Raw genomic sequence first — 55,614 nt, forward strand, 5'->3', positions numbered from 1 at the left:
CCAAATTAGCCTAAAATACAGGAGCATTTTCTAATTATTTTGTGAATGAAACAGGGCGATGAGAGAGCAACGAGCGAGAAGGAGCACTGCCCAGCAGGGCTACCCTCCTGCACACCTTCCCACGCACCTGGTCAAGGGCTGAAGGCAACGGTCAGGTCTAGTGCAGGTTTCTGCGGGGGTCTCTCTGCTACAGAGACCAGGACTAGAAAACAGGTGAGATTAAAGCGTTCCCAGACTGGCGACTGGCAGGCACGGGCGTCCCAAAACCCCAGCACAGCGCTACTGGGCCACGGGCTGGGCGGGCGTGAGGCCAGAGGGAACACTGGCACGGGGGTTCATTTCGGCGTGCAGAAACGTGGTCCTGAATCACTAATACGTGATGCTAGGTGAGTGCACACACAGGGGAGGTGCGGGTACCTGTACATACGCGCGTGTGTGTGTGTGAACCTGGAGGGAGAATGCCTGGTGAAATGCACGCCACGGATGCGCATGCGCACGGTGGCTACCGTGCCTGTACTGAGTGGGGCCCACGCACGTGCAGGTGCACCCGCACACGGGGGCCCACGCGGAGCCACGCGCCCCGCTCGGCCCCGCCCCGCCCGCGTCCCCACCAGCCGCCGCCCGGCGTGGGGCAGGCCCGTGTCCCTTCAGGCCCGCCTCCGGCGCCTTACCACGTGCTGGGGGCGGGGCAGGGAGCGCCGCGCAGCCAATGGGGGACGCTTGAGGGGCGCGGCGCGGTCTCGTCCCCGTCGTGCGGCCGCTGGCGCCGTGCCGTGCCCCGTCCCGATCGGCGGGCGAGCGGCTGTCAGCGCCGCCGGGCGGTCAGGCTCGGCCCCTCGGTTCAAGTGGCGGGCGGGCACCGGGAGCGACGCGACGCGGCGCGGCGCGGCTGAGAGGGCCGGCGCTACCGTCGCCTCGTCTGCGCAAAATGCTGGGCGGCTCCGCGGCGGCGGGGATGCTGCCGCGGCGGCCGCCGCTTGCCGCCCGCTGAGCCTCTGCAAGAGGCGCGGCGGGGCCGCCGCCGGGAGGGGCGGCGGCAGGGCGGCAGCATGGCCCCCACCCTGCTCCAGAAGCTCTTCAACAAAAGGGGCGGCATCGCGGCGGCCCCCCATGGCCGGGCGCCGGGGGAGGGGCCCGCCTTCAGGTGAGCGGCGGGGGCAGGGCGGCTCCGGGCTCACCATAGCCGGCTCCACATGGGCCCCGGGGGCCGACCCTGCTGCGGGGGGGCGGCCAGGCAGCGGGGGAGGTGGCGGAGCGGCCAGCAGGGAGCGAGAACATCGCTGCCCGGGGCCGCGGCGCAGGTGTGCCGCAGCCCCCCTCGGGCTTCCCCCTCTGCGAAGTTTCCTCAGGGACCCGGAGGAGCGGCCGGCGGGGAGGGGGCGCCCCCGGCGGGGTGGGAGGGGGGGTGGGAGCGGCGGGAGGCACCGCCGCGTCGGGGTGGCTCCTCTGCCGCCTTTCCCCGGCGTTGGCTCTCTCAGCCATTTTCTAGCCGAGTTGGAAGCGGCGCGCTCGGGAGCCGCGGGGCGCTCGCCGCCCGGCCCCGCGGCAGCGCCGGCGAGAGGCGCCAGGCCTTCTCTTTCCCTGCGTTCGTGGTGGCTGCTCTGGTAACTCGTGCCCGGGTCTCTCAGCGCAGGGAGATCGACAAAGGGCTTAGCTGTTGTGACCTAAATACACGTGCGGAGTCTGGTGACCCGCTGGGCTTTGGGCACCTTTCCCCGCGCTCTCGCCGGTGGCAGTGAGGATCTGTAACGGAGCGACTTGGTAGCTGTTGCTACTTCAGGGCTCGGATATGTAATCTTTACATAATATTGAATTACTGCTGTTTCCTAAATCCTCGGGGACAGCGTTTTGCTCAGGCTGGTTTGGAGCTTTGTTACTTTCGGCATCTGTTCTGCTTACAAGACCAAACCAGCCCTGGTGAGCATCACACGCGTGCCCGGTAAGCTCTGTGCCTTGAGTTGGCTACCCCTGCCATCAGATAGCATGCGGGCTTGAGTTGGAACCTGGGCTCTCTCTGCTGAAACTGAGAAGCCTGCTAAAAGAGAGGGGTGAAAAATACCTTGATCTGCTAAGTGCCAGGAACAGAAAGATGAAAGATTGCAATCGTGGAGCCTGTGGATGGTCAGTGTGGGCCATGGCTCATCATGCGGCCAAAGTGTCAAGGCTGCGGTGAAAAGTGGAGCAACACCAAGATGGCATTAGGATTATCTGGGTTATAAGGCGGTTCTTTTGAAACTGGTAGGTCACAGTACTGATGCTGCATTTGAATTGCAGAACAGGGCTTGTGAATTTTGGGAGGCTGTAGAATCTCTATGCTCGGTTTGCTAGTTCAGGTAGCACTTAGTTAAATCATAAGGTGAATATCTCCTTTAAATGTGAAAAAAACATATTTGCTTTCTTTCAAATTAAAGTGAGTGACAGTTTTCACCTAACTAGTAAGTCATTGTTTTGCCTTGTACCTAAAGTCTTACCAAGTAAGAGTACTTGTATCGGAAACCATTGATGTTAGTTTTAGGTTTAAGGTAATTTGATTCATTGAGGATCTCTGTGAAGGCAGATTCCTTGCACTGTGTGTGTGCACCCCTCCCATTAAAATTGGTAAGATTCCTCCATCTGGGGCATTTTGTGGGGTTAGGGTTTGTATTTATTCTTCCTATTCCTCAGGTAAGAGATTATACTCTCAGTTTTTGGTTCAAATAGCATTTAAATGATGTGACACCTCAAACAAAAGCTGCTGTCATTAAAATACTATCGTAGTTATTCATCACTCACTCTATCCCATGTTTAGCCCTATTCCCTTGCTATCTAGTTAGATTTTGGCAAATTTAAGCTTAATACAGTTACTTGAAGTATTTTGCATGTTCAGTGGGTTGGGTATTTTCCCTGTTAATATTGCATTAGTATGTATGCCTTATGAGTTCTAAACATGCTGCAGTGCTTTTTCTTTCTTCTAGTGATCTGCTGATGCCCTGCAGGAGCATATTTGCTGGATCTTAGAAGCTCTACTACAATGTTTTTAATAGACCTTCTGTTGAACAGATATGGTTGGACCTAAGTAAACGGAGAAGACTTAGTAGGTAGCTTCTCCATTAAGGGTATGCTGCTGGCTGCTGTTCAGGCAAAGTAGCAGGCTTGCCATCAGAACAGAAAATGATCCTCTATTTTCAAGGGTTTCAGTTAGTTTTATTCCCTCTTCATGTCTTGGTTAGTGAGGTCCCCTCACACTCAGTATGTCATGCTGTGTAGAGCTCTTTTAATCAGTCCTGCAAGGCCAGTAACTATCTGTGTCCTTGGAGTTTGAATTGTTATGAAAGCCTTGAAAGCCCAAGTGTACGTCTGCACGCTGACCTTACCTAGAACAATAGCAGAAACAACAAAAAATCTCTTTAATAGGTAATACCTCCTGAAATTAAGTTGATTTGACAACCTTTTTCAAGTATGCTATTAGGAAGCTTCACGTTTTCCAGTCTTCCCAGAACACCAGAAGAAGCTCTACTGCAGAGGGCCATCAGCCAGACTTGAGGTTTGCTTCTAACAGGTACTCTGTGGGATTGTTCTGTTGTCCCCTCTCCTTTAACAGGACCTGAATTTTAACCGAGTGCCAGCACTGCTTCCTCTTGTTGGCTCTGAAGAAAACAGCAAGCTACATGGTCCATCCCGCTTACCGGTTTGAGCTGGCACAGCCTCACAGAGACATGGTGCCTGTAGCTGAATGTGGAGCCACAGGAAATGGTTTCTTGGGTATATGAGCATTAACATCTTAATTTGGATCAGGAGTGCTCTTTTAAAGAAAACCTCTCAATTGTCTCCACTTGGGCTCACATAGCCAAGTGGCTTTGGTGCATAAATTGGATTCCTGTTGGAATGAATGAAATGAGAGTGCTCCAACCACTAATGGGCGTTCAGTCTCTGGGACCAGGCTACAGCTGGTCAAAAGTAAAAAAAAAAAACCCAGAGCACACAGAGTGTGGGTGTCAGGGCCTTAGCACCAGTTAATTCACCTGGTGGATCTGGGCCTGTTGGGCTGCACTGTGTGTTCATGTAACACAAACCTTACTTGCTGGGTGAGAAGAAAGTAAACATGAGGTGAAGATGTTAATATAGAGCTATTAGGATAAGTAGGGCTTTCTACTGGCCTGCTTCTCACTTAAAAGTAATGGAAGTATGACGTGGTAGAAGGGTAATAGAATTGTAGAATATCTTAATTGTTAGGTTTTTTGAAAGAGAAATTATAAACCAGTGGAGGAACAGATGGATATTAGTGGCATTATGTTGTGCTTGTTCTAGGGAATTTGTACACCGACTTTTTTGCATCCCTAAATTAAGAATATCTAAGTGTGTTTATGCATGTATGTCTATGATGCATACATAAGAATGTAAGTGTACATACACACACGTACATCTCAACAGATGCATTTGAGTGACTCTAGTTCAGTATTATTTTTTTAACCTTTAATGCTCTGAGGAAATCCTAATTACTTTGTGTGTGAGAAGTGTGTATTTGTGTGGCTAAATTCCCCTAATATTTCATATTTCCTTATCAAATGTTACTTCCTTTACAGGAGTGATTTAGAGCAGTTTGTGCAGGTTCTTTGAGTGCTACCAGGGTCATGTGCTCAGCAGAAACAAAGCATCCTACACCACATGAATTTTAAATCTTGGGGATTAAGTAGAGTGTTTTATAAGGACGTGGTATCTCAAGAATAGAATGTCTCAAGTGCTAAGCATATATTTGAGTAGGGTATTGGGGGATGGCTGTAAGGAAATGGATATGGGTTGCAGATACTGCAATTGTATTTAATTTATAGCGGTTGTGTTTACCTGATTCTAGAATGAGATTTCACATCTGTACTTTTCTGTACTTTTCAACATGAAAGACTGAAGTTATCTTTAAATGGAGGGCTAAGGTTTCACACTAATTTCAGTCTTTGATAGTTTGGGACTTTTTAGTGATGTACCTCTATCCAGGGATGTAAGAAGAAAAAGAAATGCCTTGGAGTTTTTGGAAGACTCCGCTTTCACTGCTGAACATGTAATTTCTGCAGCCTCTGAAATGTCTTTTGATATTGGTATGCTTAGTGAAAGAATGTTGTAAAATAGGGAATAATTTCATTTTATGTGGATTCTATAAAAAAAAAAGCAACCAAGAGGTGGTGTTATTTCAGCTGTGTCTGAAACTTGCAAATGGGCTGTTTCTTCAGCTTTAAGTATCAGCTGCTCCTTCTGGTGTCTATAATGGAGCGGATGTCATGTTGTAACTGCAGGATATCTATCTGGTAACAGTTTGTTAGCTTTGGTATATGAGATCATTTGTTTGGCAGCTGATACTAGTAATTCCTTTGGTCATAGCACTGAAACGCTTGGTGAGATCCTACTTGCTAAGCATTATTTCACACCATTTATTACCAGCCTCGCAGTGTTCCACCTTCTGAAAAAGGAAAGAAAGCCTCAGTGAGCTTTGAGTCTGCTTGCATGTCAGTTTGTTTTATCGTTGTTAAAATGAAACACTCCTCACTAAATTCTTGTAGCCTGATTGGGTTTCTCTCAAGCTTCTTGCAGCTTCATAGACATCCATGCAGGAAAAACGCCACTGAGACCCATGTACATCTTTCACACATGGAAATATCATTAAACATCTGGCTGTAAAACCCTTCAAAAAGCATTTGGAAGAAAGTTACTATTTTACATCTGTTGTGAGGGCAATGCAGGCCAGGGCCAGCTCTGAGCACAGCAGTAGGGGAGGTTAAACACCAAGTCTAAGGCACATACCTCTTCCCTGGGAGCTGCAGGTGATCCTTAAGGTGCAGTACTATACCTCTGCTTTGGCATTAGCCTTCCCTCAGTAAAGAGAGCTAAAGAGTAAGTGCTGCAAAAAGAGATTTATTATGGCCTAGTTTAAGAAAACAGCTTAAAGAGAGGAAATGATTGAAAGTATGGCCTGCTGACATGGAAACCACACTTCCAGCTGGTGGCTATTTTGAAAGAAGACAAATAAACCCTCCAAGTCCTCCAGCATTTGTGCTTGGCAGGAACCAAGGCAGTTCTCCTTATTCTCCTTCTTGAGTTGTTCAGTTTCCCCCTACACACTTCTGTCAGTGAACAACATCTTGCTTTTCCCTATCTGTGCTCTAAGACTAACTCATTTTCTCCTAAAGTTGCAAGAAGACACCCCTTTCTTACTCTTTTGGGTTTTTTGGTGTTATTTTTTTTTTACCACAAGTGCCTAAAAAGTGGTAATGCATAAGAATGGATGTACCTTGGTTATTTAAGCCCATTAAAAGATGCATCCTTGTTTGACTGGTCAAATTAGTTTTGCCAGTGGGTTACCTTATTTCTGATTTACAAGTAACTTACCCATGTGGCATAACCAGCTAGTAGTGTATGTCATATGTACCTTACCAGACTCTTAAATTGATGTGCAGTTACATACTTAAGTGCTTGATTTCTTATTTTTAGGGTACTTCTGCTGTTTACATGTCCTAGACTGTAGGTGAGTACCCTGCCATGTACTGTGCTCAGTAGAAAATGGGTTGAGGAATAGTAGTGACAGGAAGCCTCGGAGCCACCTACCCTTTCGGTAGCACAACTTAAAGCAGAATACACTCCTATCTCAAGCAATGATACTAGGGCTGTAGGAGCATGCTTGGCTGTTGATGTAAATGCATTGATGTGAGTGAGAAAGCAGAGCTGCTTGGGGCTGAAAAATGTTGGCATTGATTAATAAAAGCTAAATTAGTAGAGAAACTTTTTAAAAGCTGATGCATAGCTGGCTTCATGTAGGCTTATGTAAACTCTGTAACTTTTCATACATAAACTTAGTTGAAGTAGCAGAGTAGCTTTATTAAAACTTGAGTGGAAAGGAAGATGGAGATCTGACAAAAATGTTGTAATCATGTAGTTATGTCACCTTGCTTAGACATTGTGGGATGTAGGTGTTCCAGTGCACGGTGCTGGCCTTCAGCTGTAGCTTTGGTTTGAATGGTGAGTAGCAGCAGACTGAACACCCAAAGAGAATAGATATGACAGAATAGCTGTGGTCAGAGGGGCCAGAAAAATGATGTATTGTTTTCATTGGTTTCTGAAGAAAAGGCTCAGTTTTGGGGCCACGAGTTTTGTTTTCTATTTGTCAACAGTTGTTTCTACCAAGTAAACCCTTAAGAGCACAGTGTCATCTTACATGGCACTTAAACCAAGGGCTGTAAGAATGTTAGGCTATCCTAATTATCAGTATCTGCACTGTGAGGGTTTCTGTGGGCACACTTCGTTAGGCAAAAGATGAGGAATGCAGTTCTGTAGGATGATGGTGAACAGGCTTGCTAGAGAGAGTGAGGAAAAAGAGGACTTTGAATTGGGTGGTACACATCTGAGGACAGTAAATGTGTCTGTCTGCATCTTCGCATGCACTTCCTGTGATAGTGTCAGGTTACTACTGGTTTGACTTACTCATGGTTGTTCACCTTTGCCTGTTGTGACTCATATCCTCTGTGTGCTCTGCTTCCACTTCTTAATCTTCAGGCTCAGATTCTTCTCAGTTCTACTTTCTCATTACCTGAATGATGCTTGCTGCCTTTCTCACCTCACCCATTGCCCTGTTTGTTGCTCAAATGCCATAGCAGTGCTGCATTTTTAGGTACAAGATTGAGGTCACAAGAGAAGCTCCTGTGCCAACTGCAAGGCAAAGCTTCCCTTTGAGGCACTGAGAGGACTAGCTTAGTAATAGTGCCTGTGCCTTCCCCGCTACAATTAGGCCAAGTGCAGGTGCTTGCTTTCACATGACCAACAGCCAAAATAACTACTTTGTCACTCAGTCAGCGAGCTTCCTGGATGTTGGTGAGGTTCTTAGAATTGTACTGATAAATGGCCACGAGGGCTTTACATCACACTTGCTGCTGTTATAACTGACTCATGACTTTCCTTCCATAGACTGTGCTGAAGTGAAACTTGAGATATATGTGATGTAATTACTGAATCAGTATGGATGGAGCTTACTCTGCAGCATGTTCTCACCTCAATACAGTGCACTTCAACTGTTTTCCTCCAAGGTGCTCAGGGAGTTACAGCTGTGCTAATGAAATCAGCTGTATTAAGTAAAGAATCTGACAATATTTTTTACTTTTCTATTAGAGGTGCTAACTGTCTGCATTTGATATTGGCACTTTAAAATTAGGAATCTGAACACTTTAGTACTTTATAGTTTGTAATGAAGTCAGGAAGCTTCTTACAATGATTACTCTTAGTAATGACAATAAAAGATTACTTTTGTGAGAAGACAGTGGTTTGAATGAACTTCTGGATTTCTATGCAGGGTCTTTGCACTGAATTCTGAATCTGGTTTTGACCTGACATCCGATATTGCTCAATTTTGTGGGGCCAGTTATGTGAATGCATGGCTTCAGGGGTACAGAAAAACTGATTATTAGATGATGATTTTGAAGGAAACCCTAGAGAGAATGAGCTACTAACTCTTGAATACGTAGTTGGGAGCAGGTCAAATGTTTGTGCCCGTCTTCTGTTTTTCTGTATGGGCACAAGAGCTTGTGCAACTACTGCTGATCAGTTGAGTGCTCGTATCTGTCATCTTTCCTTGCCTATCCTCTTACATTCCCACAAAATAGCCTTCTAAAATCTTCACATCTCACACTCTGCTTTCTAAATTGCACTTTAAAATGGGCTTTGCTTTTTAAGACAAATCCTGCTTGTTTAACAGGACTGAGTTAAAGAAGCTTGGTAGAGACCTGTTAAGCTGCCAGAAAGAAAGGTTGGTGACCTCCAGTGCAGGCTCAAGGTAGAACTGAGTTAGATGCAGAAACCGCTTTGCCCAGCTGTACAGCAGTGGGTTTAGTCAGTGTGTGTGAAGGCTCTGGTCTTGGCAAACAGCTGCAGTGTACAAGATGCTATTGCATTCTCCAGTGATGAAATTGATTACTTGCTGGAGTGTTAGAGAGTGGTGGAGCCTTCCTTGGTCATGCCTGTGTAAAGGTCAGTGATATAATCACCTCCTGCAGGAGGTGTCAGGCAGAAATGGTTATGGAGGTCTCATATGCTCTAGTCCTCAGCTGTGTTGAGAAGGCTGGAATAAAGAACTTGGAATTAGTAACTACTTCAGTTCACTTGGCAGACAGCAGTAGTGCCATGCATCTGAGCTTTTACTTCATCTTGGCTTTTAGCCTGGAAGAAGGTTGCTCTCACATGGTAGCCAGTTGAAATAGCTTTAGGAGTGCCAGCCTCTGCCTTACCCTTACAAGAGTTTCTAAATCACAAAGTTAAAGAGTAGGAAACATTAGCCCTCTCTGGTTATAAAGAAATTTATGACATCTGGCTGACGATACACGGCATGCTTACTAAATGCTACAACCATATCACGTATAATTCCAAGTTCTAGTGTGGGTGAGTAGTACCTGATGACTTCAGTATTTGGAAGACTCCAGGGTACGAGTCAGTCATCTGCTCTGGATTAGAGTACAGTTTAGTTCAGACACAATTCAGGTGCTGAACTTAAAATCAGAAGTTACTGTGTGCAGTCTTACAGACAGGAATATGTTTGGGAATGTTTTTGAATGGGATCATGAAAATAATGCATATTTGAAAATTAGCTAGTTTTCTGCTATGTTTTATGGTGGCACTTGGTAACTGTAAAATGTCTATTTTACAGTTAACTGGATAGACATTTTACAGGTAACTGTAAAATGTCTATCCAGCCTATCCAGCTGGACTGGATAATGTGTCCAGGGGTAAGTACACAATGGGCAGGAAAATGAGAAGAGAACACTGTATTTTGTAGTGGACATAGGGGTTTTTTTTAAACAATTGGTTAACTCAGTGAACCTGTGTGTACACTGATACTACATCTGCCTGGTATTTTTAAGCAAAAAACCACCTGGGTAGAATGTCAAAGATGACTTGCACCTCTGGATTCAACTTTGTTTACCACTTAAAGAAATAATTGCATTAAAATGTGGTATTGGCATGTGAACTAGAAATGTGATTGAAATGACGGCTTTTCATTTGCATTACTGAAGCACTAGAAGTATAGACCTCATTAGAGTTGTGTCCATGGGCCCTGTTTTGACTGGAAAAGAAAGCTGAGTTTTGTTTTTTAATGAAGTTCTCCTGAATCTGTAATTATTAAGAAGGTTCCTAGTGAGTCTGCTCTGGTAGACTTTATCTTGGGAGAAAGTCAGGTCCATTACACAGTGCTTTTCTGGAGAACACTGAGGAACTTGACCAATTCTTACTTTCTCGTGAGTAAAAAAGGTTTCAAATATCTCTAAATAGGTAATTGCTACATAAAGTCACTGACTGAAATTTTAGTTTCTGTCCCTGAAGCTTCAATGTTGAAGCATTTTCCTATTTCATGACAAGGTAGCAAATGGCTCTTCTGTGTTCTTTTTATTTTTTTGTCCAGCTATTTCATGACTGAGAGACTGCTGCTTGGCAGCCAAATCTTAACATGTTGCCAGGTGTGGTCAATTGTAACTGTGTGTGAACCTGGCTGTACAAACTTTTAAGTCTGATATAGTACCAATATTTTTGAGAAAATGTTTAGAATCCAATAGGAGTAGTTAGAGCAGTTGGTCAGCCTGAAGGAGGAGGCTTGTTTCATAACTTAATGACTATTTATACATGCAAAGTCCTATGCAATTGGTGGTAAACAGAACGTAACTCTTGCATAGTGTCTTGCCACAAAGTCAGGTTTACCTGTGCCAGTCAGCTCCAGCACTGTGGTTTGTGTGGTTAGTTTGTGCGTCGTCTTTTTTATTGAGAAGGTTTTTATGGTATGAGTGGTTTAATCACCTTGATCATCTGCATGGGGTCCTAAGATGTTGCTCCTCCTTCTCCTGAAACTTGAAAATAAATGTGTGGAAGCCTTCAGGATTCAGTGCTAGCTAGAAAGCTACCTCCCACACTGCCTACAAGAGAGGGTTAAGGAAAATGTTTTGGGTAGAATAGACAAATTATCATAACAACAACAAGAGGAGCAAAACATATTTTTGGCTATAACTAGTGAAAAATGCCGGAGCTGACGTTATATCCGTCCATGTTATCACTTCATTCAATCTAAGTCAGGATTTCCTGGCATTCATCTAGACAGAGGCAATGGACTTTGTTCATGCTATAGCAACTTTTGGGTGATCAAGCATGTCTTCTTCTGTATGTGTTCTTTCCAATATCCTTGCCAGTTGGATAAATCAGTAAATTTTCAACATAATTACTTTTTCTTCATTCCCTTCCTGACTATTGCAGACTAACTTCTCAGTACAATCTCTATTTTAAGACAATTGAAGGCTCACCAGTATTATGTTAGCTGATCAGAAAACCTGGGCTGCTTTAGCTCTCAGCACTGCTAGAGAGCTACATCTAATATATTTGATTTCATATGTTATGAGTTTGGTAGAATGCACCTAGGACCCAGGTTAACTTTTAACATTCCTTTTAGTGAAACTACTGCTGAATGTGCACTTTTGAGTTAGCTGAACCTGATCCCTTCTGAGACAATTTTCCTGTCGAAGAAGAATATGGGGTCCCTGCATAGTGCTTGCCTCTAGCCCCATTGGGGTGCATTCTCTTGTGTGGTGTTCAGAGTGTGTTCAGAGCAAGGATGAGGAGGGGGTTTACAGTGTTTTCCACACCACTGGAGAGAGTACCCTAAACTTATTTGCCTGTAAGGTTTGAGAGAGAATGCCACCTGCTTTCAAGTTGGCAAAGCTGCCTTGTGAATGTGCTCTTTTCATAGCAGAAAAAATTTATAAGTAAATTGTTTCTGTTAATATGCAGGTGGATTTAGTTATTTTGAGTGAGGGTGTTGTGTGTTTTAGAAAAAAGAGTATTTTTCAGCTAACTAGAAGAAAATCAGCAGAGAGGTATGTTGAACATCAGACATTGTTGTTCATATCTCTGTATCAGTTGGCATTAATATGTATTTACTTGTGTCAAATAATAGTGTTTCTTAGTCATGGTTTTTATTTTCATATTCTAAAACTACTCCTTTGAACTGAGGCCTGAAAGCTGCATACAGACTTTTTCTTAATAAAAAAACTAATAAATAGTAGAGCTTTACTGAAGTGGGAGAAGGAAATGGAAAGAACAGGCAACCAAACCCATGCCTTGGGATACCTCCCCGCAGGTGTGGTGGTGATGTCTATTCTGGCCTCTCCTCATTTATGAGGAGATATTAAGGTCTGAGATCTGTCAGTCCTTTCACACAGTGTTGAAATGCAACAAGAGCTGGTATAGTGTTATAAATACCAGATTCTGCCTTGCATTATTGCTCAAAATCCTCCTTCAGCTGTGCAATGTGTAGTTCTTCCTTCTGTTGGGGAGAAGGTGGGGGAAGGCAGAGGCTGGTAGGATAAGAGATTTCTATTCATCTCATTTTCTGGCAGAGGCAGTTCCCAGACGTGCCTTGGCAGTGTCTGTATTTAGTAGCTGTGTTCCTGGACGCTGGCCCAGTCACATGGCGCCGCTGGAACAAGTGACATGGGAGTGATGCATTAGCTGAGACCCGGCGCTGCGTGCAGGAGGAGGTGGGGTGGCCCAGCCGGCCTGCGCCCCAGCGCTCAGCAGAGAACGCTGGACCGAGCACCGCTTGCTCCCAGCTGGCTGCTGCTGTTTGGCTCAACACTTTGGCTCCAGTGAAACCTGAGATTGGTTACTGGAGGTGCCTTTAAAAACATAAACGGGAAGAAAAAAAAAACAACCCTACCAACCAAAACCCAACAAAACCACAAAACCAAACCCTGAAGAGTGTTAAATTAAGAAGTAAACTTTCAGTTCTTTGAAAGGATAAAGATTATTAATAGAAACAAGTTCTGCAAAACGCTTGATGGGAGAGGGAAAGCTGGTTAAGACGAAGCAAGGGTTTTCTACTGAGAAAAGGACTAGGGAATGGATCTGGTGTACTAGCCTTATTGCATGCTTCGCTTTGTTTGAAGTCTTAGTTTAACAAAAATAAACACACTTTAAATGGCAAAAATAAACACACTTTAAGTGGTAAAATGCAGTTAAATGCAGCTTTTTGTGCAATTGCAAGTCTTGAACTCTTCTCTTTGCTAATGAGGAATTCCACTTCTGGGGCTAGCAGTCAAGAGCACTGTCTGTATGTGTATATGGTCCTATTTCTGTACTGTATATATGGTCCTACTTCAAACACATTGTTCTTGTTAGGAGTTTTTTGCTTGGTGTTAGGGTTTGGTATAGATTTTTTTTATGTTATTACTGAGACATGGTATGAAACCTAGCTCCCAAACCTGTGATTTGTAGATAAGTGAGCGAACAGTGAATCCAAGTTTTCAAAAGTTGGCCAAGTTGTGAAACACAGTTTTAGTAGGCTGTTTTTGAAGCTTGTGGATGGCTGCTGTGCGTGATTATAGTGACTTTAACTTGTGTGTGTGGTTTTCGTGGTCATTTTTTGTGTGTATGTGTAATGGAATTGCTTTCTAGCAACAAAGATGATAAAAAATGCTTGCAACCTTGCAAAAATCCAGTAAATTCTCCTTCTCCAGGAGGGGAATCTGTGGAATTCTGTCTTTTCAGTGAACAAATATATCCAATGTGGCTTTGCTTTTCATATAGTAATCATACAGAATTGATGTCTTTTAAAAAAACCACCTTTTTGTACAGTGTTCTGATATAAAGAACTTTTTGTTTTCCACCAGAACTCTTTCTACAGGAAAATCTAAAGTGAGAGAGAAGTGCTGCAAATAACATGTTCCTTCACTTGTTGCATGACTAATCTGCAATGTATCCTGCCTAACTTGTGTGAAACTAGTAGCTATGTATCATGCTTGAACAAGGTGGTTCATCTGAGGTTAATAGTGCTTTACCATATTAGGACTGCTTTAAATCATCCTGTAAAAAGAATGTGGTGTGGCATCAGCACAACTCTTCCATATCCAAGGTTTTAAAAAAGAGGAGTAGTGCAAGGTACTTCAAATTAGGAGGAAGGAGGGGAACCTAGATGATCTTCTACATAAGCTGCTCAACACACTAAGAGAGGGAAATTAAGCACTCCAAAATAGATCTGCTTCACCTTTCAATGTGTTTTGGCACTCATTCACAATGTCTGAGTTGTAGGGTTCTTTTGTGTATCAGTTTTGCTAAGTGTGTATCTTGCAAAAAACCCAAATGTTCACTGGAACAGCAGGTATAATTCAAACTTTCTGGTTTTCTATGCTTGTTCACCCTGCTTCGGAAAGCTGTTTGGAAAGTAAAACCTTATGGGGGGGGGCCTCTGCAAATATTCGATTAGGTTTGAAAATGGTGATAAAGTTTAGTGGACAGCTGTAACTTATACAGAAAAATATTCTTTAATTTGATAACTTGATCATATATATATATTTCCTCTTTCCCCCACTCCAGATTTTTCTTGCTAAACTATTACCTTGAGTTGAAATAATTTAGGCAATTGTCTGGCAGTGGAGATGAAGGACAGGAAATGACCTACAAACAGAGCAGGTGACATGCTGTCACATAGCCTAGAAAAAGAGTGATTAAACTCTGCTTCCCAGAGGATTGTATCTGGAGAGCAGGGCACTTTCTTCCATTTTCTGTATTGTGTTCTCCATGGATTCAGGGTGTTTTCCATGTGTGGGTTGGCATTTTTGTTGTTGTTGTTGTTCAGAAACTTTCCTGTGGATTTTCAGTGGTAATTCCCCAGGTATTTTGGGATTTATAGTATTCTACAGATGACCTCATCTGTAGATGAGGTGGCATTGTGAAGCATGTCTGTTTAGTGAGCTTGGATGCGTTCCTACTTCTAGCCCCTGACGTGAATCAGTACTGTGGTCATTTAACTGTATGTTTCCCAATTTTGTTTTGATTTTTGTTTGGGAAAAGAGAGGACAGAAGTGAAGTTTATCAATTGCTGGTTTCAGCCTAAGTGTAGGAACCTGGCCATCAGTTGCTTGTTTAATTCGCACTTCAAAGGTGATTAGGAGCATCGGGAACCCTGATGTTTAAAGTAGTCCTCCGTGGGGTGAGGGCTGGGAGTCAATTTGAATAGCTTGAGAACAGGCCAAAGCTTTTTTACTTGTTTCTCACACTTGAGAGGATCTAGTATTTGTCACTGCTCTGGGAGCTGAAACTGAGCTTTGTTTTACTGCTGCTTCTGCAACTGAGCAAGTTGTTCAGTCTAACCTTACTCTGCTTTTCTGCTTGACTTTTATCCAGTGTTTAGAGGTTGGGGTTTACTGAGATGGTGAAATACTTTCAAGAAAGGTGATGTGCTGTTTATTTAGCAGGTGGCACGTAGCGCTAGATCTTGAAATCTTCCTGTGGTTTCCAGCTCAACTGCTGTATTTCTGGGCGACCATAAGCAAAGTTATTTTCCCTTTTAAATCTGGAAAGGAAATGGCACTGTGGCTGTCATATTCTAAAATGTCTAAAATCTTACCGATGGGAGGAGCCATTTACAGGAATTATGGATAACTTTTAAATCAGGGATGGGGGAAGAAGACTTTATTCTGCAGTGGAATTACCTGGGCCTGAACAAAACATCAGGTTCCTTCGTTCTGTTTAAAAGCTTAAAATTTCTTGTTTGGCAGTATTTTGTAACTTTTTTTTTAATCAGTCCTGCTATTAAACTGTTTTGGTAGACACTTGGCTATAAATTCTCATCAACCGATTTGAGGGTTTTCTGATGGTCGTTTTCTACTCACTTCAAAAAAGCTTTTAAAAACAGAAGTTTCAGATTCTCAGCCAAGTGTAAATACTGTTTGTCCTTAAAAGCAAAAGCATGGCAGCGCAGAATATCTAGTGTGTTTCTTGACTTTGGTCACTTTATTTATTTATTAAAACCCATGAGCATATGGCCATGCTGACAGATTCTTACTTGCTCCTAAGCTCGATGAGGTTGCTAGGGGCTGTCAGATGACACTTGCTCACATGAGAGCCATTAACAGGGTGTTGTAGCCAGTGTTAGGACAACCTTGCAACTAAGGGGCGAGTCACTGCAAAAGCAACTGTGCTGCTTTTTTTTTTTTTTTTTTTTGAGAGGCCATATGGTTCAGTCTTGTGACTACATAATTGCCAGCTACCTAATCACATACCAGGAAACAAACACAGTTAAAGTCAATATTAGCTGTTGTATCTGCTGCGGCTTTGCACCAGGCTTGGTAGGAAAGACTCTGACAGCAGCAAGAGCGAGTCTACGATGGGCTCTGAAACTCGAAAGTCATGTCTGCTCCTCTGTCTGGAATGATTGCAGCAGTGCATTAGCTACAGCTGTCTTCCTGTATTAATGGATTATAGAATATGTGAAGATCTCTTTGCCTTTTTTCCTCCTAACAGGAAATTCGGCAGACTGTGTTCCTGTATGGGGAAGAAAGACGATGGTAAATTACCATCGTTAGTGGTTGATCTACTGTAAGGAAATCAGCTTGAGGCTGTATCTCTTCAGCGGGAATTTAGTCTCTTTGAGGGAGCTTTACAAGAGGATTTGTAGCAAAAGAAAATGTGTGGGGGTACACCAAAAGCTGCAAATGGCACAGGGGGGCAAATAGAAAGAGCAAGAAACAACGATGTTCCACTTGGAAATAATCTCTCCTGTACAAAATTGGATGAAAGGATTAGAAAATCTTTGAGAGACCAGAGTGGCACCTGTGTGAGCAAAGTGACTAGACTGCTGCAAAACAGGTATGCATGTAACTTTTTTGATATATGTTATTATTGACAGAGAATAGACATTTTTAATTGGTATTAGATTTATGCTCATGTGCCTGATGGTGACTGGTAGTCTTCACTGTTTGAAACTTGATCTACAGTCTTGGCTCTGACGTATAAGATTTATGTATATGCATACTGAGGCATGAAGGATAATTTGCCTTTCTTTTCAGTTAAGGTTAAATAATCTTATCTTCTCTTTCTGGTTTTCTAATTAGTTTTCCTTCCTATTTTTTTGCCGCCTCCTGTTTTAGTGGGTCTAGTAGTAACAGTGTGTAGGGCAGACAAGAGAGTGCTGTGAAGTCGCTAAGAATGGAGAGGGTAACCCTTTGCCTCACTTGCAAATAACTTGTAGATCAAGCATTGCATCAAAGTAATTTGGAGTATGAACAATGTTTCTTTGACTTTTCAGATCTGTACCAGCATGTCACCAATGTCTGAGTCTTTATTGCTATGTAATTGTTGAAAATACTGTTCAGGGCAGCTTTTTCCATATTCTAACACGGAAGGGTGTTAGAACAGCAATTCTGAATGTAGAATATTTATTCTAAGAGGCAGAGAAATACAGATGGATATAAGTATATAGATATGTTTCAGCCTTTTTATTTCTCTAGCACGTATATGTTGCACTGAAGAAGTTAGTGGTTAGTCACTTTCAAAAAGATTTTAAGGCTGGCTGAAGTAGTTTTTGAATATAAGTTAATAGGTCACCCTTTGGTTATTCCACACATGATGATTATTATGAAGGTGAACCTGAAGTTTTCTTTGTAAAGATCAGGGTTTGGAGAGCTATATTTACAGAAAATACTAATTCAGCACAGAGTAGGGCAAACTTCTTGTGACTTTTTTTTCCAGAAACAAATGAGTCTGCTTTCCCTAAGTAAGAGAGATCTTACCTCCATGTCTCCTATCTGTAATGGAATAAATGTTGAACAAGCCAGTGGAAAGTAGTTTATATGCCAATTTAAGAGAAATTAAAGCAAACTTGAACAAAACCAGGAAAAAGCATTGTCCGCAGTGTTTCAGTATCTTTAGTAGACCTGGTTTTCCTGTTGTATGAATGTAGATAGCTTGATTATATTTATTTTGGCATTAAGATGTTTATTAGTTCTAGCATCTTCCACGTGCAAGAAAGATCCACTCGGGAAGGTGAGGCAAGGCTATGTAAGCAGAACACCTCGAACATGCTGCTGATACTGAAGGGGGTAATCACATTGCCGCTTCTTCCTTTGCTTTCTGGCATCATACTCTTCTCCTTTTTCCTCTTGTACTGGCTGTGGCCTCTTCCATTCTTTCTGGAGCTGGCTCCCCTTAGGGAGTCAGGTCAGTTCTACAAACAAGCAGAAGACTGACTTGGGAACAAGAGAACTCAATTAACATTGTAACTACCCTCAATACTTATTTGTAATGTGTAAGGAACGTTTTCTTTGTGTCTTTTCCTAAAGGTATATAGCTCCGTGGAAGAAGTAAGTTAGTATAACTCAGGCTGCCACCAAGAGGTGGAGGTTCTATCCCCACCTTTTTTCTAGCTGTACTTCTGGTCCACTGTTATATCCTGGGACAGACTTCTGCTGCTGCTGCGAAGAACTTGATTAGTTTACAGAAGGGTCCAGCAATTGGCAGAGCAGATGTGAGTAGTAGGAATGGTCACATAGTTAAGAAAAAGAAGACAAAGAATATGTGGGGCTTTTATTTTTGTGGTCAAATAAGAAATTGTTATATTTAGTTAATATAGCCACATTTAATCTGAAATACAAGCATCTGCACAAGCTCACATGAATTCCGCTATTTTTTTAAGAGTATGCAGGACCTGGCATAATGCATTGCTTTTAAGCCAAAGTGGAACATTTGGGTTAGCTGTCAGTCTTCTTACTTCCTTACCTTTTTAGGGTTTAATGTTATCAGAAACCTGTTTTGTCATGCAAGATGTTGATGCAGAAAAACTCCTACTAGAACTTCATTTTATTTGTAACATCTCTTTTAGAAGTCACTTAAGTATTTCTTTGGAACAGATCTTTTATCATTCTATTTATGAAGTAGCTCTTAAACGGGAATTGAATGGGTAGGGTCTTTCTTGTGTGAGCAGAATGAGAAAGTTTTATATAAACAGGACCAAAGCAAATGCTGTTTCAGGTAGTGTTTAGCAAACCTTACTTTTGAATGTTTTTTTAAGCTGACTGAAAGAAGCAACAGTTGCTCTCCAGAAGTAGTGATTGTAGCCCACTTATTCTTGCCAAACATAAGAAATACGAAGCTTACCTTGTGAATTTACATAGAGTTATCTGAAATAGCATTTAGAGCAGTAGTCACACATGCAAAACTGATTGTCTAACTTGTGTAACTTCTTCAGTCCTTACATATGGTTGGGTAAGCTGGTTTAGACAGTAACAAAGAAAAAGGAAAACATCAACAATGTGCCAGTTTAGATTTTACCCTGGAAGTATAAGGAAAACAACTGTGTCTTGAGACATGAAGTAGAGCGTCAGGAGCAGTGGTGAAGGACTAAAAGGACGCTTCTGATATGAATAAACATTTATATTTGTTATAATTGGGCATGGAGTAGACTTAGAATTTCATAAGGTGGTGCAGCTGGAAAATAATGGGCTTTTTGTAAGTGTGGTGAGGGCTTGCTTTCAAGTCTGAAAGTAGAAGAATTAATAATTTTGTTATAAAACTGTCAATGAAAAATAGAAAAATCATTCTAATAATCACAGTTTGGGTTGGAAGGGACATAAAGATTATCTAGCTCCAACCCCCAACATCAGCAGGAATACCTTCCACTAGACCAGGGTGCCCAAAGTCCCATCTGACCTGGCCTTGAACACTGCCAAGGAGGGAGCAGGTACTGGAAGGGTGCAATAAGGTCTCCCCAGAGCTGCCTTCTCCAGGCTAAACAAGCTCTACTCTCTCAGCCTGTTCTCACAGGAGAGGTGTTCCAGCCCCTTGGTCATCTTTGTGGCCCTCCTCTGGAATCACTCCAGCAGATCCATGTCTTTCTGGGATCCTAGAGCTGGACTCCCAAGTGTAGAGTGGAGTAGAGGGGCAGAATCACTGCCTTGACCTCCTGGTCACATTGTTTTTGGTGCAGTTCAGGATACGGTGGGCTTTCTGGTCTACAAGTGCACATTGCCAATTCATGTTGAGCTGTACATCAGTCAGTGCTCCGAAGCCTTTCTCAGGGCTGCTCTCAATCTGCTCTCTGCCCAGCCTGTTGTTATGCCTGGGATTGCCCCAACCCATGTGCAGGACCTTGCACTTGGCCTTGTTGAACTCCATGTGGTACGCATAGGCCCACTTATCAAGGTCCCTCTGGATGGCATCCTTTCCCCCCATTGTGTCAACCACACCACACAGCTTGGTGTCATTGGAAAATTCTGGTGCAAGCTTTTCATATAATACTTTTAGAATCTTCTCTTTCCCCACCTTCTACCTATTCCCTGCAAACGCATCGTGAGGATTTCTTACCTTAAAGATAACAGGCTCTCTTACCTCCACCTCCAAGGCCACAACATGAAATAATGTTAGCTCCTTCACTATTATTATTGGAGGATAGAAATACATATCCTTTGGTCAAACGTGGTGGTTGAAATTGGTTAGTGGATTAACAAATAATTGGCAAGGTGAATTTCTGTACATATAGGTTGCCTGTGAGCATGGAGCCTTTTCTCCTTATGAAGAAACATGCTAGAATATTTCTGTTGCCTATTTGAGGTAATTTGATCTTACTTTTTAGAAACAACTGATGGAAGAATGAAAGGGGTTTTTGTAGTCAAACCCTTAGGCTATTACTTTCTAACATCTAAAGGAGTGTTAAACTGTAGAATGCGAAGAGGTGTGTTTTTTTTCATGAACTGGTGTTTCACGTGAAGAGAATTTTACCTCTCCATCAAAAGCTACAGGTGAAAAAGATACAAAGTTCAGTGGCTTTCAACATTGCTAATTAAGATAAAAGCTTGATACAGAGTTTGGGGTGTTGGTTTTTACACGTATGAAGACAGAGCTGACTAATGAGTCCGTGTACTGTCTGTATTCTTCAGCACTCTGCCTTTAGATGACTGAATGCTCCTGCTGTCCCTGTTTTGGGGGCTTTATGTTACATAAGATGACTTAATAAAGGGTGGAAGTATTGTAAGCAGTCTGCTCATCAGCTTTTATGATGAGGAAAAACATCCTGGTCATCTGACTAGTCTTGGGCCTGGTGTTAGGTTCCACGTGGAAGAGGCTCTGGGTTTATGTGTCTGTGTAACTTGTGTGTAGATACACTTGATCTTATCAGATGAAATTTTGGTATGATGGACCTCTTCTCAAATGGTTGGGACTGCTGCAGCAACTGCATCTGTGTTCTGGGTAATTCAAAGCCTGAAAGTAATGACTTACTTTAAACTTAAGTTTGATATTTCATTAGCCCTGTAAGAAGCATTATCTGAAGTAACTTCCATAGATTTGGTCTATTAGCCATGTAAAGCTCTGTAGGATTGGTTTAATGTAACTTCTTAGCTTGTTGCTGGCTGGTACTGAGTCTGAAGCTTTGAAAGATTGCTGCAATCTTTAATTCTAGCATGCCATGTGGAAATGGCACCTCAGCAGACTGCTACATTGGCTTCTACCTCAGCATTAGTTATAAAACCCAGCTCACATCTTACACAGAAGTTGGCACCACACAAACAACATGAAATTTGCTTTAGTGTAGAATGTGGGAATTCACCTGTTCATAGAGAATCCTGAATTCATACAGTGCAAGTATTGAACATGCTTTTAGCATTGGTGGGCATATGCAAGGCTGGATTAGCTCAGTCTGTGCCTGAAATGAATCTTTCCCTGTTTAGACTTGCAGTTCTGTGATCTGAACTACAGATCCTGCTGTGCTAGTCCTGGAGATACAAAGGCTTTTCTCTTGCATACAATTTAAATAAAGGCCATAGAAACGTACCTTTTCTTTGTTATTAGGAGGAGGGAAGACCTGCTGCCTTTTTAAGAAAGCAGCATAGTTCAGGTGGTGTCTGTTGCAGACAGCGTGTAAGTAAATAGGTAGCTCTGTAGGTGTCGGAGTAGCTGGTATTGAAGAACATCAGATTCACGCGGCAGACTGGAGTGAAGTCCATTGATGGCTCTGACTGCATGCTGTAAAACTGGATTTTGTAATAGCATTGCACAGGCAGTGGGCTGAGAAACTAGTAACAGACTTGTAAAGCAGATGGTGTAGTTTCAGCGCTCTGTGTATGTGACGTGTGTAGGATCTTTGTTGAGCAACTATCAGTAATGGTATCTGGTCTGATCTCATGCAGGTTAACTTAATGCTGTGATTCCCTTGGAAAGGGAAGAATTAAAAACAAATCTGCCTGGCACTCCTAGCATTTTGGGGTCAATGTGTTACAAACGCATCAACAAGTTTCCTCACTGTTGGTGGCAAAGCAGCCTTTAGCATCGTTCCATGATCTGGCTTTGATGTGTACAGGTACCTAAGATAGTTAAAAACAGAATGAAACCTTACAGATTGAGGTCTTTAAGCTTTAAGAAAGGTGCATATTTAGGCTTAGTTTTCTTTCTAGCTACATAGAAAGGGGAGTTGATCTCTGAAATGCAAAGTACAAAGAAGAAATTAAGCTAGCTGTACTTACAAGGATTTTAAATTTCTGAGTGCACTCCTAAAGCAGTTGCCCATGGTTACCTTACTGACTCTAGCAGCAGTTGATGGTGTTTACTTCACTATTGATTTATGGCTGTTAACAGTGTGTGGAATAAAAGCCGTAGCTTCAGAAAGTCTTGTCTTTCAGCTGTGTACAATTTTTTATGCTCTTCCCTCAATTTGCTACCTTCCTTCTCAGTAGGGTATAGTTTGGGAAAATACCTAATGAAACATCCTTTTGGATGGAAGATCAGTATGGCCTTGACTGAAATCTGTTGTGCAATGTTAAATCAACAGCTATTAATAACAGTTGTACTCTTACCCCCTAGATGTGTTCCATCCAGGTCAGGCATGAGGCAATATGACTGAGCACGGGTGGTGTGTGGCACTTCTTTATGCAATAGTAGGGTTTTTTCCATGAATTTCAGCTTGTCAGCCACATAAAATGAAAAGCTGAACCTGAGGTGAAGCAAACCTCTGTGCTCTGATGTGTAGACCAACTCCTTTTGGAATTACAAAATAAAGTCTTTTGCCATCACAGTGGTGGTCAGTTGTATTTCTTTGCCTCCTGTGGTATCACAAGGAGGCAAGTCGTGTGCTGTGGCCTATCTCTGAGTTCTCTGAGATGAATCTGTTACAATTTTCCAAACTTTAATTCCTGTAACTTACATTGATGGACTATGTCAAAAGGAATTGGGTTTGTGCTTAGAGGAGAGAAGGATAAGGGAGAGTGTAAACCTTGAGCTTGTGAAAGTAAGTAGGACGGTAATTCATTGTGCTTTATTGCTGCAGAGAGAATTGCAGTAGTACACGTGCCTTGCAATAAGGATGATCCAGACTGTGTGCAGAGAAGGGAGTAAATTTAAGAGTAGCCTTGGAACAGTTTGCTGAGATGAGTTTTGTACTCCCTTTCTAGAAAATTTTGAAGGAAGGTTGGATGAAAATTAGTCTGGGTGTGCCTGCCTGTGTGTTGGTCACAGGCTGTGATTGCAGCCGGATTCTTGTAAATGCTGAGTAAAAAAAAAAAATGTATTTACTGAATACCTGTTTCTTCACTTAACCAAGCCTGCAAAGTAAGCATGCTATTTTAACTTCTTGTGTTTATAATCTGCAGCTGGTCCTCTTCAGAGTTTGACTTGAATGAAATCCGCCTCATAGTTTACCAAGACTGCGAGAGGAGAGGCAGACAGGTCTTATTCGATTCCAAAGCAGTCCGCAAAATCGATGAAGCTGTGGTCCAGGTATGATGAAATACTAATTTTGCTTTTGTCCTACTGCTCTTCTGTTTCCCTTCCCAAAAGCAAGAATTTTAATATGACAGTATGAACTTCTTAATCTTACCTGTGATCGTTCAGTTGATCTCAATTCTGTGATAGCTGCAACAAGAGTGTGTTAGATTCCAAAAAGCCTATGAACACCTATCTGGTATTTGTTGTTTATAACATGAATATGGTATTGAAGCTTAACAACTTGGAACTGATTTACTATCAAGCAAAGCAATTTATAGCCCTTAAAACAGAGTATTTCCTTTTTAATATAGTCTGGGACTGCTTTTTGTTCTGCAGTCCACTGATGTCTTGCAGTCGCTAAATGTGCTTGTCTTCCTTGGTGTTTGGATTAGTCAAGTTGTTTGCTTTATGTGAATTAAAACAACTCCATGTTGGTTAACCAGGCTGTAATGTCTAAGACTGATGCATGGCAATATATGGCCATGTAGGTTTTGGTGACACATATAGAGGCAAGAGTAGATACTGCCAAGATGCAAATTCTTTGTGCTGCTCTCCAGGCACACAAATAGTGCAGTAATGCTTCCAGCAAACTTAGGTGATTTTAAGACAAGCAAAATAATAGGATTTTCTGGTTTATGGTCACTTTGTGGGGTGGGTAATTTTTTTTTTAGCTCTGTGTTTCTTTCTTACATTGGATTATTTAAATTTTTGTGTTTTACTTTGAAGCCATTGTTAGAACCAGCAGCTTCAGCCTGTCACACTAGTGTGGTCTATTGTAGAATCACTAGCTCTATGCAATAGTTGTGAATGGTAGAAATTACTTATGAAGACACTTTAAACCGAGCAACCTCTATTTCAGTCACACTGCAAATATGCCATTGTGCCAAATCAGTGAGACCAATGAGCATCATCAGCTGACAATTAATCATCTACTTAAGAGGGTAAATGGGTCAGGCTGGTCTGTTAATCTTGCTTCCCCCCTCCTTTTTCTGCCAAGTCAAGGTTGTTACTTTGTATCTTAAAGTTGGTTTAAAATAAAGAAAACAACGAAGAGATATATTTTTGTCTTCATTTTAAATACTCAAACTATTCCACTTGCTTTCATACTTTAAGTTAACTGCGAAATGTTCTATCAGAAACCCTATGTAACGCTGACATAAACCAGATAAAACCTCTCTCATAACGTGATACAAGCTATAATCTGTTTTCTAGACAGGCACTAATCTAGGTACCTTTCTAAAACAGCCAAAAGATTGTGCCAAAAGGCACACAAACACATAGATATTAAAAGTGATTTTGTTTGTTTGGTATGTTATCAAGCAGCAAGACTGAAACTTGATTAAAGGTAAGGCAAAATTGCTCTCAAGCTCAGTCTTTTTAAAACAAAAGACAGAAGTGTGTGTGTGTGTGTGTATTGCACACTTATCTATTTTCCTGAAATACAGTAAAGATTATTCACACTGAATATTCATATACCTTGTTTGTCTTTAAACTATGTAGTGAACTTACCTGGGGGAACTAGCAGGTCTGTGTTCTGCTTAACCAAATGTTTGTTTAATATGCTGCATTTCTTTTCAATGTGCTTGATCTAACCTCCAAAGTATCAGACCACTTTATTAGGCTTTTCTTTGCCAATAGCTCAACATTAATACTGTGCCAGGAAGAAGTCCATAAAAGGAGTATGAATAAAGGATAACATAGAAGTCTAGGTTTATTTCTTTTAATGTACTAGTATGCTCATTTTTTGGTTGGTAAAGGAGCTACAATATCACTGAAGTTTAAACTCAACTTTAAAAAAAAAAAAAAACAAACAACCAAATCAACTATTCCAATCTTCTTGGCTTCTCTTTGTCCATTTCATCATCTTGTCATGGTGACCTGAGTATTCTAAAACTTAGTGCAGTTGCTGCACTGTAGGATCCCAAGTGTTCGTCTTAAAATCAGTTACTGTGTTCTAGTTTTATTTCCATTTACTATTCATCTTGCTGAACCCAACATATGTAATGTAAACTTGGATATAGCTGTGTTTTACTAGTATTGAGGTTATTGCTATTTCTTTTTGCCTGCTTGTGTTTTTAACTGTCTACATGTACCATGTTGACATTAAAAAAAAAAACCCAGATCCTAGCTGATCTCTGAGAATGCACATTTCCAGTGAGGTGAACCATGCTGGTTAAAAATGAGACTTCTAAATACACTTCATTCTAATGTGTACCAGATGAATGAATGATTATGTATCATTATGTTCTTTGAGGACTTTTGAATTTCTTAAATATGTTAAAAATTTAAGAGTCAGATAAGTTTTCTAAGACTTTCTAAGCAGTTTGTATTGCTGCAAGGTTACAGTTTTGTTCTCTTCATATAGGTATATTTGAAATAGCGTGGCCCCTCAAGTAAGTGACACATAACAAACATTCAAATTTGGACAAGAAAAAAACCCCAGTCATTAAAGAAAACAAAAAGCTCATTGGGTTTTGTTCAAGAAAACTGTATTAAGCAAATCCTAATAAATGAAATACAGCTTGTCCTAAACACATACAAATTGCATTAATGTAATCGATAGCTTTCTGAGACTTCCTTTACACTTTTCTGATCAGTTCTAGGTTATTATTAAAACAGAGTGACTTGAGAATAAACTTTGAATTAGTCATCTGGATTTCAGCATTCATTTGCTTGCTTTTTGGTACACAACTCCTTTACAAGTTTGGCAAACAGATTTTCTAACCTGGTAATTTTACCAATTGATGTATTATTCATCCCTTGTTTTTGCTGGGTGTTCTGTTTAAGAAATCTGTTCATAAACTGGTGAGCAAAAGTTACGTGCAATTTGAGTGATTAGCTGTGCAAATGATTACTGAAATTAGTTTGTAAGCAACCCATAAGTTGAGATTTTGTTTACATAAACTTTGGCAAATTTACACAGAGCAATTCATAACAGTTGGGGAATGATCTTCCAGTGGAAATTTGACTAATTACTCTGTATGATACTATGAAAGCTTGTACAACACTGTAAATGTGAGAGTACTTATATGCTTTCTCTGATACTGGCCTTTTCAAAAAATCTTTTAAAACTGGTACATCTCTTTTGAACAAAAAAGAGGTTTTTTATTTCTGTTGCTTACCTGTAGTTTAAGAGAAATCTCATTGTGATACGTTTACAGATGGGTCATCATGTTTGATTTAATTGTGTTCATCCTATTCTGTTTTGACACAGAAAATGGCAGAGGATGCTGCTGTAAAGACTTCTGCCAAGAACTGCCAAGCAAGCAATGGGAACAACAATATTTCTTCCCACGGTCCTTCAGTAAGCTGTATGCAAAATATCAAAGAGCAGATACCGAAATATCAGGTAATGTTCACTGCTTTCTTTGCTTGCATTTATCCATTTTGCTGAAGAAGCTTATATACAAAAGCCTTAAATTACATATTTTGAATGACTACTGATACTTCTAGTATATTACAAGTTAATCTGAACCTTGTGATACCTGCCCTGTCTTTCAAGTGTTGTAGACTAAGAACACATGAGCACAGCTTAACTTTTTGGTCTATCCTGGTCTTGTCTTTGAAAGAGTTACAAAAGATTAAATAGCATTATTATTATTATTCATGAAGGTCATAAAAAGCACTATACCATCCTCTGTTCTTGTTTTGAAAAAATTGAGGTCAGTTCTGATGAAGCTGTTGAACATGGTATGTTAAGAATCTTTCGTCTGTCTAATACTCTGACTGCCTCTCAGTGAAAGCATAAACACTTCAAATAGAAAATGTAACATGAAGCATGTATAGATTAAGGTAGAAAACTTACCATCTGGTTAAATATATTTTTATTTCCTTCAGGATTAACAGACTTCTCTCCATATTTGTAATTGATAATCAGGTTTTAAAACAAAATAAGTTGTCTGGTTATACTAAAAAACACAGTCTTCAAAAATTATTTCCTAATCAGAATGTTTCCAGGAAACATTCAAAAGGGCAGGGAAGGAGAATTTACTCATTTGAATACGGAAAGCAGTTTAATGCTTGCAGATCCAGACCACAGAACCTAGTCCTGTGAAACACAAGTTTCATCAGTGTTATATGCAGATATTGTTTAACACAGCTGTGTCTTGGAAATGCAATGGATCTTTTTTCCTTTTTCTTTTTCTTGTCTTTGGAGATCCCACTGGAACAAGGGTAACAATGCTCCCCCTGCTAAGTGAGCAAAACAGAATATATCTTGCAGCTGTACTTGTTTGTACTTGCACTCAGTGTGTTAGAACTGCACAATACCATAGTGTGCATGGAAAACCAGAACTTGTTTGGATTCTCCATTTAAAATGTAGCACTGTGGCACTACATTAAGTTAAAATAGTATGCCAAGTTATTACTGACTTTTCTCTTCCCATTCTTTTCTCTGTGTAGTACACCAGACCAGCCTCTGACGTCAACATGCTGGGAGAAATGATGTTTGGCTCAGTGGCAATGAGTTACAAAGGCTCCACCTTGAAAATCCACTATATACGGTGAGTGTCCTTTTCTGTGATGCACGCTTTTGTCAGGCACTTTGTATTGATGACTCACTGAAATGACTGTTTATCCTTTCAGCTCTCCCCCACAGCTGATGATAAGTAAAGTCTTCTCAGCCAGGGTAGGAAGCTTCACTGGAAGCAACAATAAGTAAGAACATGTTTGATTTTTATTTTTTCTTCCCTATCCAATGCTGATGTCTTTCCGTCTTTCTCCTCTTGTAGTCCTTCTGTTACTGGTTCTGATACTGACTTAAAGTGGAAAAGACTAGTAGAAAATTAAAATAGTAGCTATGGAGAAGAATTATCTTGACAGATCCCTGCCAGGCCACCCAAGTTCTTAAAAAATAGAATCTCTATGAGAGATATTTGTCCAGGGTATGCAATAAACATCAGGCGCTAGGTGCTTTGGAGAAAGCTTCTATCTCCTTCTGCTACCAGAAGACTAAAGAAGAGGTATATGTTGAGAAAGCTTTGTGTCCCTGTATTCAACTTCTTCCAGTAACACCAGAAGATACTCCATTTCTTATCTATTCCCTTTTTTCTTGTCCTAAAAATGGTCAAATGACACTGAATCCCAAACTAGCTGAATCCCAAATGTGACATACAAAACCAACAATTCAAAGAGGAAGCGAATGTCTATTTCCTTACAGTTTCAGAAAAACTACTGATCCTTCAGTTTGATTGTAGTATTCAGCCTTTTCCATAAAATGAGCCTAATTCTCAAGCTAGTAATGCCTGCTGATAACATTCTTAAGGAACACTGGGTTTTTCCTCTTTAGCTTACAAGACAGCTTTGAATACATCAACCAAGATCCCAGCCTGGGAAAGCTGAGCTCAAATCAGAATGGTTTGGGAACCTGTCGCAGTGGAAGTAATTTAGGTAAATATTTCCAGGTTCTGTGTCTTTCTGACAACATAAGACCATCTGTTGGTTCTTTTTGTTGTGGGTTTTTTCCTGTTCATCACCTTCTTTTTTTGTTTTTTTCTTGTTTCTTTTTTTTTTTTTTTTTGCATTGCATTTTCTCCACATTGCTTTTGTTTCCTAGGTGTGTTACAGATGTGTAGCAGCAAACTGCTGCAGGGTGTGTCTGAAGGAGGTCCCCTCCGGCTCATCCGCAGTGCTTCTTTCTTTGCAGGTTTGTGTGGAATGCCAGCCACAGTGTGACCCATCCATATGCACACACAAATCCAGCTCCTTCTGAATTCTTGCAGGATGTACATAATTGCTCTCTAGAAACAGAAAGGGCTAAAGTAGTGAGACAGCAAATGCATCTGACTTACAAAGTCTTTTTCCCAAAAAAAAGCTAAATTAATTGCTTTTTGGTCATATTTTCTTTCTAATTCTTGTAGTTTAATTTTAAAGGTATTTTTATGCAGTATTTTTAACAATAAATTAGCCCTTATGTTTCTCAGAGAACTTATGTCTCCTGGCTTGCAGCTGGTTTCTTGCTAGTGTGCAGGTGTCTTGCTGGTGCACAGCTTTTTCTTCTTGTGCTTCTTGCTACTTTTTAATTTGATGGCAGACATTCAAAATTAATTCTTCAGCTAAGTCTGGGAGGCTTTAAGGTGTTGGGGTTTTTTTTAACAATTTCAATTTCTTTATGTAGTTTAAAGTTTTGAAAATTAAAGTCTCCTTTTACAGGCGTACCGATGACCCATGCAGGTGTGTAGATCTCAGGCCTAATTAGTGCTGTTAATTGCAAAACTATGAACTGGAATACCAATGCAGTTTCTTCACAGCCTTTGCAAATCTTGCATGCTCTACAATTTGAGTGACTGCACTACTAACACTTCAAAGTAAAACAACTTAGGCTGAATGTTTCTTACAGTGAAGCTTTGTGGGTAGTAAATCTCTGTTTGGGGAATAAATCAGAAGCTTAATGGACCTCATATTTGACTATTTCATTATGTTAACTTGTCTTACACACAAAAAGATCACAAGTGATAGATGGGGGTACCATCAGCCCTCACTTTGAAAGCATACCTGATTTCAGATAATGTAGACTGTTTTCACATTCTTAAGCTTCTTAGAGATGTTTTTAGATTGGGGCAAATAACCAAGTTCCTCCAGTAATGTGGTAGTATGGGAATACTGTTTGCTGCCACCTCTACTCACACCATAGTGCTTATTTGGAGTAACAGTACAGGATGTAATTTTGCTGTTTTGTGACCTTTAAACTTAAACATCTTTTTTTTTAATGCTGGCAAATAGTGTGGTGTCTTATGTAATATCTTCTATTGATCTGATCTGTTTGTTTTAGCACACAGCACGCCTGTTGATATGCCTAGCAGAGGACAAAATGAGGACAGAGACAGTGGCATTGCTCGGTCAGGTATCTGCTGTCTTATTTGCCTGCTTCTGTAATTATGCTACAATTCTTTGGGGCACTGATTTACTAGAAATATAAGCACCTTATGACCTGTAAATCCAAATTTTTTGGATCTGCTAAATGTTTTTCCTTTTACTTTTGCCCCAAGCTTTAATGCAGGAATATTTGTAATGATATTCTTTGCTTCCAGCCATCACTTTCTGGGTTCCGAAACAATGTATAATTCTGAGAAGGAATTGACTGTAGCCTTTAGTGGAGCAAGGGAAGAGATGATATATTTCTATTCAATAGGAAAAGGAGACCAGGAAATGTCTTTTGTAATGGGAGGGCAACACCTCTTACAATAGAGTACTTTTAATGAGAATAAGGGAAGATATTTGACGTTATAAGAAAATAATGTCCTCAGGCAGCAAGATTTAATACAAAATCATTGCCTTTCCTGCTGCAAGTGAGTGCTATGAAAAAGATCAGCAAGCAAGAACAATATTTGTGGGAATTTGTTCCCAGTTTAGAATACGAAGAAAAACATTGAGCCATCACTCTTTGTAATTCATTACATGTGGTCTTTCTTGCTTTCTTGATAGCATCTCTGAGCAGTCTTCTGGTCACTCCTTTTCCATCTCCAAGCTCTTCATCATCATCTTCTAGCAGCTACCAACGTCGCTGGCTCCGAAGTCAGACAACCAGTTTAGAGAATGGAATTATTCCAAGGTGGTGAGTGCAGCACCTTTCTTACAACAGTTGTTTGTCAGTAATACAAGCTAAATAGATCTTAAGCCTCTTCTCTCTTAAAAGACAAACCTAGTTATTAAATGCTGTCATTTTAGGCTAAGTTCTGTGCATGTTACATAGGATTGTCCATATGAAGAAGGAGCAAGTTTTGGCTGAATGTAAACTGTAAGGCCTGACTTGGAATATACATATTTTTATTGAATGCATAGGCTGTGCCCGAAGCCACATTCTGAAAAGCAAATTAAACTGTTTTTGAAGGAGCAGAGCATCCTGTTGAGATGAAAAGGACTGTAACAGCACTGCTGCCATAATTACATTATACTCTGAAGTTTGACTAGTGAGCAGTTACTAAAATTTTGGAGTAATAGTCCACGCTGACTCTCTTGGCTCGTACAGGATGTTCCTGATGTGACTTCTGCCAAAACAGGAAGAAAAAAGAGCTGTGATCAAAAAGCTTGGCTTCTGTTTTGGAATTTTATTAGCTTTTGTAGCTCAGTGGCATAACAAAGCATGGAATGCAGCAGACCTTTCATAGCTAATAAGTAAATTCTTCCCTTGTCGGTTGCAAATTAGTAAATGGTTCTTGATTATCTACTCATACATAGTCATCCACCTGTACCTAGAGACAGCCTGGAATTAGTGGTGAGCTACAAGAAGCTCCTGCTGTTTAGCCTCTCTCCCTCTTCATTGTTTTCACTAAAAACTGAAGATTAAAAACTGCCAGTTACAATATATGATCATTGAAAACCAAAATCAAACCCTTTTATAAAAGGCTTCTTTCCCTAGCGTCAACACTTAGAGCTTTTTCCTGAATATCCATACTGAATCATTGCTAACATGAAGAAACATGCAGTGGTACTAATGTAGTAGTCATGCTTTCTAAATCATGCTTGCAGTTGAGTTGCTAGTAAACATTTTGCTTTCAGTTAATTGAAGTACTTTTTTAAGTTGAGTTTCCTAAAGAAATAAGGCTGAGAGCATGAAAAAGGGTTAAAATGCTTTGGGTAATTAAGATCATTTCAGTCCAGTTTAAGTAGCCTTAAGTTTCACAAATAGAAATTTCCTCAGTATTCCAAAAGTAACATTGTTTGGAGGATACTAGCGCTTTTTTGGCTGCTTATTTGCTGTAGGAAGTAGGCTGTTTCTTCCACATTGGAGAATCTATGCTGAGGAAAGATACTGGAAACAGGACATTATTATTTCCACTATCTGGAACTACTCTTGAGTTGGTGTTCTTTCTAAGCCAAAAAGCCTCTTCAGATACTTCTTTTCTGATTAATTGCTAGAGAAACAGTAGGGTTCTTGTTGAATACTTCAGTGACAGCAGTTTGCACTTTGGTTTGTACAGCCAAGATTCTGCAGTCTGACTGATGTTTTAGGCCAATAACTCAAAGAAAATGAGATGTCTAGCTGGAACTCCATGTAGTCAGTTGGCAGGCAAGCTAGATTAGCTTTGTTGAAAAGGCTTCTCTCTCAGACCTAAATTCTTCAATTTCTGTTCCTGGGAAGCAGTACAAAAGCTTGTGATGGTTCTGCAGTGCTGACTGACCGTGGTTTTTTTTTCTCAACTTCCTTGGGAATTTCTGTCTCTGCATGCAAGTTCCTGAAGTTCAAATGAGGTTACGTTTTTGTCTTGAACTCTGTTTTCCCACAAGCTGCTTTTTGCTGGGGTTTTATTGTGTGTGTATTTTCCTGTATTCCTGCACTCATGCTTCTTTGAGAAACTTTCATATGTTTAACTTTCTCAAACCAATTAAACTGTAAACCACTTATTTTTAGAATGAGCTTAGAATGAATGCTTAGCATTCAGGCTTTCCTCTCGTTAATTGCTTCATAGCGATCTATAAATGCCACAGGCTCCATTTCAAGGTAATTCTGATATGAAAAGCCTTCAAGCTTTTAATTACCACTCACTGATACTGCAGTCTTAACTTACAAAGAAACTCCAAAGCCAAGCTATTTCCATAAGGGTTGCTGTTCTGAATGTCTCTGTTTCTGTTCTTACCCTTCTCCCCTAATAATTTCTCAGTAAATTAAAAGACATTATCGAATTAAATTTCCTTCCAAAGGACGTTTTGACCATACTGTTTTACTCATTAATGAATATACTTTGTAAAGATTTTTTTTCAGTTAGATTGATTTAAACAAGTAAAAGTAATATTTCTGTAAATCCTGTAACATCAGTATCCAGCACTGCAATACAAGTATTCATGGAGGAGCTGGATGAGGGGATTACCACCCTTCTGTATAATCACAGAAAAACTTATGCTGAGATAAGACCTGTGGATATCATCCAAATCAGTTGCCCATGCAAAGGGCTAGCTTGGAATTTAGATCAGGTTGCTGTGGAAGTTTTCTAATTGAGTCTTGGAAAATCTCTAAGGATGGGTATTACAAAGCAGTGTTGTCCAGTGTATTGATCATTTTACCCCAATTTGGTGTCCTCTGCAAACTCAGTGAAAGTATGTTTTGATACATAGGTCAGGCTGATAATGAAGTTACTGAGCAATATTGATCTTGGTATCAACCCATATGGAATATTCAGAAGTGGCACAGCTGTTGAAAGAAATCTGGCAGGACTATCAAAAGGATGATCAGAACTTGGGAAAATAGTTGTAGTTCAGATTTTTTATCAGAAAACAAAGCATTCTAAACTGAAGTATACCCAACTTCAACTTAGGCACACATGTATTTGTAGGCGTTGAGTTTGTGTTTTCACAGCAATTACTAAGTTGTGACATTTTGATTTCAATTAAAATAAAATTTTTATTTTGCGTGGTTAAATGCCTTAAAGCATACATCTGACAATGCTGGAACAGCATAGGTAGTGTGTTTTCCAACCTCCCTCATGAGCAGCAGTAGAAACTCAAGAGCATCCAGACATACAGCTTAGTGCTTGGGCAGGAGCCCGAGTGCTGGATTTAAGTTACAGCTCTGAAATTACCTTCATTAAAGGTAATGATTTTGTGTTGTCTGTCCCCTCTTCTTAATTTCCTTTAAAAGTAAACCCAGAAGGAGGGATTTTGTAGTAGCTGTGTTGCAGAGGAATGTTTTCACACTGCTGTAGGAAACTGGGGGTTGTCTTTCTCCTATCTGAGCAAACGTATGTCTTTGAATAAAGCGTTGCATATCCTCTGTTTAGAGACAAATGACAGCAAAATCTCATGTCGTCAGTCAAAGGTGACCTAAAAATTAATTACCTTTCACTATCTAGAGATGTATGGGTAGAAAAATTACCTCTTGATACATAAGTAACTGTCCTAACAAATTTGTCTTACAGGTCTGCTGAAGAAATGTTTAGTATGGCTGATGAAACCTGCAGCTCCAATCCTGCTATGGTTCGGAGGAAAAAGATTGCAATCAGCATAATCTTTTCTCTGCCTGAAAAAGAAGAAGCACAGAGAAACTTCCAGGATTTCTTTTTCTCTCACTTTCCTCTTTTTGAATCTCACATGAACAAGCTCAAATATGCAATAGAAAAGGTACATAATACTTTTGGTTTAATGTGGAAAACTGTTAAACAGAATGAGGTATTCTATAATCTAATAGGTGAAAAATAGGAAAAGCTGTGTGTTTTTCAGGCTTCCCTCCCTTCTTACATGTGTAGTCTTGAGCCTGAGCCCAGTGCAGGAATTCAGCATTTGCTAAAAAAAAAAGAGGTGTGGTTTCTTTTCTGGTCAGAATGAGAATGGAGAGGTTTAAACTATGGGTGGTTTTTCTTTTTCTTTCCTTCTTACTGTGTTTCACTGTGAGTTTCACGATGTTTCCTTGACTTGCTGGAAACTGGAACTGATGCCATTCTATCTTTTCATACACTCAAAGAGAGACAGCAAGTGGCTGTGGCAGTCTTCCCCTTACTCAATGTTCTCTTCTCTCCCCATGCCCAGTCTTGGGGATTGGCCTGTGAGGTGGAGGGAGGCTGGCAGTTATTGCTGTCCTGAGTGGCTGTGTAGCACTGGGGCTAGATCTTAATTATTTTGACATGTTGATGAAGCTTAAAAAGATGAAGAATGTGACTCCTTTAAGAAGCTGTTTTGTGTCTTTAACTCTTAATCAAGGCCATGATCTCATGTAGAAAAATAGCAGAATCCAGCCAAAGAGTGCAGGTTTATATCAGCCGTGTCATGGATGCCCTGGGAGAATTCAGGTGAGTTTATGGAATTCTGAATTACAAGAAGAGCTCTTCTCGTGCCCCTCTGAAGCTAATTGTCACTTCAGTTATAAGCAACTGAATGTGCAGAGTCTTGTAACTTAGGTAGTTTTAAAGTTAGTGTGAATGAATATTCTGTGTTGTGTAAGTGTTTTTAGAGAACTTCAGTAAAACCAGCTCATTTATTTTCAGAATCAAAGTAGTTCTGTTGCACTCACCTGTACTTGGGACTGTCACTTAAAGTCTTGTAAGATCTTGTCAGGGATTGACTACTTCTGATGCCTGTGCAGAGGAGTGGATTCATTGTTGTATTCAGGCAGATGAGTTGTCTGCTCCTAGCAGAGCTGAACAGCTCCTAGATTCTGAACAGCGTAACTGTCAAAGCCTCCCGTTTTGGTACCTAAGGGAGGAAGGAGTGGGCAAAGGCCCAAGGCAGGCAGCCCAGGACAGAGAGAGATAAGGCTTTGTTGGGATGGTTTCTGTAGTATGTGGAATCCAGTCACTGCAGTGAGTAGAATGGGTTCTATCCCTCCTCAATGTTGTCTGAATTGTTTCTCTGAATACAAATACACGAGGGAATGCAAGAAAGGGAAAACACCTGTAAGTCATATGATGACATTAAGTTACTGGTACAGTGAATTAAACAGGTTAGTGTTCTGGGACACTAGTAATTAATGTGTCTGGAAAACTCTTCCAGTCTGTTTAGACTCCTAGATCATACAAAAAATAAATACAAATCAATGAACCATAGGAGAGGAAAGGGACTACCTGTATTTGCAAGATTGAAATGCGCATATTAATGCATATTTTTTTTAAATTTTCTTTGAACAGAGTTACCATCTGGAACCTATATTCTGTTCCAAGGATTGCTGAACCTGTGTGGCTTAATATGATGTCCAGCACCCTGGAAAAGAATCAGCTATGCCAACGTTTTCTTAAAGAATTTACGTTTCTGATAGAACAGATCAACAAAAATCAGTAAGCTTTCCCCACACCCTTTTTCTTTATAAAAAGCTTTCATGCTTCCCAGTGCATGTAGATATATTATAACACTTTGGTCATATTCTTTTTCCTAGATTCTTTGCTGCTTTGTTAACTGCGGTGCTGACCTACCATCTGGCTTGGGTCCCAACAGTAATGCCGGTTGACCATCCTCCCATAAAGGCCTTCTCTGAGAAGCGCACATCACAGTCTGTGAACATGCTGGCAAAGTCCCATCCATATAACCCTCTCTGGGCACAGCTTGGTCAGTAGGAAATGAAAAACTTTGGACTTCTCTGTAACCAGCATCTTCCTGTGACCACTTTTCTTACTTAAGAGCTACTTGTGATCCCAGTCACACTTGTTGATTTGTCTTGCTGTACGCTGGGCAGAGCTACCAACAGATGTCTTACACTGGGTTAAACAGAGCGTTTGGAGGCCTATTTGCATGACCTGAAGTGCTCTGCTTTTTTCTTATCTTCCCTGTTATCTTCTGTTATGCTGCCAGGTTAAGTGAGTTGGTATAGAAGTATTAAGATGATGCAAGTACTGTGAATCTGAGAAGTTTGAGAAGAACAAGAGGGAACAGACTGGACTGAGGGGAGCTCTCTGGGCCTTGGAGGCCCTTCGTAGTTGAAACTGCCCCAGCTGCCTCCTTTTATCTCTTTCTTATAGACCACGGAGTAGAAGTTTGGCAGCTGCCAGTACCTCCGTCGACTGTTACGTGAGTGGTCTTGGGCCAAGATTTTCTTTTGATGCCTGCCTCCTCAGGCTGTTCTCTTGACAAATATTTTATAGCTTCTAAATTATCTTGATACAGGAGATTAAATAACTTCTATCAAAAGAGGGAGAGCTGAGAGAATAATGCTGCCAGTGCTAAATCCTTGAAAATTCCTCCTTGGCAACAGCCATGAGCCTGACATCAGAATGGCCTTAACTTTAACTGATATGCTACATTAACATGTAGAATAACACATGTACACTAAAGCAATAATGTGGCTCTCACACTGAGGAACCAGTTGGTTTTCTTGCTAATTGCCTCATTTATGTTTGTTATTCTCAGCAATCCTTATGAAATTAAGAATGGCTACCCTGGCCATGTAGCTGTAGTAGAACTGATGCCTGTTTTAAGAGGTCTTTAAAATGTTATGCAGAGGAATAATGGATTAGACCTGGAGGGGAAACTTGAAGTTTACTCAGGGTGTTGAGAATTGAGACAGGCCTGGGGTTAAAAACAGCTGGAATGGTGGCTACAATTTTCAGTAGCTCTTGTGGTCACTCCCAGGAGCCACCATTAGTGACCAGTCAAGAATCTGTTTTTCTTTTCCTAGGTTGTATGCTGCTACCAGCATTGGCCTAGCCAAGTCTCAGTGCATGGACTCAAAATGCTGGGGGGTTTTTAGGTTGGGTTTATTTGGGTTTTTTTCATTCTCATAGAGCAGTAGCTGATAACGAAAGTCAGATGTTGCCCTCTACTGGTCTCTTAAACATCAGCCTCGATCAAATGTTCTTAACAGTAGGCACTAGTATGTTTTAAAGACCACAATTATGTTGGTTTTTTTTTTACTGTCTTATAGAAGAAGTTAATTGTGCAAATGACCATGAAGCCTGAATCTGATTTCCATAACAACTGTGCTCAATTTGAAAGTAAAATATATCTTCCCGTTTCCTTTCCAAATAGCTAGTCCTTGTGGCCCACTAGGCATTGATGTAAATTTCAGCTCAAAAATCTGAAGCCCATTTTCCATTATTGAGGGATGAATTTGCTGGCATTTTAGGCTACGGGTCTAGTTACAAGGCTGTTCTTAACAAGGGGGAGACCTCCACACTGATGCCACCAGGCAGCAGCCTCTCCAGTGCTATGCTGTCATGGGAAATGACAGGTCTTGGCGGGGGAGACAGTAAGTGAGAGCAGTGGAATTACAGTCATCCTTGTTTTGCAGGAATGGAGTCAAGAGCCTTTATTCCTTTTATGTCCTGTATGGTGAAGAGGAGGCTGGGCCTAGATGTGGTGTTTGGGTTTTGGGGAGTGTTTGCTGTTTCAATCTTCTCTGGTTGAAACCAAGGCCTCTTACCCTTGGGAGAAACCTTCCTGAAGCTCTGAGTATAACTTCAGTTTAGCATTGCTTCTTGAGTTGTAGTACAAAATCCTGGTGGCAAACTCGGTCCAGAACATTTGAGCAGCCCTGAGCAAGGATTTAACACCTAAACTAATCTTGTAGATTAGCACATAGTTGACACAGCCTCAAGCCAGAGAAGCCTTGCTTTTTCTTGGGCAGAGAAGCCTGCTTTTTCTCTGTAAACAGGTGGCTAAAGAAAACCGAGCTTTTAGTGGTTGTCTCCCATCTGCTAGTGATACCGTCCACAGCTTGGATAGGCAGAGACAATTTACTGGGTGTTTAGTCTGGTGAAGAGAACTGGGTTAACTTGACCTGGTAATAGACATCTCTTGAGTTAACCTAACTGTCTCAGAGCATGTGATTTTCCCTTATTGGCTGTCTCTGTTTACTTCTCCCAGAACTTTGGAGTAGAAACCCTTCTAGCTGATAGAGGATTATTTGCAGCTGGAAGATAGCTACCACTCTGCCAAACAATTATGTTGGAAGTAGGATATGTATGACCTTAGTTCTTAAAAAAAAAACCAAACCACAAACCAGCCAAACAAACAAAAAAGGCAGTTCTTCAGAATGAGAGCTAGTAAATAAACAATCTTTGGAGACAATTTGTGTTGTAGACCCTACCTTTCTTATTACAGTTGTATTTTAAGTAGAGGATATATTTTCTAGCTCTCTGCTACCCCCTGCTAAAGAGAAGTGCTCATGTTAGTGAGATTGCCTCCACATATACAGAAGTGCATGTGCCTTGCCCAGTAAGGTGGTTGAATGCTTTTTCTTTTTCAGAACCTTACTTGTTAAGCTAAAACTGAATATTTTTTTGGTTTTTTGATAGCCTAGTCCTGACATATAATTTAGACTTTATTTGTATGAAAATTCCTGCATTTAACAGGAAAAAGTGACTTAGATAAGAGAAAACCTTTGTGAAAGAAAATGAGGGGAAAATTAGAAAACAATACAGCTGGCCTCAGAGTTTGGTTCAATCTATATTCCTCTTCACCTCCTCTTGTGTCAGTTTCTGAGTGATAATATCTTGTAAGCATCATGTAATTAAAAACCTCAGTGACTTTACATGGAAAGAAACTAAGTAATAACAGCTAATTCCTCACAAAAAACCCCCACACCAGAACCCTTCTGGACACAAGGCAGGTGTAAGAAGTGCTAGAGGATTTCTTTTGTTATTGTTTGTTTGAAACACTGGTGAACTTACTATGAAAGCAACTAATGCCTGGCTTGTGTCCATGTTAAATGCTGTTTCAAAATGTGTTGAAGTTAAATGTTATTGCTTAATATTGCAACCAAACTTAAGCCTGTGAAACACTTTTGTTTTCCTGTCTAGGTGACCTCTATGGTGCCATAGGCTCTCCGGTTAGACTGACTCGAACCGTTATCGTTGGAAAACGCAAGGAGTTGGTTCAGCGCTTGCTCTATGTTCTGACTTACTTCATTCGCTGCTCCGAGTTGCAGGAAAATCAGCTGACCTGGAGTGAGAAGGCTGGGGAAGGAGAGCAGGTGCTAAATGGCAGCAAGATCACAACTGCACTAGAAAAGGGAGAGGTAGAAGAGTCTGATTACGTGGTTGTCACTGTTAAAAATGAACCTGCTCTTGTGCCTCCAATCCTACCTCCAAAGAATAATGGAAGTAAGAGCAGTGGTGTTGCAGAGTGGGTACATGACCCAGAAAGCACTCTTGCTGTCCCAGCCCCTTCAAAAGAAAAGAGAGAAGCAACAGGAAAGGCCAGTCAGAATTCCGAAGGATCTGTTGACTGCAGTTTCTGCAAAGGAGCAGCTGATGGTAGGAGGACAGTCACAGATGCAGGAATTGTATCCTGCAAGGTTGAAGAGCCATCTAAACTGGAGGATTTAACAGATATAAAGAAGAGCAAGACCCTGAATGAGAGAAAAGTCGAAAAGCAAGTGTCTAGTAGGTCATCTGCCTTACCATGTCCTGAAAGGTCTGGGCACAGGAGTTCACACTTAGAAAAAGTCACCTTTCAGATTGGAAGCTCTGCGTCACCAGAGTCAGACTTAGAAACTCGTAGAAGAGAAATAGAAGAAAATCTGAAGGCATTAAGAAAAAATCCAGAGGTGATACATTGTGCCTCAGGTTCCACAAATCTGGCTGTGGATGCTTCTCAGAATCAAAAAGGAAGTTGTGAAGCTGCCTTTATACCTTTCAGTAACCATAGTGTTTGTTATGCACAAATCCCACCTTGTGAGGGGAAGGAGAGAATACTTAACCAACACATGGAAAATAAAGGAGTTGCAATGAGTTTAGTGAACACAGTGTCTAGTGAATTGCTTTTGCCCACAGATAACATAGAAACTGTGAAATTGCCAAGCCTGAAAGAAACTAGAACTTTATGCTCTGGCAATCTGGTGAACTGTTTCCCTGGCTGCATAGAAGCAGGTTCTGCTGTCAAACAGGATTCCCCTAAAGTGAGCACTAAAGATGTCCCCTATGGGGATGCAGGAAGGAAAATCTCCTTCAGAGTTGAAGGGGATATTCCAAGGAATGAGAGTTCAGACAGTGCTCTTGGAGCTAGTGATGAAGAAGGTGATTGTTGTATCCCTGATGAAGCTCATCATGACAGTGTCAGCAAAAGACTTGAAGAGTTTGCAGAAGTGGAACTTCCTTTGCCAAGGTAATGAAGTTGAAATTAAGAACTAAATGGAGTCAAAAGTTTTTACTGGTTTAGAGATGTTCAGGGTTTCAAGTCTGAAATCTTGGTGGACCTTGGCTAAGTTCCTTGTAAACAAATCCATAACAGACACTGATGTGGTAGGTTTCTTGTAAACAGACAAAAAAAAAGAAAAACAAAGCAGTGAGAGCTTAGGTAGTGAACTTTTGTGACAAAGATAGTCTTCAAATATCTAATAAAAGTGATCAAATTCTCATATGAACTGCCTGAAACATTTACTTAAACTGTGGAGACACATCTGAAGACAAGTAAAACTGCAGCTTTCCTAAAGCTGGTAGATTTGACTGTTCAGATTTATCGAATATGCCAAACCAAATTCTAAAGAAATATGGGTATCTTAATTGAAAATGTTTGAGCTTTATGGGTGCACATGAAGCTTGCTGATTCTTAAGGTTGGTATCTAGAAAGAGTTTCCTCCTTGGGTTGAGTTGGAGAAAACTCAAATTTAGCAAATCTATTAGCTGCAGGACAGGTAGCTCATACCTACCACAAGCTCCAATACGTGTAGGCTTGCCTTTCTTGCCTTTTCGTAACTCTGAAGGATCAATACCTTGTTATAGTTTGTTTGTGTTTTGGTTTGGGATTTTTTTTTTTTAAATCCTTGTTTCATATAGCACCAGTAACTAGTTTACTGTGTTTCAAGCACAATTTCTGATTAATGTTTGTAGTACAAGCAAGGATGGTAAACCAAACTTTGCATTCATGTAAAATCTGAATGCAGTTTGTCCAGCAAGAATCTCACCAGCTTTGTATTTCTGTATTTCAGGTCAAATACATTCAGCAGTCAATGTGTGAAAAATTTTGGAAGATCGCTTCTTGGTGGTTACTGTCATACGTATATACCTGATCTAGTGCTGCATGGAATAAGTAATGATGAAAAACTCAAGCAGTGTCTACTAGCTGACCTACTTCATGCAATGCATGTGAGTTACAGTACTGCTGTGAATCCTAGTAGGAGTTGTGGTATTACTGACATCTATACAAGCCCATCCTTTGAATAGGCTTCCTTCTATTTACCTGTCCATAACAGCCACACCTGATCTTTCCTTCTTGAAAGATGTAATACCTTAATTCATTGTGTGCACAGCCTGTTCACACAAGAATTGCCTGTGCTTTCCGTTATATTCTTAAGGCTTCTTTTTAAAGATAAACACTAGGAAAATTGTTTGCAACTTCAAGTTGGAAAAAACCCTCAAACTGCTTCTCTCTTCGGTCACAATAGCAGAGAAAATTATCTATATTGCATAAAAATTATAGGCAAGTTGAAACATCTTATTTTGCCACTTAGTGGCATGTGTTGCAAGGGATATGAAGTCTTGTGGAGTTCTGCATTGGACTAGACCTCGCAGAACTGACTGACTACAGTTACCTATACATAAGAACTTTTTGCCATGTTCTTACTCTACTTTAGGTATTCCTAAATTATATCGTTAACTTTCACTAACCTTTCACTGAAGTGTAACTGTGTGACCTTACTGCACAATTTTAAATGTTAATCCAGTATTTGTCAACAGCTTCTCTCTACAGCAATTAATAATCACCCTGCACAAGGATGACATGCAAATTCATGTGATTCTGCCATAATGAGTCCATGTACTATCCGAAGCAGTGATGTATGTGCAACTGTAAACAAAATCACATTGGTCTAATACAATACACTCTCTTCATACATACCCTGCCTTGATTGTGCACCTGTGAAACATTAAATATACCTTCACCATCATTGTATTGGTAAAATTACTACTTTCTTAGTTGTGGAAGAAACTTAGACTTTCAGGAAAGGTGGAGTACTTGAAGAAAAAATACTGGAGTAGTGATTTTGAAGTACTACATAATTAAATGCATTGATCAAGTTGATATTCGTTCTCATTTTTGAGATGCTTTTGGTTTGCTGTTGGACAGAAACATTCATTAATTCATTTTCTTATTCCATGCCTCGGTGTGAGTAGAAGTGGAACCTCAGACCAAGTTGTGAGCATGTGTATATGGTTGTGTCACGTAATGTTTGTATTCTGTATCTGTTGCAGCATCCAGTGCTAGATGAGCCCATTGCAGAAGCTATTTGCATTATTGCAGACACAGATAAATGGAACGTACAAGTCGCTACAAGCCAGAGAAAGGTGATGGACAACATGAAGTTAGGCAAGGATGTTTTGGTTTCGAGTCAAGTATCCAGTTTATTGCAGTCTATTTTACAGCTTTACAAACTCAACGTCCCAGCTGACTTTGTAAGTATTTCTTTACTGTCAGCAAGAGCTGCCTCAAATAGCCTTGCTGATGTCTCTGTGGGATTGCTGGGAGGAGAGTGAAATATGAAAACATCTAGGGGCGTGTGGGATACAGCAAGGGATGTTACTTTGTCATATTGTGTCCTCCCTATCCCACAGCATCCTTTCCTGTCCTCATTAGTAGTGGAGTTCATCAGAGCAAATCAGGAATGCTGGTTTTGCTGATTACAACAAAACTACCCACAAGTCTGACAATAGTAATTATGATACAGTTTTTAATGCATGACTGTAGGTGAGGGGAGATGGGGCTTTTTTTTTTTTCAGTAGTCACACCTTTTTTTAATTAACAGAATCTGTTTGTCCTTCAGCCAATAGCCTTGAGAAACTTTGTAGGAAGCCTGTATGAAAACTGTGCTAGCAGATGGAAGAGGAGGATAGAGCTGAAGGCTAACAGCTGTAAATAGTATTAGTTGGCACTGTTCTGGATAAAATGAGTGGTATTGATTATGTGAAGTTCTTCAAGTCAAGTGCTAGGAAGCATACATGGGTACATTGTCAGTGTTACCTCTGAATTCTTCTGGGCACTAAAAAATATGCAACTTTGGTTAGAAATCTATCCTAAAACTTGCACAGTGACATCTTCAGTTCTGCTGTTTTCAATGTGAATAGCTGATTCTGCAGCTGAGATGTTCTTTACAATGTTGGCTTGGGGCATGTGCCTGCAACTTCTGTACACTTTGTGGTGTGGGAGGGGTTTGAAAGTGGGGATGTTTTTCAGGATTTTTTATTTTCCTTTTTCTTACAAAAAGTTACAGTGAATTGAAAGTGTTGGTAGTTTGTAAATTTTCTATAATCCACATTAGAGATACTTTGATCCTTCTGTCAGTGGATTTTACAGGGCCATTGGTTCATGGAAGTGTTCCACCAAACTTTAGGGGTAAAAGTTTTTATTATAGGCTTTATTTATTGTAGTGATTCTATTTATTTAAATTTTAAGAAAAGATTATGTCCTAACATCGATCAGAGATAACCATAATGCAGGATGTTTGACATTTCCTCTCAGAGGATATATTTCTTTACATGAAGTTACTGTTCAGATGAAGAAATTTTTTGTTTTCAGTTGTACAAAACCAAAACCCAGCTTGAGACCAGATGAAAGACAAGTGGTGATATCTTTTGTTGTAGCACTTCAGAGTGGTAACCGTGCTGCAGAGAGATTTGCAGTATGTCAGGGTGAGAGGGGAGTGCTGATGGCAACTACTGTATGTCAGCAGTATGTCAAAAGTATTACCTGCACCTTGAAACTAATTTTAAGCTACTCTTCGATTTTTAGAAGTGATTTGATGTTTGTGGGTTTCTTCCATTTAGTCAATGAGAAAAGCTGCAGAGGAAATTAACATTTAAAAAAAGACTGTTGTACCTCACTTAATGTGAACATTTTGAGCACAATGAATAAGTGTACCAAGCTTATGAGGAAAAATGTCTTTTGATTCTTTGCTGACATACAGGAGGGGCAGATAGTCTTACGTAAAGAATACCACCTCATTCTAAAAAGGAGCTTCTCCCCTACTTGCTCCCTCATAACTTAAAAAGAAATAAATCCATAATCCTTTAAGACATACTGGAATTGATATATATTGAACTGCTACTTTATGAATCAGCTGCATGCTCTCCTCAACCACAAAGGAAGTGGCTTTTTGCATTAGGGTAACCTGTACTGGAAAAGATAAGAATATTTCCTTTTGGCTAGATTATGACTTGAGAGAAAACACTTGAAGCACATAAATCAAACTGCTCTTAAAAAGGTTTTGCCTTTCCTTCCTTGCAAGCAGTGATCCTACTCCTGAGTAGACCTTTTTTTTTTTTTTAAATACCTTTTATCTTCCATGATTAAGACCTGATTACCTCAGAGAATCATTAAAAATCTTCATCTTGCCCCATACCATCAGAAATACACAATGGTAAGATACCTACAAGCATGAGTCAGGCTTTTTGCTCATTACTTTTAATTAGCAAAACTGGTTTCACAGGATTTCATTTCTAATACTTATGGTTTTCATATTGGACAGTGGCCTGAAGCTGTTTGCTGCTACTGTTTCTAATTGCTGTCTGCGCCTTGTGGCTGATTACACATTTGATAATGGGAGGTTCTGCGTGTGCTTCCTGCTTTCATCTCCTGGAGTTTGGAGAGCTGGACTAATTTACCTTTTTTGAAGTGATCATCCCCGTGGAAAGAAGGAATACATGAAATTGAGTGTGCCTTTTGTCCTAGAACAAAATACCTGATAAGATGTTCTACTGACTCACCTTGTCTTACCAAAAACCCCCATCTCTCTCACAGAAGCAAAGGTTCATCTCTTCTCCTGTACTTGGAGTATGAAACAGTGCAGTAGATCACGACTGTATTTAAAAGTAACATGCCACTGCTGAAAAACAGGAGTGATTAAATTGGTGTGTTTCAATTTGAACCTATTTTTTTTGCAAACAGCATCAAACGTTTAAGCAATTTTAAACTAGAAGTACCTAGGATTGATAAAAACAAATGCCAAAGAAGGATTTGCATCCTAGCTTCTACAGTAAAATCGCAAGCAAAAGAGCTGTATGGTATCTTCTGCTTCTTGAGTGAGTTCCTTGAATGGCAGTTCCCTAGAGCTAGAGTGCTAATTCTAGGAATTCTTACCTAAACTGAATCTTTAAGAAAAAAATAGTACCGACTTGTAACAAAGACCTTTTGATCTAAGTATTCTGGTTTGATTCTTAGTGAGATGCCTGAATATCTTTGAACCTGATTAAAACTGTAAGTCAGCAGGAACATTGTGGCTGTCTCAACTGGAAAATGGCTGTGCAGTGTGTGCAAGAAGCTTGCTGCCCAAGAAAGCTGGAATGCCCCCCTCAAAGGGGGTTACCCTTTGAGCAGTGGTGTAACTACTTAATGTAGCACAGCTGTAACAAAACCAATTGCTGTTTCTGGATTTGAGTGAAGATTTTGTTTGAAAGATGCTCTAGTTAAGGTAGAAGCCTAAAATGATACACTTACACTGCTGTAAAATTTCATGAGATTCCTAAAGCTGTTCTGAGGTTTTTGGTCTGCATTTACAGTGCATAATGCATCTTGAGGATAGACTACAAGAGATGTATCTCAAGAGCAAAATGCTTTCAGAATACCTGCGAGGACATACGAGAGTGCACGTGAAAGAACTAGGAATTGTATTAGGGTGAGTATTGCAGGTCTTAACCAGTGGCAAAACATGGGACAATTTTCCGTTTCTGAATGTTGATACTTTCTTCCCACAAGGACTCTCTTCTTGCTTCATATCTAGCATTCACCTCTTTGAGGTGCCTAATGATATATAAAAATGGGTTCTACTGAGCCATCTGGAAATTGGGAGGAGAGACAGTTCCACAGCAAGAACCAACTACTTGTCATTCTTAAGTTTTTGAAATGAAGAAAGCTTGGATTTTGGTCACTAGGAGGTTATCCATGCATTCGTATGCATGCTTCCTGTCTCCTTAATGAAAGCTCCATCCCAAAAAATACTTGAGAATCTTTGGAAGATTAGGTGGTGCAGTTGTATCTTGAGGGAAAAGGAGTTCTCAAAGCAGGTGTAGGAGAATAGACAGATGTCCTGTTTGGCAGCTGTCTTCTAATAATAGTCCTTGGTTGGCATATGCAGCCTTTAGAGATAGACCTGCTGATGGCAGAAGAGGGGGGAAGAAGTGAACAGACATGCTGAAGAAGATGGGGTTTTAGGGCTGGAGCTATAACTTAATTTTTGTATCCAGACTGTTCAAGATTTCAGACTGAGAAATGTAGCTGTAAATAGTTAAACCCTGAATTAAGCACTTTTCTCTCTGGTGTATTATATGTATACATATCTATAAATATATATGTAGATCCTGGCCTCTGGGCAGCTTTACATCCAGAAGGGGTTAGAAACTGACCACTGCCTCTGAGAAACATTCCTGGTACTGTTCTTGCTTAACAACTATAAATTCTAAATTTGCTTATTTTCTGTGAGGAAGTGCTATTACATGGCGAACAGAGTTGTATTCAGAACAGGAAATGCATGGGTCTTCCATAAGCTGGTATTTAGTACTTAAACTGGTTTTATTGGTGTCTGCTGCCTGGTAGGACTACAAGCTAAGGCTTAGTGTTTGGCCAATGCATAAAAACTTTTACTTGAAGCACACAAGTTTATATACCACAAAACACAATGCTGTTATCATTTAACTTAAATGGTAGTGTGCTTCTTGGTTTTAAACACTACTACCTGCCATTACCAATATGAGTAATGGCAATAATAACTAAACAATGAACTCAGTTATTGCAAGGCACTTCCAGTTTCTTTGAAGTGAATGAAAAATAACTTCTTGTTCATCTCCTGTGAAGGTGACTGTATTTTAAAGCCTGTCTCTTTTCTTTTTTAATTTCTAGGATCGAGTCCAATGACTTGCCTTTGTTGGCTGCTATAGCAAGTACCCATTCCCCGTATGTTGCTCAAATACTCTTATAAACTGAAATCTCAGGATAGTCATTCCCTTAAAGTAAAATAAAGAAAATGGGAATGTCGAATGGAGAACAGAGGTGCCAAACACTGGTAAAAGGCAACACTGAGGAATGCAGGTGATGACTGTACATTCTACCACCTTCCGATGCTGAATGCAAGCGGACGTTCTATCGGAGGACTTCAGTTTACATAATGTAAAAGACATTCAGGTTTTTCTTATGGTCTCACTTCTGACATCAGGAAAGTGACTGCATCCTTGTATTTTATTTTTATTCAAAGGACAAAAGTTAACACTATGTGGCAGACCAGGAGCTGCCGTCCAAAAAGCTGCTTAAAACCATGAAGTAACAGTTAAAAGAACAAGTGGGTTGGAATGGATTTTGTAATACTACGGTTGTGAGAGTGGTGTGGTGTATGTTTCCTTGCTGGGGAGGAGGAGGAGCTGTAAACTATGTATATAGCATTCCTGTACACAAGTGTGTTAGATGGGACATGATTTCCTTGCAGAGCCTACATGTGGTTTTGTATGGTAGCAGCATTGGGCTCGGAACAAGGAACCTGGATTCAGCAGCCAGATGTTGCATGGGACCGGAGGTGTGCATGAGGTGATGTGACTTTCCCCTTTAAGGACAAGAGGTTGAGAAAGCTGTGGCTGCTTGTTTTAGTGAGGAGGCATTCAAATGAGCCCGTGGCTAGAAGTGGAATGGAATGGACTTCTGAGATAGGGATTTTGTGGGAAAGCCTTATGGAATTTCTGCTACAAGTTTACATTTGTTGCTGATGCAACTTCAATAACTCTTCTGAGTTTCTGTATGACTGTGGTCCTGGGAACTAAACTTGTGTCTTGGTGTCATCAAGTGTTATTATCTCCGAGGAGTACGAGTCTGACAAACTGCTGGGTGATACCAGTGCTGTTAGTGTGTGTCAGTGCACACCTACACCAGGTGATTGGCACAAACTGAAGACAATCTTATTGGGGAAATAAGACAGCAAAAATACCCCCACCAAACCCTTAGTCAAAAATACTACTTTTTTTCCAGCTACTAATTGTTACTCTAGGAATAAAAGAGGAGAATTGTTTGGAGTAAAATGAAATGTAGGGGCCAAACCCCAATATTTGATATTACTATGAATGTTTGCAATTACCACTTTTGATTCTATAGAAATCTTGGACTATCATCTGGGTGCCTTTCCTTAATAGGTTAACTACTCTGAGACCAGAAACTACTTCTCCACTAGTTGATACTGGCCTTCTGTGTTTCTAGACCACAAAATAAAATTTTGTATTTCACTGTTTTCATGTGGTTGATAACATGAATGTAAAAAAAAAAAATACTACTTTTTTTTTTGCATAAAGCACTGTTAAGCTGGATGTGGAACTACGGACCAGGCTGAGGGAAGAACAAAGGATCAAAACAAATGTTCTTAAAGAAACAGAAAACTCATTGTTGGACCATTCTGTTGTGAGCCAGCATGAATGAGGTGTCTGAAGTTGTCAGCTTGCAAGCAGATCGCTAGCAGCACAATTGCTTGGGAACAGTGGATTCTGACAACAAACTCCTGGTCACCAGTTACGAGTTCTCCTCATTGGTGATTACAGATTTTTAACACACTTTTATTAAAAGTGGTTTTATTTCCTATCTATCTTGATGTTTGGACTTTTCTACAGTAAACTTTCCATGGTTTGACTCAATGAAATGTGCATATTGTGAGTTGTTTAAATGTGATGGGGGTCTTGATTAACCTTCTATTGCTTTTTGAGGGAAATAGGTAGACTGAACTACTGTGAAGAGGGGTTGTTCCCAAGTGGAGGGATACTTAACATTCTGATGCAATGCTTCTGAACCTGTTTCTTGTATGCTGGGTTTCTGACCTGACATTCCAGATGTTTCTTTTATGGCATTTTCGTACTTATCCCTAGTATTCTGCCTAAACCTAGTATTCTGCCTAAAAAGGCTAAAATCTTTCTATGGTTCAGGTTTTCATCTGCTTATAGTTAAGCAAAATTTTTAATAACTTTGGTCTGAATCCAATTACCTGCTGGGAAGTAAACTTACCTCTGCATATATCTGTTAGCAGATACTGCTCCCTATTTCCAGAAGGCTCAGACAAAGTCAGAATGATAGAGCAAGTCCTATATTCTTAACCTACCCCTGTGACAGAGAATGTGCGTGCGCATGTGTAGGACTATGAAATTGCTTCTCTCTGAGTGTATATAGAAATATTCATGTACTTTCTCTATTTCATGTCACTCTTGAATAGTATCTGAGTTCATTAAAAGTCAATTCCATTTTTTTAAAGTGTTAGTTGGGTTTTTATCTGAAAAGACTGGCAGTTCTTCAAAGAAGTATGTGCTAACATAGAAATATGTGCTTGCAGTATCATAGAGTGTACTAAGGAAGTCAGAGGATAGCCAACGTTCAGTGATTTCAAGACTAATACCATGTAACACTTGACTTTATTTTTTTTTAAATAGTTAATGTAGTAATCTGCCTTTTGGTAAGGCATCAAATGAACCTAGGGGGTGGCATGTGAGGCAATGGTCAAAAACACTTGGATTTTCTTCAGCCACTTCTTCAGGCTAAATCTTTACAGTTCATGCTGCTTTCTCTAACATTTTGCTGCTCTTATGATGAACTATCTTGTTCTCACAATTTTAGCATTTGGGGGCGGGGGGGAATCCAAAAGGAAAGCTGTTTATTACCTTGAAAGACTTTAAGTATAAAGAAAGTTAAATACATATTTTTCCCCTCCACTAAATGTACTACCTCAGTTGATGGGATTCCACCTTCTAGGGCTTTTTTTGACTCTAAGTCTTTAACTTGGTTTTGGTAGCATCTTGCTGTTTATGTAAATCAATGTGGCATGACAGGGCAGTACATATTTACAGATGTGTTGTTAGACATCTTTAGGGCATGTTTCTGGTTTTATTTTAATAGGATGAAAAGTTATATGAATGTACAGATGTGTTTAGAATTGATAATGTAGCTTAATTTTCAAATATTCCAAAGTTGTTTTTATCAGTATTATGTAGGGTTTTTGTAAACATAAATACATATTTTCTTGGTTAAGTGGGAGTGCACAGTCTTTCCAAAATCCCACATAAATGCAGTTTACACAGTACAAGAATGTATGCTTTGTTTTTTTTTTTTTCAGGCAAAACTAAACTTTCATGCACAGAGGGGAGGAATGAAGATCTAAATTGTGGTATTTAATCTACATGAATTCTCTAACCCTCGAGTGATACCAAGATCTAAACATTGTAATTTAAGTAGGTACTCTGAACTAGCCTTTACAACTTCCTTCTACCTAAAAGAAATGAATAGGCACTGCTTCTGTAATTCACATCTCTAATGGCATCCTCCAGAGTTATAGACTGATCTTCCCCACTCCCTGCTATATGCATCTTTATTCTTGAAGTCAAAACCCCTCTTCAGACACACCAAACTCTTGTATATAAAGTTTGCACAAAGTGATCACTTATCCCTCAAATGTAACTTCTACTTCAGTTAAAAGGACCCAAGTTAAAATCGAGTCTGAACTGCTGAATATACTCTAGACAATTATTTTATTATATAATTATTTTTTTTTTTAGGTCAAGGGGGCTAATTTCACATACATAGCGGGTTTTTCATAATAGGAAAAAAAAAGTGTTGCTATTGCATGTTTGGAGAGCATAGGCTTCTTTAGGAATGACTGAAAACCAATGTCAAACTACATGGTTTTTTTTTTTCCTTATAGCTGTTTATGTACGCTACCATTTTGGTCTGTTTCTTTGCGGCATTTGGTGCAATAAACTTCCTTGAAATGAATGTCAATTGTATTTGGTATCTTTGTTTTTAGACCTTTCATCTGAAATAGCCATTCTTCTTGTTGTAACTGTGCAGACATCTGCTGACTGACCCATTAGTAGAGTAAGTCATTGTTGTAAGAAAACAAAGAGTCTTCACAAAACTTGGAACTGGAGTGAATCTTGTTAGCGCCTTTGGAAGCTTTACCCCGCTTGGTGTGTGTAAAGGAGCTCTCTCAGTGTGGATTTGCAGTTATGATTGGGATTTTTCTGCAGAGGTTCTCTACACCTGTGTGCCTGTTGCTGAGTTCAAGTGCGTATGAAAGGAGCTGTCTGAAAAATGTGTCTCTGTTACATCTATCCAGTGTCAAAAATGACTCAGTCTAGTGGGAATGAGCAAAGCGCCTCGTGTCTGCTAGGCTATGAATTGACTGATGGATTTGACATGAATTAGTTTAAAATAGAGGGACCTCCAGTATGTGTCAAGCTCTCCATAGCCTGAATTTCTACTTGGCATCCTGCAGTTTACAGGAGAAAGTCCTTATTTACAAAATGGTGATGAGATGAACTATGTAATCATGCTAAAGGGCTTCAAACAGCTCTCAGGTGCAGTCTGATCTGTAGGGTGTAAGCATTTCTTACCTGCAGACTGAAATGTTTGAGGCTGGCTTACTAACCACAATGTTTATGATAACAGAAGGGTTTTTAGAGTGAAAGGTATATTGAAGTGGTGGTGCTGTAGTGAGCCATAACCATACTCCAGGTTGTCTTGCCGAGTTATGTAGCTGCCTCCCTCTTTCTAAGTCTGTGTTCTCATGAGAAGGCTTGAAACAAATTGATAGCTAATGCCTCTAACACGGGGAAGACCCCCGTACGGTCTTTCCTCCCCATGTCCTAGTTGTATCTGCCAGTTGCTTGTGCTGTGGTTTGCTCTGTTTCTCACAATCTCTGCGTGTTTGCATAAGAAAAGCTGCTGATGCATGTCTGCTGGGGTAACAAGTTGAATTTGACTCCAGTAGATACTACTGTAAGGGGATGGGAAGAGATGGGCACCCCTCAGCCAGGAATTTAAGAAGAGGAAGGCTGCTACAGCTGCCAATGGCTTTGATGGCTGTGGGCCATTGCACTGCCTCAGCCGTTTCTCTCTGGGGGCAACTTGGGCTTCCACCCAGGCTCTGTAAGGCTGGGTGAAGCTCCTCTGCTCTGACTTCACTGCTTATTAAACATTGTGGTTGGACTGTTGGTCATATCAACTGGTTTAACTTCTTTCCAAAGGAAAGAATTGGGTGATAGGGACTGGCAAGAGGCAGATGCAGGCTGACCAAGGGTGGGGACCTGCGCTAATAAATACTTACACAGTAAGGCTGAGGGGACTGCCAAGGAGCTTTGGGAGTTGACAGCTGCAAAAGAGGAAATCATACTAGATTTGAAAAACTCAAACTCTTCTGTCAAATTCTGTGATGTGTTCCAAAAGATGTGATTTGAGATAATTCGGCTGCTAATGGTGAACAAATGATTTAACCCTTTTTTCCCTTAAATGGCAAGGCAAATCACAGAACTGCTGAAGAGCTGCTCATGTAACCAGGAGTTGAAGGCTACAGCAGGTGTAAGTAAGCACGAGCTGTATCGCAAAGTAACCAAAGTCTCCTGCCACAATTCTGACAGATTTTTCCTTTGTTTTCTCTCTAAATCAGTAAGTCCTGTAACAGCAATTTTTTTTTTTTTTCTGCTCATCATCCATGCACCATATTCTTTGGTTTTCTCTGCATGGGCATGACTGCAAATAATAGAAGATTTTGGACATAAAGGACATGCAGTTCAGTGACAAACCATGAGACTGTGACCTGTAAGGCTTCCGATCCCATATAAAATTAGCTTAAGTGGCCACATGCTAGTAATCCACATGCTGGGAAATGGCTCTGATAGTTGCAGTCAGTTGTCTGTCTGGCACAATCCCAAAGCTAAAACAGTTTAAGCAGTACGAGTAGCATCTTGTCTCATCCTAAAGGTCAATACAAGGCCAAAGGGCTTAGGAATGACTGTCAAGCACTTAAAATAATCTCATAAACTGGATTTCTTCTGTGTGGAGCTACAAGAGAGATTCCACTGTGACCTGACAAAACAGTGTTCAAGAGAGAGCAGGCTCCCCTGGGGAAGGAGTTTCCCACCAAGAAAACAACATCCCACTCCTGCTGGCACAGAGGTGTGTGCGGATGTGGAAATACCCATTGACAACTTGCAGGGAGTGGCTGTGCTGATAAGAGCGCTGGGGGGCTGATAAGATTGCTGGGGGGCTGGCAAGTTTGCCTTGCAGGAATGTTTTCCCTTACATCGAGTTTGAATTCCAGCCCTGCACATAAACTTTTTCAGCCTAACTTTAACCACAGCTCTGTTTTACTACTGCATCTCCTTTCCCCAGGCAAAAAAGGCCTGGAGAATTTTTTCCTTTTCTGTAGATTAGTGTCATGTAAATGTTTCATTTTTATATTTTCTACAGGAGCTGTTAGCCTTGAGGTGGACAAGTCCCCTACAGTTGTTCACTTCAGCTTTGAAAAATACAGGGGCCTTGAATGAGCATTTTTTGTCAACCTATTTGTGATTCCTGAGAACGTGCAGTTTCTTTGATCTTGAAACACAGCCATGCCATGAGCAATGTGGAATTAAAAAACACGTTTCTAAGCCATCAGCTCCACCTGTCCTCTGTGAAGGACTGACACGTGTAAGGCAACTGCAGTGCTGTGCAAGCACTTTAATTCTTCATGTGTGTTTCTAATAGAGAAAATACCTTTTCAATGTGGGAAGCAGAGGTGCCTGGGATGCCCAGATCATTGCAGCCCAAATCTTTGCAGTGTGGCTGAAGATAGCGTTCATGGCTGCCCAAGCCCCAGGCCAGGGTGACCTGCACATTGTGGCCTTGTTTGAGAATAGAGGGAGTGGGCTGCCTGATGGGGGATAAAGCCAAATGGAGCTGGTGTGGAGGGAAAGGACACTTGCTTTGCCCTGCTGTTTACTGCAATTGCATTTCTGACTGTCTCCTGTACGACTTGGATGTCCCTGAGATGAAAGGGTACCTGAATCCAAAGGCTTGTTGAGCAGAGCCCTCTGCAAGCCTGCCTCATGTGATTCCCAAAGTGAGATAACTTAGTCACCAACTAAGTGACGTAACTTAGTCACCAACGACCCAAGTGAGTTTGTCAGGCCTCTGGTATTTAAACCATTTGTTTGGGACCTAGCTATGGCTACACCCCAAAGGTAGGCAGCTGCCTCTGGTTTCCTGTGTGCCATTTTCTGCCCACAAGAATGCAGTAGCCTCTCCTGTCACTCAGCAGTGGGTAAACATCAAAAGCAAAATAAGCAAAGCCCATTTGTAAAGTTGCTAAGTAAGTCCTGAGTGTCGTAGGTAGTTTGTTGGCTAGAGGGAGCGTTTGTTGTGCATTATTATATGCTTCAATTAAATAAGGTCTGAAGAAAACCTGGTAACTTCCCAGATGTGAGTGCCTATACTCTTGACAGACAAGGAAGCTGGTAATTGAAGAACATTGTTCTTATCTTCAAAAGGCTCCTGTCCTGAGCCTCGTGACGTTTAAACTGCGTTGCTGCTAGGGACCTAATCTAACTAGTTCATCATTAGGATCATACTAAGCTTCAGATGAAAGCTGGATTGTCTCTTCTGTCCCGCCCTCCTTGCTGCTTCTTAAATTGGTTTTCTCTGCTTTTCTTCTAAATATATGAATCTCTTTTTCTGCATGTCTATTTCTGTGGGTAGCAGCTGTTCTGTCAGCCCTGGAGAAAGCCAATATGGACTTTGTGATTTGTGCTGGGCAGATTTCAAAGCTAGGTCTGGTTAGAGAGCTAAGAGCTGGACAGTCCTATCTCAGGGGGGCGAGGAGCTCGAAGCAGGGGTCCCTAGGTAGCTCTGTCCCAGTGAACCCAAGCTGCAAACTGCACCGTCGGGTTGTCTTGTTGCTGGGTGTCACTAAGCGTCACTCTTTCCCCAACAAAAAGGGACTATGCTAAAAAGCACATATGTACAATTTTGCACACAGATGAGCCTGTT

General features: G+C 40.6%; 1 protein-coding gene across 1 annotated transcript; it reads left to right on the forward strand.

The window, feature by feature from the left end:
* Nucleotides 1-1,049: 1,049 nt before the first annotated feature.
* FNIP2 (folliculin interacting protein 2) lies at nucleotides 1,050-49,063 on the forward strand (the record flags this gene model as incomplete). The annotated part of the gene is made up of 18 exons (XM_084263489.1): nucleotides 1,050-1,144; nucleotides 23,400-23,526; nucleotides 26,729-26,863; nucleotides 27,916-28,016; nucleotides 28,099-28,170; nucleotides 28,802-28,902; nucleotides 29,069-29,158; nucleotides 30,284-30,355; nucleotides 30,937-31,066; nucleotides 34,365-34,566; nucleotides 35,143-35,231; nucleotides 36,066-36,212; nucleotides 36,311-36,480; nucleotides 39,669-40,974; nucleotides 41,798-41,954; nucleotides 43,059-43,259; nucleotides 46,359-46,474; nucleotides 47,695-49,063. 18 exons carry the CDS (start codon nucleotides 1,050-1,052, stop codon nucleotides 47,771-47,773), a joined length of 3,390 nt encoding a protein of 1,129 aa, XP_084119615.1. The 3' UTR covers nucleotides 47,774-49,063.
* Between the last annotated feature and the right edge of the window lie 6,551 nt (nucleotides 49,064-55,614).

This window comes from Gallinula chloropus (assembly GCF_964237585.1).
Source record: "Gallinula chloropus genome assembly, chromosome: 4".
NCBI lineage: Eukaryota > Metazoa > Chordata > Aves > Gruiformes > Rallidae > Gallinula > Gallinula chloropus.